General features: G+C 35.1%; 5 protein-coding genes and 4 pseudogenes across 5 annotated transcripts; 7 read left to right on the top strand and 2 right to left on the bottom strand.

Moving 5' to 3' along the window:
- Positions 1 to 4,757: 4,757 nt before the first annotated feature.
- On the top strand, positions 4,758 to 6,226 carry LOC103957115 (patatin-like protein 2). The gene is made up of 5 exons (XM_048590526.1): positions 4,758 to 4,926; positions 5,092 to 5,278; positions 5,371 to 5,672; positions 5,877 to 6,048; positions 6,148 to 6,226. Exons 1-5 carry the CDS (start codon positions 4,758 to 4,760, stop codon positions 6,224 to 6,226), a joined length of 909 nt encoding a protein of 302 aa, XP_048446483.1.
- Positions 6,227 to 10,079: 3,853 nt separating this feature from the next.
- Positions 10,080 to 12,753, top strand: LOC103957041 (annotated as a pseudogene).
- A 2,032-nt stretch (positions 12,754 to 14,785) lies between these two features.
- LOC103957114 lies at positions 14,786 to 18,204 on the top strand (annotated as a pseudogene).
- A 495-nt stretch (positions 18,205 to 18,699) lies between these two features.
- LOC103957043 (putative cyclin-A3-1) lies at positions 18,700 to 20,118 on the bottom strand. The gene is made up of 2 exons (XM_009369105.2): positions 19,699 to 20,118; positions 18,700 to 19,193 (listed from the first exon to the last, which is right to left on the bottom strand). Exons 1-2 carry the CDS (start codon positions 20,020 to 20,022, stop codon positions 18,936 to 18,938), a joined length of 582 nt encoding a protein of 193 aa, XP_009367380.2. The 5' UTR covers positions 20,023 to 20,118; the 3' UTR covers positions 18,700 to 18,935.
- Positions 20,119 to 25,691: 5,573 nt separating this feature from the next.
- LOC103957044 lies at positions 25,692 to 28,114 on the top strand (annotated as a pseudogene).
- A 9,716-nt stretch (positions 28,115 to 37,830) lies between these two features.
- On the top strand, positions 37,831 to 40,770 carry LOC103957039 (patatin-like protein 2). Its single transcript, XM_009369102.3, has 7 exons — positions 37,831 to 38,036; positions 38,446 to 38,627; positions 39,299 to 39,488; positions 39,614 to 39,775; positions 39,863 to 40,165; positions 40,328 to 40,500; positions 40,613 to 40,770. The coding sequence occupies exons 1-7, from the start codon at positions 37,902 to 37,904 to the stop codon at positions 40,671 to 40,673; spliced, it is 1,206 nt and encodes a 401-aa protein (XP_009367377.1). The 5' UTR covers positions 37,831 to 37,901; the 3' UTR covers positions 40,674 to 40,770.
- Positions 40,771 to 43,369: 2,599 nt separating this feature from the next.
- LOC103957040 (patatin-like protein 2) lies at positions 43,370 to 46,606 on the top strand. The gene is made up of 7 exons (XM_018649824.2): positions 43,370 to 43,602; positions 43,729 to 43,910; positions 44,038 to 44,227; positions 44,324 to 44,485; positions 44,586 to 44,888; positions 45,812 to 45,984; positions 46,082 to 46,606. The coding sequence occupies exons 1-7, from the start codon at positions 43,468 to 43,470 to the stop codon at positions 46,158 to 46,160; spliced, it is 1,224 nt and encodes a 407-aa protein (XP_018505340.2). The 5' UTR covers positions 43,370 to 43,467; the 3' UTR covers positions 46,161 to 46,606.
- Positions 46,607 to 50,162: 3,556 nt separating this feature from the next.
- On the top strand, positions 50,163 to 52,646 carry LOC103957113 (annotated as a pseudogene).
- Positions 52,647 to 54,128: 1,482 nt separating this feature from the next.
- Positions 54,129 to 56,856, bottom strand: LOC103957112 (patatin-like protein 2). Its single transcript, XM_009369209.3, has 7 exons — positions 56,563 to 56,856; positions 56,247 to 56,428; positions 55,670 to 55,859; positions 55,407 to 55,568; positions 54,882 to 55,187; positions 54,579 to 54,751; positions 54,129 to 54,436 (listed from the first exon to the last, which is right to left on the bottom strand). The coding sequence occupies exons 1-7, from the start codon at positions 56,710 to 56,712 to the stop codon at positions 54,352 to 54,354; spliced, it is 1,248 nt and encodes a 415-aa protein (XP_009367484.2). The 5' UTR covers positions 56,713 to 56,856; the 3' UTR covers positions 54,129 to 54,351.
- Between the last annotated feature and the right edge of the window lie 2,694 nt (positions 56,857 to 59,550).

The following is a 59,550-nucleotide window of genomic DNA, read 5'->3' as shown; positions in this document are numbered from 1 at the left end:
CCTTCATTTCCACCCTAATTGATATAGACCAATAATAAGTTTAAACCTGTCTTTTTCAATTAAAAAAAAAACCAAATAATTAAACAAGAAGATGAAAGTATCCTTCAATTGTTTTACCCAAAAAAAAAAGTATCCTTCAATTACAACAGAATAATTCGTTTGTTCCTTTTTTTCAAACCCCGAATTGAATTTAGGGTTTGGCTTATTTCAATAGTTTGATTTAAAACCAACATCTGACTGTTTTGGTTCCTTTTTAGGGCATGTGTTAGAGTCTAATTATTTACAAGCTAAGAAATGATATTTTTCGCACTCTTTAAAAAGAAGAATTTGAGGTCCTATGGATAAAATTACATATTAACCTATGTGTCAACCTGATATTGTTGAATTGGCTACTGCTTACTGGCATATGTAACACCAATTGGTTGACAATGACATGGAATAAATTCAATCGCTTTTTCTGTTTGTTGAACTGAATTAATGAAACACGGCTGCATGACATTGAATAAATGAAATATATAGTTGTGGTACAAAAATTTGATGTCTTGCTTATCAGAAATTGGCGGAGACTGAGGTATTTATAGATCATAGGGCCCACCACATGTGTAGGGTTTGCCATGCACGTGTCATCGTCTAATTGGCCAAGCTGTATCATTTATTGGATGGAGTAGAAAATAATTATCACGAAGATATTATTGAATAATAATATTTTGTAGAGTCTGGCTCTAACAGAAATTTGGTTGTGATTCTTTACTTGACTTTTTTGAGGGAGTGGTCTTCATTTAATTAAAGATAAGATTTGGTGATTAATCTTATCTTTAATATGTTTGACTTTTCTTGGGGAGCTTGATGAGATTGTAGTGAGTGGTTCAAGTTTTTTGTTTTTTTTTTTGGTCGTCAAACTATAGATTTGTTATATTAGGAAGCCAACAGGGTTGAACCCACGCCCGTGGTGCACTCCTCTCCACCACCGTGGTAAAGGGCCACTTGCGAGCAGTTCAAGTCTTCAACAAAGTTGAATTGCGTGTGTAATAAATATGGTGTCACCAATTGAATAAGAGCATTATCGTCATTCGTTGGTAAAAATGTATGTATCAGCTCTAAAAATTTTAGGATTATTTTTTGTTTCACAATAGTTATTCCCAAATTTTATGTCAATAGTTATTCCCATTTATGCATGAGCATATATATAAAGGTAAGGTGATGCTAGAGAGACCAAATTTTGAAACTTAATTTTGTAAATTAAATGATATGGTTGTTGATAATTGGATTGTTACTTAAGTGTTGATTAATGTACTTATTTTACTATTGGGACACACCATTTAGTTTATAAATTTGGTTTAAAAATTTGGTCTACCTTGCATTACCCTATATATAAGCCCTTGAGGCACTACATGAACATTTACAAGTCAATGTTGCATGCAGGAGTATATTACATACGCAAGAGCCTCATCAAGCTGGACATTGGCTCCATAAAATTTGGTAGGAGATTCCAGTCATCGAAATGTATAATGCCAGATGATCGGAATCGAGAAAAGTAATACGAACCATCTATTTACTTATTATAGTTTTTTTCTTAAAAAAAGAAAAAAAGAAGGGATAATTTGATATAGATCCAATTTTGTGAGCCATTACTATAATTAGTCCATTGCATTGAAATAGATCCAATAATTGATATTCCACGTAAGCTTATTTATAATTTGTACCATATTTATCCCTTAGACTTATAAATTGTAGTAAATATTCAAAATTTCTTAATTATATAATTATTTGTGATTTAACTAATCCCTTAATTGTAGGATATATAGCAATAAAATCTCAACCCCCAGTCCATTTCATCCCTTCTTTTTTTTTCTTCTTCTAAACAATTTCCTTTGTTAGATCTTGGAATCAATCATCCTCTTTCTTCTATCATATTTCATGGGTGATATTTTGTGTTCCTCCCTCCAAATTCTTTCATGACAATTTCAGTTTTTACATAGCTTTCACAATTTTTTTACATATTCGTTCGGGAATACAGTATCAATTGCAAGCAATAATACAGTATCATGCATTTATATTTGCTCTATTATATTTTTTGCGTATCATAATGGTAAACTGAAACTTAGTATTTGTTCCTTTTTTTTTTGTTTAGTATTTGTTCCTTTAATAGAGGTATATTATATCATATTTCTATTCTAATGTTCTGCCATGGAGGTTCAGCATTTTTCTTCCTATACAATAGGTAGTTTATTTTTATTTTGTTGGTAGATTATATCTATTTTGTAGGTATAAAGCATTTTTCTTCCTATACAATAGGTAGTTTATTTTTGTTTTGTAGGTAGATTACATCTGTTTTGTTGGTATAAAGTATTTTTCTTTCTATACAATAGATAGTTACTAAATTATATCGGTTTTGTAGGTAAACATCATTAGGTGGTTACTAGATAATATTTTAGTTAGTATTTAAATATTCAAAATTAAAAACTGAATAAATGATACAAAAATTAAAGAATTTAAATATTTTTATCTAAAAGGGCACAATTGGTATAAAAATATGTAATTGGATAACTGGACTTAGTTAAAAAACTACCTTTGTTTTTGGACCTAGATCGAAAAGCCCCAAAAAAGAAAGAGGACAACTGGTGGCAAGTCATGGTTATCCACCTATTCTAGGGGCCGGAAAGACTTACAGAGACATTTAAGGCTTCCCCTGACCACAAGTCTGGGGGAGGCTGAAATAAAAATTCCTTATAGAGATTATTATACAAAGTGTTAAATAATATAAACAATTACTGATCATAAACAAAAATTCCTTGAATTAGCTATGATGTAATTTGTGTGGAAATTTCTGTATAATTCTTCTGGAGTCAAGTATCTCTCTAATCGTATATGGGAGCTTGCCGGATTGTTGTGTAACGTTTGGTTACTCAATCTATAAAGACTAGAATTAATTGTCAGTCCCACCTATAATTAAAGAGTCAATTAAATATAGCTATACATTAGTTAATTCGCCTAATTTCTGAAGGAAAAGCTCGGCAATTCAGGGAGGTTGCATATTTCCTGGAAGATGGGTTACAAAGCAGAAACACGCATGCACGAAAGTTCCAGTCTATAAATACCAAGACTACGTCTCTCAAAGCATAACTCAAAAATCTCTCTCTCTCTCTCTCTCTCTCTCTCTCTCTCATCTGATGGAAAGAAGCGGTAGCGTAGAGCGCCCCCCAGTCTTAGGAAAGATAGTCCGAGTTCTGAGTATCGATGGGGGCGGAATAAGAGGCCTCATTCCGGCATGTTGTAAACTAAAAACTGAGTTTGCTGCAGAATGAGTAAAAGGAATGCGATACTGAATTATTGACTTGAAGTCTAATTAAATATAAATGCCAATAATTGAAAGCTAGAAAATAAAGCAACATCTAATCCCACGACTAACAACTCCTACTAATTTGGGATTCTCCTATGGAATAGGTAAAAGCAACATACTTCCTAACAAATAGGAATTTATTGAAAAACAAACAACTAAATATCTTAACACCCTTCCTTAAACTGAATGCCATCTACGCAATCAGTTTAAAAAGGAACTTGAACAAACTCCAAGTAATCCACGCAGCTTCTCAAATGCCTCCAGCTTTAGAGTTTTGGTCAGGATATCTGCAACTTGGTCTTCACTTCGACAATAAACCAAATCAATGGTTTTTTCAGTTGTAAGATCACGAAGAAAATGATACCTCACATCTATATGTTTGCTTCTTCCGTGTAAAACTGGATTCCTGGATAGTTTGATAATTGAACTATTATCACAATGAATCACAGTAGGCCCATGTTGATAAAAATGTAACTCTTCAAGAATCCTTCTCAACCAAATTACTTGACATGTAGAAGTTGTTGTAGCTATGAACTTTGCTTCAGTTGTGGACAAAGTAACAACCTGTTGCTTCTTTGATGCCCATGATGTGGCACCTGAACCCATCATAAACACATGGCCAGATGTACTCCGCCTATCATCCAAATCACCAACATAATCGCTGTCACTGAAACCAGTCAAAATAGATCCTCCATTTTTCTTGTAGAAAATACCGAAATCTGTTGTTCCCTTCAAGTAACGAAACACTCTTTTAGCAGCTCTAAGATGCAGCTTCGTTGGTCTTTCCATATACCTGCTAATCAGACACACTGCATACATAATATCGGGCTGAGTGGCTGTCAAGTACATTAAACTTCCAACAATTTGTTTGAAGTAAGTACTATCAACCCTCTCTCCATCAAGATCACTTGTGAGCTTCAATCCCGGTTTAGTTGGAGTCCCAACTGGATTACAATTCTCCATGTGAAACCTCTCCAAAACCTCCTGAACATATTTCTGTTGCCCAATAAAAAATCCAGTGGTAGTTTGTATTACTTCTATACCAAGAAAATATTTCATCTTTCCCAGATCAGTCATGTCAAATTCAGCTATCATAGAATTCTTAAAATCAACAAACATAGCCTCATCATTGCTCGTGAAAATGAGATCATCAACATATAAGCAAACTATCAACATTTTACCTCATTCTCCATACTTGATGAATATAGTGTGCTCATAAGGACATTTGCTGAAACCTGCCTTTTCAAAGTGTGCTTCTATACAACTGTACAAGGCTTGAGGTGTTTATTTCAGTCTTATGTTCATTACCTTTTATCACATAACCAGGAGACTACTCAATGTAGACTTGCTCAAGTAGTTCACCATTAAGGAAGGCCGATTTCACATCAAGTTAGAAGACGGGCCAATTTTTCGTTATATGATAAAGATTATCATAGCTCTAGCAGGACCAAAATACAAAGGAAAATATCTGCATGGCTTGATCAGAGAAAAACTGGGCAACAAAAGACTGCACGACACATTGACTAATGTTGTCATTCCCACGTTTGACATCAAGAATCTCCAGCCAACTGTCTTCTCCAACCATAGGGTACTTCACCTTCTTTATGATATATTCACTATTTCCAGATTTTTTAGTATATGCCAGAATTGTATGTGGAAGCACTGTAAAATTTGTTCATGTCCAAAAATTATTTAAGCAAATTACTTATATGGTTGTAATATAATATGATATGCTTACTATTTTGATTGACAAGTGAAAAGGAAGCCATTCTACGATGCCTTACTCTCTGACATATGCATTGCAACCTTAGCAGCACCAACTTATCTTCCAGCTCATTATTTTAAAACCAAGGACGCTGCAGGCAGAGATAAAGAATTCAACCTTATAGATGGCGGCGTGGCTGCAAATAATCCGGTATGTATAATATTAGAGGAGGAGTTATATATATTGCCAGAGACTCTCAATCTACACCATTGCTTTTAAAAGTAAACTTAGCGTTTAGAATAACTTAAAATACTTTGTCTTGCAGACTTGCTGTTTTTGAAATGACAAACGAAATAAAGAAGGAGAATCCAGATGTCTTTCCTGTGAAACCTGTGGACTATGGGAGATTTCTAGTGATATCATTAGGAACTGGCTCATCAAAAGCTGAACTGAAATACCATACACGTTCTGCAGCAAAATGGGGCCTGTTGAATTGGTTAACCAGCGGTGGCTCCACCCCAATCATTGATGTTTTCAGTCAAGCAAGCGCGTATATGGTTGATCTTCACCTTTCTGGAGTTTTCCAAGCCCTTCCTTCTGAAAAAAAAAACTATCTTAGAATTCAAGTACTGAACTTGTCATACGAAATGCATTTATAAAAAGTAGGTATAAAAAAAAGCTGATCTCAAAAATGTGTTTGGTAAATACTTAAAAAGAATTTTTTTTCACAGTTTTGGATGAAAAAAATTGAAAACGTGAAGCAGCAAAAATGAGCTTATTCTCACAGCACAGCAGAAACAGTTTTTTTTTAAAGCACAACAATACCAAATAATGATACCGTTCATGGGACCATATCTTCTGTGGATATAGACACAAAGAAGAATTTGGCCAATCTTGTGAAAGTTGGTGAAGGGCTATTGAAACAACAAGTTTCTCGGGTTAATTTGGACAACTGCAAATTTAAGGCTTCTAATCATGAGACAAATGCAGAGGCTCTTATAAGGTAGAACATTTATCGTTAAACTTGTAGATTTATTTATGTAAATGATGATTAGTGGGAAGTTGTAACGTAATTAACTATATAATTAACTATAATTTTCAGGTTTGTTAAACTACTCTCGAAAAAGAAGAGGAGTCGCCAAGCAGGGTCAACCAACAGGCATGCTGAAAATACTTACTGATTGATTGTTACCCTAAGACGATAACAAGTCGTAATTCTTTAAGTTATACTGTTTGGAAATGTAAATTACAATATATTATTGATAGTTCGAGGGTATGGGGGCAAATGGCCACCATATATACTTCACTCTCTTTCAATATTTGTTTGTGTTCGAATAAATCCTGTTGGGATATCACTGTAATAGATCTCTCTGTATTCGATATATTCATTATTTTTGTTAATTTGTTGCTTGTTTGTTGGTTCCTCAATAAAATTAAGCTTTCATTTTAAAAACATGGACTACCGTCTACATGTGGATGCAAATTTCTTCATTCTTATTCTTGGACGAAAATGCACCTACAAAAACAATTAACACCTTAGGTCAAGGCTAAGAGCCTCACGCGTCCACGATGAATTAGGTGGGGGAGGGGAGCTTTGGCCGAAGAACCTCCGATGCCAAAGTTAGAATTTTTTAGGACAAAGTGTTTAGAGAATTTAGAGAATTTTACAAGAGGATTCCAATTAGGTTTTTGGAAAAATGGAGTGGTATTTATAGGGGTGTGGCCGGCCCCTTTTGGAGAGGTGGGAACCGGCCACATTTAGTGGTTTTAGGGTGTAATTATAATATTTTGCAATTAATTAGAAAATTAATTGATTAATTAGAAAATCAATTAATTAATTTAGGTAATTAATCCTATTTTGAATGAATATTTGGAGGTTACCTTATGGGGGGATTTGATGACGATGGATGAAATAGATTTTGAATAAATACCTATTTTGATCACTTTTGACTCCACATTATAGTTCTTCATCATGTACGCAAGAGTATCAAAAATACGATTACAAGAAGCAGGCATCCTTGTCACGCAACATTACGTATATATTTGGAGGATATTAAACCGAATATGCAGAGTGAAATGATGAGATTTTGGGATTAATTTCCTGAATTCCCACATACAGCTTTTTCTTTCTTCTTCTTTTCTTTTTATTTATTTTTGAAATTTTCGAGCTTCCTTAATTCAGTGCAAATCACGGTAATCACCTCTTATTTTGTGGCAGAACACAGACCTTAAAGATATGGATTAGCGTGAAGTGGAAAAAATGGCACGAATACGATGTTTGTTGTAGTTTGACTGCACATCAATTCAAAAGCGTATGTGTGTTATGTGGGTCCAAAATTGACATGCCATACTAAAGCTATGTTAACTCCAACAAGCCGAAAAATAAAAAACCTTAACTTTCGGGATATGCAACAACAAATAACCTTCTTTGAACGTCTCTCCATTCTTCTAGTTTACATCAAGCTACTCCTCCATACATGATGACATAAACATCATTTTGTCGTACAAAAGTCATAATCATAGCCGTTCATTCTCTTTGATAATCATTATCTAAAGATCATCTTTAGAAAAAAAATCATTCAATTTGAAGACTGTTAGCATTCATATATATAGATCATACAAATTGACCGTTTAACATAAGTATGTTGCTTAATTATCACCATAACCATTGATTTGTTCAACACTTATGAATGATTAAACGGTCTTTAAATTGAATGAATTTTTCTAGATATGAAAATGAAGGGTTCTGGTTATGAAGTTTATATGTGAGACTATATTAGAGCTGCACACTTGTATGTAACGTCTCTTATAGATTAAGGATTGTAGATATTGATTTTAATAATACTTGTACGCTAATGAGGAGAGTGTATTACTAGGTTTTTATAACTATAGAAGTCCTGATACGATTAGTAAACCTAATCAGATATGAATCTAAAGTTTAGGCGATAAAGTCTTGTTTGAGTAGAATTACATGATGGGAAGTTCCCTACTCGGATTCTACCTCTATTACTATATAACAAGGGTCACTGCTCTCACATTCAACACTCAGAAATAACCCTTCTAGCCCCATTGAATAGAGTTGTGATAAGATGAGTGAAGGAGAGTAAAAGATCATTTGTTTTTGCTATGGAGTTGTCATGATACAAGGAGAGATGTAGATACTCAAAAGATTGCTCAACAAATCGCGGTTCTAATCCAGATAAGGGTTTTTAGTTGATTATGAATTTCATTCTTACACTATACAATGAAATGTTTCCACGTTTCCATTTAAGAAGGAATGCATTACAACATACCGGACATTTGGTTAATTTTAATTCTTGTGAATGTAAAGAATGCATTTAAGAAAGAATGCATTACAACATACCGGACATTTGGTTAACTTTTCGCTGATGTTGGGTTAGGCAAGATAGTGTGCATTCCCTTTTAGACTCAAATTTACTGTTTGGAGATTATAGCAGTTCAAACTTCAAGCCATTGTTTTTCGAAACTAAAATAAATATTGTCTTTCCCTTTCACAACATACCGGACATTTGGTTAATTTTTGTCACATCCCGGTCCAGGATGGATCACTTCCCGAGCTCGCTCCACCACTGAAGCACGATATTGTCCACTTTGGGCTTACCATTCCCTCACGGTTTTGTTTTTGGGAACTCACGAGCAACTTCTCAGTGGGTCATCCATCATGGGATTGCTCTAGCCCCCTTCTCGCTTAACTTTGGAGTTCGTACGGAACCCGAACCCAGTGAGCTCCCAAAATGCTTCGTGCTAGGTAGGGATGAGAATATACATATAAGGATCACTCTCCTGTGCGATGTGGGATGTCACAATCCACCCCCCCTTAGGGGCCCAACGTCCTCGTCGGCACATCACGACCAGGGTTAGGCTTTGATACCAAATGTCACATCCCGGCCCGGGGTGGATCATTTCCCGGGCCGCTCCATCACCGTAGCACGATATTGTCCGCTTTGGGCTTACCATTCCCTCACACTTTTGTTTTTGGGAACTCACAAGCAACTTCCTAGTGGGTCACCCATCATGGGATTGCTCTAGCCCCCCTTCTCGCTTAACTTCGGAGTTCCTACGGAACCCGAAGCCAGTGAGCTTCCAAAAGGTCTCGTGCTAGATAGGGATGAGAATATACATATAAGGATCACTCCCCTAGGCGATGTGAGATGTCACAATTTTAATTCTTGTGAATGTAAAAAAAATAAAAATAAAAACATAAGGAGATGAAAGTCCTAATTCAACAGCGAGAGGGTGTTTCAAAACTTACAAACGAAGAGAGATAATTCATCTCACCTTAAATAAATAAATATAGTATGATTGGATAAAACCATCAATTACGTGTCGTCCTATGTATCAAGCTGATAGTTGAATTGGCTTTTGGGGCCATGGACCATTTGGTTGACGCAGCAGTAATACGGGTGACGTTTTTTCTGTTGTTTGAATTGAACGAATAAATAAGACGGCACGAGGAAATGAATAACAAAACCAGTTATATTATATATTCCCACGTATATGCATACGCTGACATCGGGATTTGTATAAATTTTGGAGGGACCACTACTTGGCCACTAGTGGTCCTGAATAACAGGTCAATATTGCATGCGCAGGATATGCAACTAGCACGAAGAACCATTCATGTTTACATCCTGTACGGAACAGCCTCGAGGATTATGATCATAAAAGCTAGCTAAATTAATAATTTTTGTATTACGTTTTGAAATTCTCACATATATAAGACTAGTATACATTAGTCTGACTTTTATAATTAGAGAAATAATTTTACGCTACATTTTCTTTGCATGGGTATTTCTTTTTTTTATTTTTGGGACTTACAATAAAATAAAATAAAGGAGAATTAGTAGAAATAAATAAACAGGGTGTGCAAAAGGAGAAAAAGTTGTATGCGAAATTCATTCCCTATATTTAAGTATGATTCAAACTCAGTTAATTGTCCTCTAGATTTCTGGATTAATTAGGGAGCTGGGCTGAGGTGGAGGATGAGCTTAAAGCCTTCAGCATGAGTTTAATATGTTAGTGACCATGTTGGAAATGAACTATCTAAAGGGAGAGGTTCTTTCCTGGAAAACCAATGGTATACGTATTCGCGCAAGCAAGCTACCAAGCTAAAGTCTATAAATACCAACTACTCTCAAGGAGAAATCACAACCAAATCAAGAACTCTAGCTTATCAATTGTTCAGGCTCTATCTCCCTCTCCCTTTCTCAAACTGTCTAATGGAAATAACCAGTAGAAAGCTCATCACAGTTCTCAGCATCGACGGTGGCGGGATAAGAGGCCTTATTCCAGCCACCATCCTTGGTTTTCTTGAATCTGAACTTCAGGTAATGTGATTAACAATATTATGTTAACTTTGTTGGTCATGTACTTATCTCCAACTTTGTCCGAAGAGGTCTCAAGTTCCCCTCCCGGATTAGGTTAATTTTGCAAATATGTGAATGCATACACACCCATGTCATTCCACATTTGCATGTAACAAAATTATAGTTACATATAGTTTAATCAACGTCGGTCATGCGTAATACACTAGTTAATACGTAGTTCAATGTCATATATTATCAAGTAGTAGGTAGGTGTCAGGCTTCCATGTGCCTTAATTAGGTCCTAAAACTTCTTCTTTCCTAACGTATTGTAATAGTTTCGAATCCTTCCCCTCTCCTCAATAATAATATATTTTTTTTAAAGTAGTAAATTGAGATTGATGTTTGTAGAAGCTGGACGGTGAGGATGCAAGAATTGCCGACTACTTCGATGTGATCGCAGGAACAAGCACTGGTGGTCTTGTGACAGCCATGCTCACAACCCCAAACGAGAATGACCGCCCACTGTTTGCTGCCAAAGATCTTAAGGACTTCTACCTAAGTGAATGCCCTAAAATCTTCCCCCAAAAGATGTAATGTTTATACAACAAGTTAAATTTCAAATTTGTGGATTACATGTTAAATTTCAAATTTATTATTTTGTTACTATATTGCTATTGTATATGGTTAAGATTCTTTATAGTTAATATATTACTTCTGTTTACAGTTGGTTTTCGTATACAAGAAAAATTATGAAAGCTCTAACAGGACCAAAATACAACGGCAAGTATCTGCATGGCTTGATCAGGCAAAAATTAGGCAACAACAAGTTGCACAACACATTGACTAATGTTGTCATTCCCACATTCGACATTCGGAATCTCCAGCCAGTTGTCTTCTCCAGCTGCGGGGTTTGTACTTGATCACCTTCTTCTATCTGGAAATTTCACTTCTTCATCATCTCTAAAGAAATAGTTCAGAAAATTACTAAAAATATGTAGTTGATATCTAATACGCATGGGCATTTATGTGGTTTTTTACCAGGTGGAAAAGAAGCCGTGCACCGATGCCTTACTCTCCGACATATGCATTGCAACCTCAGCTGCACCAACTTACCTTCCAGCTCATTATTTTGAAACCAAGTATGCTGCAGGAACAGTTAGAGAATATAACCTTATAGATGGCGGCGTGGCTGCAAATAACCCAGTAAATATTATAACACGATTCAAACCCCTATTTTCTGTTATATTATTTTTATTATAGATTGCAGACAAGAGAATTTTGTACTGTATATCTAAGATTTCATTTATAATAAACTTGGTTTAATTAGAAAATAGCTTAAACATTTTTTACCTTGCAGACATTTGTTGCTATTTGTGAAGTGGTAAACGAAATAGAGAAGGAGAATTCAGATATCGTTTCTGTAAAACGTGTGGACTATGGACGATTTCTAGTAATATCATTAGGAACTGGCTCATCAAAAGCTGAACGGGAATACCATGCATCTGCTGCAGCCAAATGGGGCCTCTTGAATTGGTTAACCAGCGGTGGTTCCACCCCGATCATTGACGTTTTCAGTCAAGCAAGCGCGGATATGGTTGATCTTCACCTTTCTCGCGTTTTTCAAGCCTTTAATTCTGAAGAAAACTATCTTCGAATTCAGGTAATGAAATCATCATCTGAAATGTATTTTATCCATGGCTGCTAGTCTAATTTGTCTAGTAATATGGTTTAGACACACAAAACAACATTTCTGATACCCTTCGTGGAAACAAATGCAGGACGATACCCTTCACGGGACAATATCTTCTGTAGATGTAGCAACAAAGAAAAATTTGGCCAATCTTGTGAAAGTTGGTGAAGGGTTATTGAAACAACCAGTTTCCAGGGTTAATTTGGACAGCGGCAGGTTTGAGGCTTCTAAGCATGAGACTAATGCAGAGGCTCTTACAAGGTACATAACATAATTATTATTCACATATATAATACACATGTATATATTGTAATGATTATTTATTAATGAAAATTTGGAACTTAATTAATTATGATTTCAGGTTTGCTAAACTACTCTCCGAAGAGAAGCTGTTTCGCCATGCAAGCAGGTCAACTAATGAGCCTGCTGGAAATACCTACTGATATATATTACCCTATGACTGATGAAGTCATGATTCTTTAATTTAGTAGTGTTTGGATTTGTAAATTGTAAAAAGTTATTGATGGTTCAAGAGTACGTGGGCAAATGCCATCAGACTTCATTCTCTTAATATTTGTTCGTGTTCGATTAATCCCAGTTGGGATATCACTGTAACAGATGTATAACATATACATTCTTTCTTTTATTTGTTGTTCAATTATCAATAAAATTAAGCTTTGATTTTCTTACTTATAAATTTCTGTTATTAGTATTCCATTTGGGGTAAATAGAGCTCAAGTGTATTCATTTAATAGTCGAGTGGTGATGGTCATGGTAGTAATGGTGTATATGTTGCCTTTAAAACCAACATCTGACTGTTTTGGTACCTTTTTTTGGGCACGTGTTAGAGTCTAATTATTTACAAGCTAAGAGATGGTATTCTTCACACTCTTTAAAAAGAAGATTTTGAAGTCCTATTGGATAAAATTACATATTAACCTATGTGCCAACCTGATATTGTTGAATTGGCTACTGCCTACTGGCATATGTGAGACCAATTGGTTGACAATGACATGGAATAAATTCAATCGCTTTTTCTGTTTGTTGAACTGAATTAATGAAACACGGCTGCATGACATTGAATAAATGAAATATATGGTTGTGGTCGCAAAAATTTGATGTCTCGCTTATCAGAAATTGGCGGAGACTGAGGTATTTATAGATCATAGGATCCACCACATGTGTAGAGTTTGTCATGCACGTGTCATCGTCTAATTGGCCAAGCCATATCATCTATTAGATGGAGTAGGAAATAATTATCACGAAGATATTATTGAATAATAATATTTTGTAAAATCCGGCTCTGATTGAATTTTGGTTGTGATTCCTTACTTGACTTTTTTGAGGGAGCGGTCTTCATTTAATTAAAGATAAGATTTGGTGATTAATCTTATCTTTAATATGTTTGACTTTTCTTGGGGAGGTTGATGAGAATGTAGTGAGTAGTTCAAGTCCTTTTATTTATTTATTTTTTTTTTTTTGTCAAACTATAGATTTGTTAAATTAGGAAGCCCACGGGTTTGAACCCATGCCGTGGTGTAAAGGCAACACTCCTCTCCACCACCGTGGTAAAGGAACACTTGCGAGCAGTTCAGGTCTTCAACAAAGTTGTGTGCGTAATAAATATGGCCTCACCAATTGAATAAGAGCATTATCGTCATTCGTTGGTAAAAATATATGGGTCAGCTCTAAAAATTTTAGGATTATTTTTTGCTTCAGAATAGTTATTCCCAAATTTTATTTCAATAGTTATTCCCATTTATGCATGAGCATATATATAAAGGTAAGGTGACGCTAGAGAGACAAAATTTTGAAACTTAATTTTGTAAATTAAATGATATGGTTGTTGATAATTGGATTGTTACTTAAGTATTGATTAATGTACTTATTTTACTATTGGAACACACCATTCAGTTTATAAATTTGGTTTAAAAATTTGGTCTACCTAACGTTGCCCTATATATAAGCCCTTGAGGACTACATGAACATTTACAAGTCAATGTTGCATGCAGGAGTATATTACATACGCAAGAGCCTCATCAAGCTGGACATTGGCTCCATAAAATTTGGTACGAGATTTTGGTCATCGAAATGTATAATGTCAAATGATCGGAATTGAGAAAAGTAATACGAACCATCTATTTATTTATTATAGTTTTTTTCTTAAAAAAAAGAAAAGAAAAAAAAGGACAACTGATGGCAAGCCACGGTTATCCACCTATTCTAGGGGCCGGAAAGACTCACATAAACATTTAAGCCTTCCCCTGGCCACAAGTCTGGAGGGAGGCTGAAATAAAAATTCCTTATAGAGGTTATTATACAAAGTGTTAAATAATATAAACAGTTACTGATCATAAACAAAAATTCCTTGAATTAGCTATGATGTAATTTGTGTGGAAATTTCTATATAATTCTTCTGGAGTCAAGTATCTCTCTAATCGTATATGGGAGCTTGCCGGATTGTTGTGTAACGTTTGGTTACTCAATCTATAAAGACTAGAATTAATTATCAGTCCCACCTATAATTAAAGAGTCAATTAAATATAGCTATACATTAGTTAATTCGCCTAATTTCTGAAGGAAGAGCTCGGCAATTCAGGGAGGTTGCATATTTCCTGGAAGATGGGTTACAATGCAGAAACACGCATGCACGAAAGTTCCAGTCTATAAATACCAAGACGACTTCTCTCAAAGCATAACTCAAAAATCTCTCTCTCTCTCTCTCTCTCTCTCTCTCTCTCTCTCTCTTATCTGATGGAAAGAAGCGGTAGCGTAGAGCGCCCCCCAGTCTTAGGAAAGATAGTCAGAGTTCTGAGTATCGATGGGGGCGGAATAAGAGGACTCATTCCGGCATGTTGTAAAACTAAAAACTGAGTTATCTGCAGAATGAGTAAAAGGAATGCGATACTGATTTATTGACTTGAAGTCTAATTAAATACAAATGCTAAGAACTAAAAGCTAGAAAATAAAGCAACATCTAATCCCATGACTAACAACTCCGACTAATTTGGGATTCTGCTATGGAATAGGTAAAAGCAACATACTTCCTAACAAACAGGAATTTATTGAAAAACAAACAACTAAATATCTTAACACCCTCCCTTAAACTGAATGCCATCTACGCAATCAGTTTAAAAAGGAACTTGAACAAACTCCAAGTAATCCACGCAGCTTCTCAAATGCTTCCAGCTTTAGAGGTTTGGTCAGGATATCTGCAACTTGGTCTTCACTTCGACAATAAATCAAATCAATGGTTTTTTCAGTTGTAAGATCACGAAGAAAATGATACCTCACATCTATATGTTTGCTTCTTCCATGTAAAACTGGATTCCTGGATAGTTTGATAATTGAACTATTATCACAATGAATCACAGTAGGCCCATGTTGATAAAAATGTAACTCTTCAAGAATCCTTCTCAACCAAATTGCTTGACATGTAGAAGTTGCTGCAGCTATGAACTCTACTTCAGTTGAGGACAAAGTAACAACTTGTTGCTTCTTTGATGCCCATGATGTGGCACCTGAACCCATCATAAACACATGGCCAGATGTGCTCCGCCTATCATCTAAATCACCAACATAATTGCTGTTAGTGAAACCAGTCAAAATAGATCCTCCATTTTTCTTGTAGAAATCCGTTGTTCCCTTCAAGTAACGAAACACTCTTTTAGCAGCTCTAAGATGCAACTCAGTTGGTCTTTCCATATACCTGCTAATCAGACACACTACATACATAATATCGGGCTGAGTGGCTATCAAGTACATTAAACTTCCAACAATTTGTTTGAAGTAAGTACTATCAACCCTTTCTCCATCAAGATCAGTTGTGAGCTTCAATCTCGATTTAGTTGGAGTCCCAACTGGATTACAATTCTCCATGTGAAACCTCTCCAAAACCTCCTGAACATATTTCTGTTGCCCAATAAAAAATCCAGTGGCTGTTTGCATTACTTCTATACCAAGAAAATATTTCATCTTTCCCAGATCAATCATGTCAAATTCAGCTATCATAGAATTCTTAAAATCAACAAACATAGCCTCATCATTGGCCGTGAAAATGAGATCTTCAACATATAAGCAAACTATCAGGATTTTACCTCCTTCTCCAGACTTGATGAATAGAGTGTGCTCATATGATCATTTGCTGAAACCTGCCTATTCAAAGTGTGATTCTATACAACTGTACCAGGCTTGAGGTGTCTGCTTCAGTCCATATAACGCCTTCTTCAGTCTGTAAACTTTATGTTCATTACCTTTTATCACATAACCAGGAGGCTGCTCAATGTAGACTTGCTCAAGTAGTTCACCATTAAGGAAGGCCGATTTCACATCAAGTTGGAAGACAGGCCAATTTTTCGTTATACAATAAAGATTATCAAATCTCTAGCAGGACCAAAATACAAAGGAAAATATCTGCATAGCTTGATCAGAGAAAAACTGGGCAACAAAAAATTGCACGACACATTGACTAATGTTGTCATTCCCACGTTTGACATCAAGAATCTCCAGCCAACCATCTTCTCCAACCATAGGGTACTTCACCTTCTTTATGATATATTCACTATTTCTAGATTTTTTAGTATATGCCAAAATTATATGTGGAAGCACTATAAAATTTGTTCATGTCCAAAAATTATTTAAGCAAATTACTTATATGGTTGTAATATAATATGATATGCTTATTATTTTGATTGACAGGTGAAAAGGAAGCCATCCTACGATGCCTTACTCTCTGACATATGCATTGCATGACACACCCCGACCTAGATCAGGGCGTGCGAGTGCTCCCAGGATGGGTGACCCATCGGGAAGTTCTCGTGTGAGTTCCCAGAAACAAAACCGTGAGGGCGTGGTCGGGGCCCAAAGCGGACAATATCGTGCTACGGTGGTGGATCGGGCCCGGGTTGTGGTGGGGGTCCGGGCCGGGATGTGACATTGCAACCTCAGCAACACCAACTTATCTTCCAACTCATTATTTTAAAACCAAGGACGCTGCAGGCAGAGATAAAGAATTCAACCTTATAGATGGCGGCGTGGCTGCAAATAATCCGGTATGTATAATATTAGAGGAGGAGTTATATATATTGCCAGAGACTCTCAATCTACACCGTTGCTTTTAAAAGTAAACTTAGCGTTTAGAATAACTTAAACACTTAAAATACTTTGTGTTGCAGACTTTACTTGCTGTTTGTGAAATGAAAAACGAAATAAAGAAGACGTCTTTCCCGTGAAACCTGTGGACTATGGGAGATTTCTAGTGATGTCATTAGGAACTGGCTCATCAAAAGCTGAATTGAATTACCATGCACGTTCAGCAGCAAAATGGGGCCTATTGAATTGGTTAACCAGTGGTGGCTCCATTCCAATTATTCATGTTTTCAGTCAAACAAGCGCAGAGACATGGTTGATCTTTACCTTTCTGGAGTTTTCCAAGCCCTTCATTCTAAAGAGAAAAAAAAAAAAAAAAAAACACTATCTTAGAATTCAGGTACTGAACTTATCATGCGAAATGCATTTATAAAAAGTGGGTATAAAAAAAAACTGACCTAAAAAATGTGTTTGGTAAATACTTAAAAACAACTCATTTTCACAGTTTTGGATGAAAAAAAACTGAAAACGTGAAGCAGCAAAAATGAGCTTATTCTCACAGCACAGCAGAAACTGTTTTTTTTTTCAAAGCACAACAATATCAAACGTAGGATGATACCCTTCATGGGACCATATCTTCTGTGGATATAGCCACAAAGAAGAATTTGGCCAATCTTGTGAAAGTTGGTGAAGGGCTATTGAAACAACAAGTTTCTCGGGTTAATTTGGACAGCAGTAAATTTGAGGCTTCTAATCATGAGACAAATGCAGAGGCTCTTATAAGGTAAAACATTTATCGTTAAACTTGCAGATTTATTTATGTAAATGATGATCAGTGGGAAGTTGTAACTTAATTAACCATATAATTAACTATAATTTTCAGGTTTGCTAAGCTACTCTCGAAAGAGAAGACGAGTTGCCAAGCAGGGTCAACCAACGGGCATGCTGAAAGTACTTACTGGTTGATTGTTACCTAAGACGATAACAAGTCGTAATTCTTTAAGTTATACTGTTTGGAAATGTAAATTACAATAAATTATTGATAGTTCGAGGGTATGGGGGCAAATGGCCACCATATATACTTCACTCTTTCAATATTTGTTTGTGTTCGAATAAATCCTGTTGGGATATCACTCTAATAGATCTCTCTGTATTCGATATATTCATTCTTTTTGTTAACTTGTTGCTTGTTTGTTGGTTCCTCAATAAAATTAAGCTTTCATTTTAAAAACATGGACTACAGTCTACATGTGGATGCAAATTTCTTCATTCTTATTCTTAGACGAAAATGCACCTACAAAAACACACTACTACAAAATTATCTATAATTGGCGGTCCAAAAACCGACAAAAAACGTATATTACTGTCGGATTTTAAGCAAAATCCGACAAAAAATGAATGCAGTGGCGGATATAATAAGCGACAGAATTGCCAATGTCAGGAAATGAATTTTCTGACAGAAGATACTCTAAAACTGACAAAAATTGTGTCGCATATAACCGACAAAGAATATATTAATAATAAATAAAACCAAGCAGAGAATATATTAATAATAAATAAATCCGAGCATTTCTGTCTGTTAAAATCTACAGAAAATATTAAAACCGACAAAAATTATGTCGAATAAATCCAAAAAAGAATTTATTAATAATAAATAAATAAGAGCATTTATGTCGATTAAAACCGACAAAAAATATATTAATAATTAAAAAAATATAAACCACTTTCTGCATTTTCCATATCCTTCCATATTCACTGCACTTTCACATGAACTGACCCTCAACATCAAGTAGCATAATCACATCCCAGAGAGACAATGAGCATCGAAGAAACACCAAGTAACTGAAGCCTCTTCCGGTTGAGAACATTCATAGATAGGAATCTATCAATATACATAACGGTGAGGAAAAGAGTGTTAGAAAGGAGTTTATATTCCTCTGCAACATCAACCAACCAGTCCACTAAGACTCCTCTCATATTGGCAGTGACATCCTTTTGAATCTTTGTCATGTAATCGGGTAAAGGTCTTCGATCTTCATCCGCCTGAATGTTAACCCATCATCACCATTAGCCCAGATGCCCCAAAACCCAAAATAACCCCCAAATTCCAATTCAAACCAAAACAAAATACTACGAGACTTGCTAAATTAAGCGTCAAACTTTTTGCTAATCAAAAGTTGCATAAACTATCACCAGAAAGCTTCAGCCTTTATCCTTAATTCAAATTTCAGAGTAACCAGAAGAACCGCTAGTAAATTGAAAGCCCAAACATTAACAAAACCCACCTCCAATTTTCCAGTAAATTCCACTTCAAACCAACCCCAGACTACAGATACTCCAGAAGTTCCTATGTATAGCTTAATCTTTGGCTAATAAAAAATGACATAAACTATTCACCAGAAAGCTTTAGCCTTTATCCCTAATTCAAATTTCAATGCAACCAGAACCCACAGATAAATTAAGAACCCAAAAATCAACAAAACCCAGCTCCCATTTTTCCAATAAATTCTAATTTAAAAAAGAAAGCTACAATTCGATAACCCTTTACATCGAGCTTCTGAAGATACTCATAAATGTCACGAGCATACAGCGCACACATTTGGTGGTTATCCGACACCGCATCAACGTCCTTGGCCGCCTCCGGCTGCTGTATCGTTTTGGTCAGGGGCACTACTTTCTTCGCCTTGCCTTTGGCGCTGCCTTTCTGGATCTGCTTCTCCGCCCCGGACATTTTATTCGCCAGAACGACGGCATTCGGGAGCTCTCCCAACACCACGCGTTTTTTGGTGGCCGGCTGCTCCAGGGTCACTGCAACCTCGGGCCTTCTCTTCATCGACCTCGTGACACGCAGGCAGTTCTCCTTGTCCGCCATGGCTGGCGCTGTTTGAATTCGCAAGGTTTTGGGTCGGAGACTCGGAGAAAGAGAGAGAGAGGGTTTTGGGGAGTGAATGTGAGGGAGGAGGGAGAGTTTTGTAGTTAGCAAAATGAGAGCGTCATTTTATTCTGGAAAATTTAATTACTGTAGTTAAAACCGGCAGAAATAATTTTTAAAATATAAAATCGATAGAAACATTTTAATTACCGTCGATTATAACTCATAGAAAAAAAATGCAGCAAAAATCCTTCCAACATTCCCTTCAAAAATTTTAATTTCTCCCCAAAATTTTGTTACGATTTTAAAAAATAAAATAATAATTGTTTGGTTTAATAAATAATATGTATTTAAATAGAATACATTTTTAAAAATTAAATAAATAATTGTTTGGTTTAATAGATAATAATCCATGTAAAATATGCAATAAAGAAACAAAAAGATAATTGTACACTGAAAATGTCATCACACAAACTAAATATTATCTAATCAATACTTGAAAAATATAAATACATATTTAGCACAAATTACTTTTCCCACTTACAAATTTAGGCAAATTTAACGGAGATATGCATTCTACGAAACTAGTTTCAATGATCAAACCGTCAAACTTGTTTGTAGATACTACAAGATCGCATATGTAAAAAATCGTAAAAAACAAACATTCAAAGACTACGTAACGGAACAAAAGTTTTTTACGGTTATAAACGAAAAATCACAATTTAACGGTTATTTTAGCTCCAGTTTTAATGATTTTTTACATCTACACACCTCGACCCTATAAGAATGCAATGAATAAATTTGATCTTCAATTTAAAATATTTACACTAGTGAATACCACAAGTCTTACTTTATAATTGATGGAAGTATAATATTAACTCTAAGTGTTTGTTTAATCTACCGTTTTGACATGATATACATTCTACGAAACTTTTTCAACGATCCAACTATCAAACTTATTTGTACACACTCCGAAATTGCATACGTAAAAAATTGTAAAAAACAAACATTCAGAGATTACGTAACGGAACAAAAGTTTTCGATGGTTATAAACGAAAAATCACAATTTAACGGTTATTTTAACTCCAATTTTAATGATTTTTTTACAGCTACACTCCTTGGCCCTATAAGAATGCAATGAATAAATTTGATCTTCAATTTAAAACTTTTACACTAGTAGATACCACAAATCTTACTTTATACTTGATGGAAGTATAATATTAACTATTAAGTGTTTGTTTAATCTACCGTTTTGACGCGATATGCATTCTACGAAACTTTTTTCAATGATCCAACCGTAAAACTTATTTGTACACACTCCGAGATTGCATACATAAAAAATTGTAAAAAACAAACATTCAGAAATTACGTAACTGAACAAAAGTTTTCGACGGTTATGAATGAAAAATCACAATTTAACGGTTATTTTAGCTCCGATTTTAATGATTTTTTACAGCTACACTCCTCGACCCTATAAGAATGCAATGAATAAATTTGATCTTCAATTTAAAATATTTACAATAGTGGATTTTATACTTAATTGAAGTATAACATTAACTCTTAAGTGTTTATTTAATCTATCGTTTTAATACGATACACATTCTACGAAACTTTTTCAATGATCTAACTGTCAAACTTGTTTGTACACACTCCGAGATCGCATATGTAAAAAATAACAAAAAAACAAACATTTAGAGATTAGGTAACAGAGCAAAAGTTTTCGACAGTTATAAACGAAAAATCACAAATTAACGGTTATTTTAGCTCCGATTTTGATGATTTTTACAGCTACACTCCTCGACCCTATAAGAATGTAATGAATAAATTCAATCTTCAATTTAAAATATTTACACTAGTGGATAAATCTTATTTTATACTTATTGGAAGTATAACATTAACTCTTAAGTGCTTGTTAAATCTATCAATTTGATAGGATATGCATTCTACGAAATTGGTTTCAACGATCCAACCGTCAGATATGTTTGTATATACTCCGAGATAGCATGTGTAAAAAATCGCATAAAAAAAAATATTCAGAGATTATTCTGGCGGTCGTCCAAAATCTTACTTTGTTCGTGTCGGTTATATCCGATAGGGCCATGAGTGAAAAAAAATTGTTTAAAACATGTGTTTATTTATTTATTTTTAATCAATATAACAATTTAAAATAATAAAATCAGACATGATAGAGTACACCAAATGTTCATGTGTGTTTATGTGCTAGACAATGTGCTTTGTGACGCATTGAAAAAAATTGTTTGAATTTCTTTGTATCTTGTTGCTTGCTTGTGAGGGAGCATAATCCTTATTACAAAAATGATAGATCTTCAGATTGTAGTCTGTTGTTATTATTCTCTCAGAAAATTTATGGCTCGTGGGAATTGGGTTCATTAGACTTTAGGGTCATGAGTGAAAAAAATAATTTTAAATATGTGTTTATTTATTTATTTTTAATCAATATAACATATTCATTTATGTCTGTTATAACCATCAGAATACTAAAATAATAACCGCCAGAAAGTAAAATAATAAAATAGTCAATTTCTGTCGGTTATAACCGCCAAATTTAACTTCAAAACCACCAAAATCTTCAAAAATATTAAATATCCAACAGGATTTTTTTTATATCCGCCATTAAATATCCGCCAGGACTTTATGTCGGATATAACCGACATGATTTTTCTAATATCCGTCACTAATTAAATGATGTGTCGGATATATTTTATCCGACATGATTTTTCTAATATCCGCCACCATCATCCGCCACCTAAAGCTAATATTGTAGTGGTGATAATTAACACCTTAGGTCAATGCTAAGAGCCTCACGCGCCCACGATGAATTGGGGGGGGGGGATTTTGGCCGAAGAACTTCCGATGCCAAAGTTAGAATTTTTTAGAGAAAAGTGTTTGGAGAATTTAGAGAATTTTGCAAGAGGATTCCACTTAGGTTTTTTGGAAAAATGGAGTGGTATTTATAGGGGTGTGGCCGGCCCCTTTTGGAGAGGTGGGAACCGGCCACATTTAGTGGTTTTAGGGTGTAATTATAATATCTTGCAATTAATTAGAAAATTAATTGATTAATTAGAAAATTAATTGATTAATTAGAAAATCAATTAATTAATCCTATTTTGAATGAATATTTGGAGGTTACCTTGTGAGGAGGATTTGATGAGGATGAATGAAATAGGTTTTGAATAAATACCTATTTTGATCACTTTTGGCTCCACACTATGTTCTTCATCATGTACGCAAGAGTATCAAAAATACGATTACAAGAAGCAGGCATCCTAGTCACGCAGCATTACGTATATATTTGGAGGATATTAAACCGAATATGCAGAGTGAAATGATGAGATTTTGGGATTAATTTCCTGAACTCCCACACACAGCTTTTTCTTTCTTCTTCTTTTATTTTTTATTTCTTTTTGAAATTTTCAAACTTCTTAATTCAGTGCAAATCACAGTAATCACCTCTTATTTTGTGGCAGAACACAGACCTTAAATATATGGATTAGCGTGAAGTGGAAAAAATAGCATGAATACAATGTTTGTTGTAGTTTGACTACACATCAATTCAAAAGCGTATGTGTGTTATGTGGGTCCAAAATTGACATGCCATACTAAAGCTATGTTAACTCCAACAAGCTGAAAAATAAAAAACCTTAACTTTCGGGATATGCAACAATAAATAACCTTCATTGAATGTCTCTCCATTCTTCTAGTTTACATCAAGCTACTCCTCCATACATGATGACATATACATCATTATCTATAGATCATACAAATATCATCTTTGATAATCATGATGACATATACACCATTCTGTTTGATAATCATTATCTAAAGATCATCTTTAGAAAAAAAATCATTCAATTTGAAGACTGTTAGCATCCATATATATAGATCATACAAATTGACCGTTATTATAAGTACGTTGCTTAATTATCACCATAACCATTGATTTGTTCAACACTTATGAATGACTAAACGGTCTTTAAATTGAATGAATTTTTCTAGATATGAAAATGAAGGGTTCTAGTTATGATGTTTATATGTAAGACTATATTAGAGCTACACACTTGTATGTAATGTCTCTTATAGATTAAGGATTGCAGAGATTGATTTTAATAATACTTATACGCTAATGAGGAGAGTGTATTACTAGGTTTTTATAACTATAGAAGTCTTGATACGATTAGTAAACCTAATTAGATACGAATCTAAAGTTTAGGCGATAAAGTCTTGTTTGAGTAGAATTACATGATGGGAAGTTCCCTACTCAGATTCTACCTCTATTACTATATAACAAGGGTCACTGCTCTCACATTCGGCACCCAGAAATAACCCTTCTAGCCCCATTGAATAGAGTTGTGATGATGAGTGAAAAAGAGTAGAAGATCATTTGTTTTTGCTATGGAGTTGTCAGGATACAAGGACAAATGTAGATACTCAAAAGATTGCTCAACGAATTGCAGTTCTAATCCAGATAAGGGTTTTTAGTTGATTATGAATTTCATTCTTACACTATACAATGAAATGTTTCCACGTTTCCATTTAAGAAAGAATGCATTACATGTAAGAGCCAAAAATGTCATAATAAATTGTACGTATGTGTCTCAATATAAAAAAAATAAAATTAAAAAGAAACCTTCCAAAACTTTTCGCTGATGTTGGGTTAGGCAAGATAGTGTGCATTCCCTTTTAGACTCAAATTTACTGTTTGGAGTTTATAGCAGTTCAAACTTCAAGCCATTGTTTTTTGAAACTAAAATAAATATTGTCTCTCCCTTTCACAACATACCGGACATTTGGTTAATTTTAATTCTTCTGAATGTAAAAAAATAAAAAATAAAAACATAAGGAGATGAAAGTCCTAATTCAACAGCGAGAGGGTGATTCAAAACTTGCAAAAGAAGAAAGATAATTTATCTCACCTTAAATAAATAAATATAGTATGATTGGATAAAACCATCGATTACATGTCGTCCTATGTATCAAGCTGATTGTTGAATTGGCTTTTGGGGCCATGGACCATTTGGTTGACGCAACAGTAATACGGGTGACGTTTTTTCTGTTGTTTGAATTGAACGAATAAATAAGACGGCACGAGGACATGAATAATAAAACCAGTTATATTATATATTCCCACATATATGCATATGCTGACATCGAGATATGTATAAATTTTAGAGGGACCGCTACTTGGCCACTAGTGGTCCTGAATAACAGGTCAATATTGCATGCGCAGGATATGCAACTAGCACGAAGAAGTATTCATGTTTACATCCTGTACGGAAGAGCCTCGAGGATTATGATCATAAAAGCTAGCTAAATTAATAATTTTTGTATTACGTTTTGAAATTCTCACATATATAAGACTAGTATACATTAATTTGACTTTTATAATTAGAGAAATAATTTTCACGCTACATTTCTTTGCATAGACACTCCTATTTTTATATTTTTGGAACTTCAATCAAATAAAATAAAGGAGAATGAGTAGAAAGAAATAAACAGGGTATACAAAAGGAGAAAAAGTTGCATGCGAAATTCATTCTCTATATTTAAGTATGATTCAAACTCAGTTAATTGTCCTCTAAATTTCTGGATTAATTAGGGAGCTGGGCTGAGGTGGAGGATGAGCTTAAAGCCTTCAGCATGAGTTTAATATGTTAGTGACCATGTTGGAAATGAACTATCTAAAGGGAGAGGTTCTTTCCTGGAAAACCAATGGTATACGTATTCGCGCAAGCAAGCTACCAAGCTAAAGTCTATAAATACCAACTACTCTCAAGGAGAAATCACAACCAAATTAAGAACTCTAGCTTATCAATTGTTCAGGCTCTATCTCCCTCTCTCTTTCTCAAACTGTCTAATGGAAATAACCAGTAGAAAGCTCATCACAGTTCTCAGCATCGACGGTGGCGGGATAAGAGGCCTTATTCCAGCCACCATCCTTGGTTTTCTTGAATCTGAACTTCAGGTAATGTGATTAACAATATTATGTTAACTTTGTCGGTCATGTACTTATCTCCAACTTTGTCCGAAGAGGTCTCAAGTTCCCCTGCCGGATTAGGTTAATTTTGCAATATGTGAATGCATACACACCATGTCATTCCACATTTGCGTGTAACAAAATTATAATTACACATAGTTTAATCAACGTCCGTCATGCGTAATACACTAGTTAACACGTAGTTCAATGTCATGTATTATCAAGTAGTAGGTAGGTGTCAGGTTTCCATGTGCCTTAGGTCCTAAAACTTCTTCTTTTCCTAACGTATTGTAATAGTTTCAAATCCTTCCCCTCCCCTCAATAATAATATTTTTTTATTTTAGAAGTAGTAAATTGAGATTAATGTTTGCAGAAGCTGGACGGTGAGGATGCAAGAATTGCCGACTACTTCGATGTGATCGCAGGAACAAGCACCGGTGGTCTTGTGACAGCCATGCTCACAACCCCAAACGAGAATGACCGCCCACTGTTTGCTGCCAAAGATCTTAAGGACTTCTACCTAAGTGAATGCCCTAAAATCTTCCCCCAAAAGATGTAATGCTTTTACAAGAAGTTAAATTTCAAATTTGTGGATTACGTGTTAAATTTCAAATTTATTATTTTGTTACTATATTGCTACTGTATATGGTTAAGATTCTTTATAGTCAATATATTACTTCTGTTTACAGTTGGTTTCCGTATACAAGAAAGATTATGAAAGCTCTAACAGGACCAAAATACAACGGCAAGTATCTGCATGGCTTGATCAGGCAAAAATTAGGCAACAACAAGTTGCACAACACATTGACTAATGTTGTCATTCCCACATTCGACATTCGGAATCTCCAGCCAGTTGTCTTCTCCAGCTGCAGGGTTTGTACTTGATCACCTTCTTCTATTTGGAAATTTCACTTCTTCATCATCTCCAAAGAAATAGTTTAGAAAATTACTAAAAATATGTAGTTGATATCTAATACGCATGGGCATGTATGTGGTTTTTTACCAGGTGGAAAAGAAGCCGTGCACCGATGCCTTACTCTCCGACATATGCATTGCAACCTCAGCAGCACCAACTTACCTTCCAGCTCATTATTTTGAAACCAAGTATGCTGCAGGAACAGTTAGAGAATATAACCTTATAGATGGCGGCGTGGCTGCAAATAATCCGGTAAATATTATAACACGATTCAAACCCCTATTTTCTGTTATATTATTTTTATTATAGATTGCAGACAAGAGAATGTTGTACTGTAATCTAAGGTTTCATTTATAATAGAATTGGTTTAATTAGAAAATAGCTTAAACATTTTTTACCTTGCAGACATTTGTTGCTATTTGTGAAGTGGTAAACGAAATAGAGAAGGAGAATTCAGATATCGTTCCCGTAAAACGTGTGGACTATGGACGATTTCTAGTAATATCATTAGGAACTGGCTCATCAAAAGCTGAACGGGAATACCATGCATCTGCTGCAGCCAAATGGGGCCTCTTGAATTGGTTAACCAGCGGTGGTTCCACCCCGATCATTGACGTTTTCAGTCAAGCAAGCGCCGATATGGTTGATCTTCACCTTTCTGGCGTTTTTCAAGCCTTTAATTCTGAAGAAAACTATCTTCGAATTCAGGTAATGAAATCATCATCTGAAATGTATTTTATCCATGGCTGCTAGTCTAATTTGTCTAGTAATATGGTTTAGACACACAAAACAACATTTCTGATACCCTTCGTGGAAACAAATGCAGGACGATACCCTTCACGGGACAGTATCTTCTGTAGATGTAGCAACAAAGAAAAATTTGGCCAATCTTGTGAAAGTTGGTGAAGGGTTATTGAAACAACCAGTTTCCAGGGTTAATTTGGACAGCGGCAGGTTTGAGGCTTCTAAGCATGAAACTAATGCAGAGGCTCTTACAAGGTACATAACATAATTATTATTCACATATATAATGCACATGTATATATTGTAATGATTATTTATTAATGAAAATTTGGAACTTAATTAATTATGATTTCAGGTTTGCTAAACTACTCTCCGAAGAGAAGCTGCTTCGCCAAGCAAGCAGGTCAACTAATGAGCCTGCTGGAAATACCTACTGATAAATATCACCCTATGATTGATGAAGTCATGATTCTTTAATTTAGTAGTGTTTGGATTTGTAAATTGTAAAAAGTTAATGATGGTTCAAGAGTACGTGGGCAAATGCCATCAGACTTCATTCTTTTAATATTTGTTCGTGTTCGATTAATCCCACTTGGGATATCACTGTAACAGATGTATAACATATACATTCTTTCTTTTATTTGTTGTTCAATTATCAATAAAATTAAGCTTTGATTTTCTTACTTATAAATTTCTGTTATTAGTATTCTATTTGGGGTAAATAGAGCTCAGGTGTATTCATTTAATAGTCGAGTGGTGATGGTCATGGTAGTAATGTTGTATATGTTGCCTTTGTGAATTGGTCAGCCAATTGGTCATGGCTTCGAGTGAAGTGAGTTTGGATGATGTGGGATTCAACTGGAGCTTGGATGAAATGGCAATCCACCTCTATGTGCTTGGTTCTTTCATGAAAGATAGGATTGGATGCGATGCGCATGGCAGCTTGATTATCACATATGAGGGACATGGGAGTTTTACTTGAGAACCCTAAATCTGAAACAAGGCTTTTAAGCCAAATTAATTCACATGCAGTGGCTGCCATTGCTCGATACTTAGCTTTAGCACTAGACCTAGCAATAACTTGTTGTTTCTTACTCTTCCATGTCACAAGATTAACCACAACAAAGGTGCAATATCCTGTAGTGAATTTTCTATCAATGGCATTAACTGCCTAGTCTGCATCTGTGTAGGCATTGATTTCAGTGGACTGATATTTTGATATAAGAATGCCTCTATCCATTGATCATTTGAGATAATGCAGAATGCGTTTGACAAGTTGAAGGTGTTGCATTGTGGGACCATGCATGAACTAACTGACTAGGCTAACAACATAGGTAATGTCGGGGCGTGTGATAGTGAGATATATAAGCTTGCCAACCAATCTTTGGTAGTAGCTTATATTGTTAAGAGGTTCTCTAGTCAAGTCAATCTTCAATTTACTGTCAAGAGGTGTGATGGTAGGCTTGCAATCAAAGAACTCAGCTTTATTGAGCAGATCAACAACATACTTTCTTTGATTGAGAAATAACCCTTTGTGAGATATGGCCATCTCAATACCAAGAAAGTACTTTAATCTCCCAATTTCCTTTATGGCAAATGTCTGGTGTAAAGAGTGTTTCAACGCATCAATTTCACCATCATTGTCACCAGTGATGATAAGGTCATCAACATATATAAGAACCAAAAGTTTGCCACTTGAACTATTTCGAATAAATAAGGAGGAATCAGCATTGCTTCTTGTGAATCCTACTTATTCTAACACAAAACTTAGCTTGGCTTACCAAGCCTGTGAAGACTACTTCAATCCATAATTCGCCTTGTGTAGCTTGCAAACCATTCCATTTTTGACTTGAGTATAACCCAGTGGAGGTTGCATGTAGACTTATTCTTGAAGTTCTCCGTAGAGGAAAACATTTTTTTACGTCCCTTTGTTACAAAGACCAACCACAATTGACTACAATTGATAGCAACACCCTCACAATATTCATCTTAGCTACTGGGACAAAAGTTTTCTTGTAATCAACCCCAAATGTCTGAGTGAAACCACGAACCACAAATCTGGCTTTGTGTCTCTCTATGGAACCATCAGCCTTTAGCTTAGTTTTGTAAATCCACTTACTTCCAACTGCTTTCTTTCCTGAAGGCAACTTGATAGTGCTCCAGGTGTTGTTTTCCTCCAAGGTGCTTAGCTCTTTAACCATACCATGCTTCCAATGTGGCAAGGAGGTGCTTTTTGAAATGTTCTTGGTTCCACAATCTTAGAGACTTCTGGCACCCGAGTCAATTATCCAACAATCATAATTAACACTAGTTTATAGTGTAGTTGAGAATGCTTTGAGGATACCTGGGGCTTTGTCTTGTGAAACATGATCATGATCAGCTAGGAATCCTGCAAATTGTCCAAGAAGTGTGGTGTGGTTGTCTCCTTCATTCTTCGGTATTAGTGTAGCTTCTCCATGCCCTTTACTTTGCAAATAAACTACAAACTCATTGATAAGGACCACATAATTAGCAGTGAAGTCTACTGTGCCATGAGTAAGCGAGCTAGATGCATGATTGGTAACATGTTGGGCTTTGAAAGGAACAACTAATGAAGGTTTTTGAGTCAGCATCCTGTTGCCTTTAAACTTGGGCTTTAGTTCAGGGTGTAGCTCCCAACAGCTCTTTTCTGTGTGTCCAACAACATTGCAATACTTACACTTCAAATGAGGGTTTTTTCCTTTGTACACCTTGGAGTCTTGCTGCCTGTGGTTTGCAGTATAGCCTCGAGCCTCTGGTAACTTGAGATTAGACTTCATGTTCATCACCCTCATTCTTGCTTCTTCACGTTGCACTGTAGCACAAACAGTCTTGAATGGTGGTAGTTTCATACTCATTAAGATGTGGCTCCTGAGATCCTCATATTCTGAGTTAAAATTTGCAAGCAAGTGATAGATCTTGTCATCTTCAGCTCTTTTGAGAAAAATAGTAGGATTTGTGGTGTAAGGGAGGTAAACGTCCAACTCATTCCACATAGTCTTTAAACAGCCAAGATGTTGGACAAAAGATTTTCTTTCTTGCTAAAGGCAAGCAATATCTTTTTTTCAACTAGAATACCTGAGCATAATTATTCTGGTTTCCATACATATCCTTCACAGATTTCCCTAAATCTTATGAGGATTCAGAGTAACTGAATATCTCAGCAACATGTTTCTCCATAGTGTTGAGCAACAAGGACATGACGAATTGATCCTTGCACAACCATGCTTCATAGGTTGAGGAAGAAGAATTTGGAGCTTTAGCACTTCCATTAATGAACCCTAACTTTCCCTTTCCTCCTAGGGCAAGTGAAACTTCCCTAGACCATAGAAGGTAATTTAGTTCATTCAACAGGACTAAACATAGAAGTTGGTTGGTATTGACCTCTGCCTCTAAGAAACTCAAAAGGGATGCCTAAGAGCTATCTTCCTCAAGGTTAACTGAGCTTTCTTCAGCCATTACTGGAGCTCAAAAAGAACAACAACGGAAACAAAATGGGCAGAGACAGGTCAAAGATGACACTGCTCTGATACCATATAGAAATTTAGGTTCAAAGTGTATTTGTATTTCATAAAAAAGTCTAAATGTAAAAGGGCATATATGTAAGAGAATGAAGTAAATGGTTACAAGCAACCATCTTTACATGAAACCCTAGAAACCGGGTAAACCTAGAACACATACTTTTCCTTAATTTAAGGTGATTTACACCAAACACAAGACTAAGAAGTAATCAACAAGTTAAAGGCCTTGAATCAAGGAAAATAAGAAAGGCTGGCATTGACATTGTGTAACCATGATTACTTGTGATACGAAGTGACTTGCTAGGGTTTAGTGACTGGTTTCCAACAAAAGGCAATGTGATGGTCATGGCGGGGGATAGGGGTGCAACTTGGGTTGGACCAACTCGAACCTGCCCATGTCCAACCCGACTTTAAACCCAAACAAGCGGGTTTTTTTTAGTTATAACCCGCCCATTGGGTTGATCATTTTCCCAACCTAACTCGATTAACCAAACCTGATTGGGCTGAGCTGTGCAACATGCTTCTCAATGACCTTTGCACCTTCGTGGAGGATTTACTAGTGACTTTTGATAGATTATGATAGAAAAATGCATGGAGTTGTAGAAAGCAATTGCTTTTCTGGCAGCCACACTTTGATTTTTGCTCGAAGGAGGCTTGTAATCTATGTCTGGTTGGGTACCAGCTTTGTTTTTCTGCAGGAGCTTCGACAAGACTTGAGTTAGGTACTAGCTTTGGACAATGAAGTGTTCTTTTTTTTTTTTTTTTTTTGGTACTAGCTTTGGTATTTCTTGTATTTTAATTCAAACTTTGCATAAACCCGATTAAAACTTTGGGCAACCCGAACCCAACCCAAGTAAACCTAAACCTGATTAAATCCGAGCCCAAATGAACCATATTAAAACCCAACCCGAACCCAATTCCGAATTGTAAAAGTTGGATTAGGATTGGGTTGACCTTCCAACCCGTCAACCCGTCCGAGTTGCACCCCTAGCGGGGGATGATGGTAAAGCACATTGTCTTGGTCAGCTGAGTTAATCTACATATGTATACATATTTCTATACTACATTTGACATCTATATATACAACTCCTAAGTTGTGATTAAATCATCAGTATCTCGTGAACAAATTTGTCATGTGATACAAATTATGATTAAAAACACTTCTCATATTGATTAGTTAAAATTAAATTTATTTTTGTAGATGTTTGATTTCGATTAACAACCAAATAGTACATGCCAATGCTTCAAGGAAAGATGCCTAAAAAGAAATTTAATAAAAAATAAATAAAATCTCTCCGATGCATATTGTAATTGCATAGAGTATCGCATAAGGGTTACGTATAAGAGTTCCGCATAAATAGTCATTCCGCCAAAACATCATCAGGGCTTCCCACAACTTTTATCTCTTCTTCTATCATTCAATTACACAGAAACCTGCATTTTTCTTCAAACCATATCAAAATCCACGAAACCAGTTTAAGTACTAATGATACAAAATTCCGAGTTTTCTCCTGCCATACATATTTTCCAAAAATCAAATTGGGCTGACACGATATTTACTTTTAGTTTGCAGTTTTTTGTTTCAAATACCGCTCGCAAAAATGTCCGTATCTTTTCATTAGTTTTGTGGATGGTACATTTAAAAGGGGAGCAGAGGAATTTGTGGAAGTCGAAGTACTGGTAAGGGCTCATCTGTTGACAAGTTGTTGAAGTCTGTACTCATACAACTAGATGCTTGACAAGAAACGACGGTTTACAACTAAGCTATGTATCACTTACAATTTTATGTTTATGTTTCAATCTTATTTCTGATTTCTTATTTCCATTGCTGATACTTCATTTCTTTTTTCCGTTGCTTAAGATGCACCATTTTCAAGTATATGTCATTCTCCTTTATCTTATTGTTGTTGTTAAGCCGAACAATGCAGTCCCGCAATTTTGGTCCTTTATTGTAGAAAGTTAAAGTTCCGCTATAAAATCAACTGACAATATAAAAAGTAGCCAAATTACTTATAAGCAGATGCAAGGTCCCTCCTTTCCCTAATGGGGGATTCACTCTCAACACGTCTTCTCATGTGTAGAGAATTTTCAAGCCTAACACGTGGATATACAAATCAGGTGACGTGGAGCACATGTGCCTGTTGAGCATACATGAGACAACCCGTTCTGATACCATGGAGAAAGTTAAGGTTCTACCATAATACTAATTGACAATATGAAGAATAACCCAATTACTTATACGCACATATACAAGGTCCACCTTTCCTTGATATGAGATTCACTCTCAACGTCTATTACGTTTTCTTTTATTACCATACATTCGACCTTTTAGGAGTTCCAAAGTGGAATAATGCAATAATGCAAGGCAAAACACTATTTTGATTTCGAAGGTACACTCACACTCAACTACCCTTTTCTGATTTCTTTGATGGCATAATTACAGAATAGTAGGTAGTATATGACCTGTCGATAAAAGGTCTGTTTATTGCTCTTCACTGATGTTTTTTTAATAACTTAATCTAGTCTAAAATATGAATTTTGAAATTTGGATTGTTTTCTGTCAATGAGTTAATCTTAAACCGAATCACCGTTTTTTCTTCTTTTTTTTCCTTTTCTTTACACAACATTTGATTTGGATTGTATAGAAGACATATACGAATGGTGTTCTGCCATGTTTTCTCACTTTAGTTATGTTTTTAAAAGTATAATTTGAGAGGCAAAACTCAATTTTCCCAGAAAATCGTGTATGCTGGAACGATGCGACAAGGATTAAGTATATCATTTTATGAAATTTCATTCATTTTATGTTCTAACTCTTGATGCTTGGTATTTCAGAGTTTTGTTGGCCCCGTCTCCTCTGATACATGTTTTACTAATTGGATCTAACATATAAATACATGTTACAAGTACCGATATTTTTACGAATCTGGATTTTTTCACTCGATTTTTCTAGCCACTCATATCTGCATGCATTTCTTCATTCATACTACAGGTAGGAAATTAAAAATATAAGTGCAGCTTGGAAAGACTAACGAATTTACAGGTGAAACTAGGAAATGCAACATGTCAAGAAAAATATCAGATTAGAGTCTTAAGGAGAGAAACCCTTCTTAGAGTTCTACAAATTTTATTAGCTATTACAGATGAGGAGAAACTGAGGAAAGTAATGAATTGAGTTGCTAGAGTACCAACATTACTAGAACATTAGAGACACGTATTTTCATTATTTCTTGTATTCTCTACAAACTACAATTCTTCTCAACAGCTATGGATGAGAAATTATTTGGGAGAAAAGTTTCAGTACTAACTTTGTAAATCTCGGTTTTTGTAAATCATGTATTTCCTGATTACACCCCAACAAAACATACCCCATATCATATAGTTTCTCATAATTATGGAAATCGTTAATATCCTGATTACAGTACAACAAAACACCCTACAGGACACCCTTCTATGCACACTTATGGACGTCGGTGCCTTTTCAAGCTTTGCATTCACCAATGTTCGTCATTAATTAGTGGCCTTCAAATTTGGGAAACTAACAAATTAACGGTGTGGCTTACACAAATTTGATTTACACTTGGGATTATATGAATTGGACGCGTAGTACGTATAGTGCGGATGAAGCAGAGCCAGATATGGGGAGTGCTTGGGTAGTTACTAAATGACCATTCTATTTCTACCCCATTAGTAGATGTATTAACTCGAGCAAGTGTAGATATCAATTTCGTATGTCTGTAGTTATCCCTGGCATCTGAATTTTTTGTTACCTTCCTTGGAATTCAGGTATCAACTGCTCAATCAGTCATCTATTATCAATCCGGTGCTTCATTTTATTGTGTATTATTCAGCCTAGTTATTAAATGGAATGGCTGAAATAAGTATAAAATGTAATCTTGGTAGATACTAGTTGATGTTTCCACCAAGAAGAATTTGGAAAATTTTGCAAAGATGAGACTAATGAACAGGCTCGTATAAATTGTGTGAAATTATTAATTCTAGCTTGTTGATTATAAACCTCTGTCCTATGATAAATTTTATTTGAACAGTATGCAGGTCGACACATAAGCTGCTCTCGCAAGAGAAGCACCTTCGTGATCAACCCTCATCATCGAGGAAACCAGTAGCACATTAAGTATGGCTTGTATCAAATTGTGATACTTTGTGATGCATGTTAGTATGAATAAAAGTATCACAAATAAATCACTTTGAGGCAGCTTTGATGACATGAAAATAAAAACTAATGCAACTAAATCTAATTGAGAAAGAATTAGAAAGCAGACCAAATTTGTAGGACAGCAAAACTCTTAAATTAATGATAATCATATATGCCACAGGCCCCTTTCATACAGTAAGGGTTTTGGATTCTATATGTTATAAGTACCTATATTGGATGGTTTGAAACTTTGTTTTCTTATGTTTTGGGCACAAGAAAAAGTTATTCAATAAATGATGCTGGCGATGGCTTAATTTTTCTGCATGTTTAGAATTTTCCAGCTTCGTTACAAAAACTTGTTGGATTGCTACCAACATTTGACGACGATAACTTGCAGTTCAAGAACTAAGACTAGTCGTCCTATATGATTTTCTTCTATGGCTGCTATGTATGTTTGAGAAGAGAGCAACTTCAGTAAAAACTCAGTATATTTTATTTCTTTCTCGATCTCAAACTCATAAGAATATAGAAGGAAAAGTTATAGTTTTGAATATTAGTATCGTGCACGTACGCAATGGAATATGTCACCAACTTGTGACTAAGAACCCCAGCGCTGCCAGTTCAATTTTTTATGACTTGACAAAGAAAAAGACAAAAAAAAGTTTTTTAATCTCAAACAAATTAATTGTCAAACATTTTCCATGGACTGGGAATTCTGAGTTTGATCTTTCATGTACAGTGTGATACGTATTTTTTCCTCGGCATGGCGATCCACCTGGAGAAAAAATATGTTCCTCAGTAGTATATTATTGCAGACTCAGTTAACCATGCCATAATCTTAATTATGGCATTTTTGCATCTGCGCATCCTTTTTTTATTCTCAGTTCATTCATCATGCATGGTGATCGTCCGACTCTTACAAAAAAATTTGAACAAGCATGCACTAATTTGGACTGCATATATGTACAAATCTTGAATTTAGCATTTCAGCATATCGTTCTTTTATCTTCCGGTTACCCTAGGGCAAATAATTAAGTTACAGCTGTTTTCATATGCGGAAAAAAATGATGAGAAGGCCAAAATCTTGAATGAGACTTGATTTAGAAAAGAAATATTTGTTATCTATGCAAGAGTATTTAATACAATTACAAGAAACCGCCATCCTATTTACACAGCGCACTAGAAGAAGGATTACAGTAACTTTGTTGTATCCGGATAAGATTAGAAACGCAGTGAATTCTTAATCGATGAGGAACTGAGGTGGAGGGATTAGCTTCAGCTAGCCTCTGACAGCTAATTACCTCTCTGATATAGTTTGCTTGCAAACCATGCTCAGTTAAAAACTTTAGCTTACGGAATGTGCCAGGAAATGAATGACCAGTAAACGTACGAAAAATTCCAAATTTATAGTCAGGGGAAAAACTAGTACATATGGTATGGGAAAATAAGAAGTGAAGCAAAATGTTTTTCTTCTCCTATTTACAGAATACTGTGTATTGAAGAAGACGATGCAGTGATGATCCGTATCCAAATGTTAACAATATAATAGAGTGTGCGAGATAGGTTATAGATAAATAACTTCTATCCTACCCAAGGCACAGAGAAACATATGACCATAGAATAAGTAAATTATGAACATTTCCTTGAGATACCATACATCTTTTTATCACATCATGCATGATAAAGCTATACATAGGTAGACCGTTATTCTTGGTTTCGTGTGAGTACTGTAGACTAATATGTGCCACTGTTATTCATCCTAATTGGCTTATAAACCTGCTATGCCCCTGTTGATCATCGCCGCCTTTTGCGAACCAAACTAATTGTAGCACGTTATATGATATGATTTTCTACTAAACCTTTGAATGCAGCATCAATCTTATCATGATTCCTTCATAGAATGCTGTCCGCACAAAAGAAACGGATTTAGTAATTAAAAATCTAGAGCAGTTGTAGTTTTCTTGATGGAGGTTCCTTTGGAGGTTAGGCAAATTTCATTAGCAGAGGTTTGGCCTAACAAGCTGTTTCCTGTATGTTTTCTAACCTCAACTGTTTCACCTAATCACTCTTACCTACAATTCTCCTGGAGTCTCACCTACAATTCTTGAATTCTCAAATATGATTGTCCGTGACCTAGATAGGAGGGCAATGAACATTTTTTTCTTTAGCACAGGGCATTGCTGGACTACATATGAACAATTATTTAATTATATATCCTTTTGTTGTTTAGAAAACATGCCGTGTTCAGCTAAAACCATATCCAAGAAATATACAAACCGGGTCAATTTTGAATCGCGTACATCCATTGACATTCTTGTTTATTAAATCACTTTTTTTGGGGGACATGTGATCTATTAACTTGGATGAATCTTGGAGTGTGATAGGGAGTCTATAAATACCCATAGTTATCTCAAAGGAAAACTCACCAAAGAACTCTAGCTAGCTATTTGTCTAAAGCCTTTACTAGTTCAGACTCTTTCTCTTCAGCTCTTTTATACACACAGCAGCAGTTCAAAACTCTTAGGTGTCATGGAAAGAACCACTAGCATTCCCCTTCAGCCCCCAACTTATGGAAACCTGATCACTGTTCTAAGCATTGATGGGGGTGGAATAAGAGGACTTATCCCAGGAACCATCCTTGCTTTCCTAGAATCCGAGCTTCAGGTAGAATATGAATATCTTAGGTTATCTCATGCGGGGAGTATATAGATATAAATGTTATACGACCTTCATTTCACAAGATACAAACTCATGTGCAAACCATGCATCCAGTATGCATTGCTAGTTTTCGAGGATATATGCATAACCTCACTGTGTGTTTTTAAGCCTTGCATCACAAGACATAAAATTCAAGACTTCTCAATCAAACGTTACCATTCAATTTTGAGTCAGATGCTCCAACTTTAACATGCATGTGCTAGTATACATAGCATAATTATCCAGTTCACATGTTAACCATCTGTATTATAATGTTAGTACTCTCTACTTTTTATTAAGAACTGTTGCAAAAGGATCTAATGTCATATATCAATTTAATTACTTATCTATATTTATGTTATGGATCATGTTGCAGAAGCTGGATGGTGAGGATGCAAGACTTGCCGACTATTTTGATGTGATTTCGGGAACAAGTACTGGTGGTCTTGTGACTGCCATGCTAACTACTCCAGATGAAAATAACCGTCCTTTATTTGCTGCCAAAGATATAAAGGACTTCTACCTTACCGAGAGCCCTAAAATCTTCCCCCAGAAAACGTAATGTTTACATACTAATTTCAAAGGCGTTGAGGGGGTGTGAAAAGTGCAGTCGCACAGGGCCCCAAATTTGAAGGGGCCCTCAAAATTTTTGTCACCTAATATTTATATTTAATAATATTCTATATTAAAATTGCTTTTGTTATGAAATACTGTTCTATATTCAAAAATTGATTTTGTTAGCACTTTAAAATCTCATTTTATACTCTTTACATGCGTAATTTTTTTTTCTACATATAAAAATTTAGAGTACAATAAGAATACTTAAAAGACGGTATTTTTTCAATATTATTATATAATAATGTTACATATTCAAGTGAAACTTTAAAGTTATAGTTTTTGAAGTTTGTTTTTTGTTTGGTTATTTAGGATTGAACTACTTTTGATTATTTAGTGAACATTATGTTTGTAGCTCTTTTTACTTATTATTAATGACATTTCTAAACTTGCAATTAGTGAGTGCTAAACTTTATTTTGATTTAAGTGATTGTTTTCCATCGTCAATACATTGTTCTACATTTTTTAAGACTATCTTAAGGAGATGCGCTTTTATAAATTTCGCACAGGGCTCCCAAAATCTCAAGGACGGCCCTGCTAATTTGCATATTGCAACATTTTTGGATAAAAATACTTCCTGGTTACTAATCTTAGTTTAATGTTTCAATTGATAGTCGTTCGTTGTTTCCTCAAATTGCAAAGATTATCAAACGTCTAACAGGACCAAAGTACAATGGGAAGTATCTACATAGCTTGGTTAGGCAAAAGCTTGGTGAAAAAAAGCTGCACCAGACATTGACTAATGTTGTCATTCCTACATTCGACATAAAGAATCTCCAGCCAACAATATTTTCTAGCTTTGAGGTTCACTTTCTCCTCTTCACCGCCTTAGTTTCTTCTCAAGGTTTAATTTTACCTTTACATGCCTTGTTGTACATATATGTTTGTTGCTGAGTTATAACATCCACTTTTCTTGGGTGCTCGATCAGGCGAAACATAAGCCACCTTTTGATGCCTTAGTCTCAGACATATGCATTGCAACCTCAGCAGCACCAACTTATCTTCCAGCTCATTATTTTGAAACCAAAGACCACAACGGAAATGTTAGAGAATTCAACCTTATCGATGGTGGGGTGGCTGCAAATAATCCGGTACATATTATAAATGCATCAAATAACGAATATTAAATTCTTTTATAATAATATTGTTCAGCAAAATAACTTCAAGACAATTTTCAGACTTTAGTTGCTATTGGTGAAGTGACAAAGCAAATAATCAAGGGGAGCCCGGACTTCTTTCCTATCAAACCTATGGACTATGGACGATATCTAGTCATATCATTAGGAACTGGCTCATCAAAAGTTGAATTGAAATATAGTGCACATAATGCAGCTAAATGGGGCTTATTGAATTGGTTAACCAGCGGAGGCTCAACACCGATCATCGATGTTTTCAGTCAAGGAAGTGCTGATATGGTTGATCTTAACCTTTCCGTGGTTTTCCAAGCCCTTCACTCTGAGAAAAACTACCTTCGAATTCAGGTATACATTAATTCTCTCTATTCGACTAATAACATGATAAAATAATGGAGTCGAGACTAAGATTGAAGGTTCAGATTTATTAACAAATTACATTTAAATGAAAATAATAATAATAATAATAATAATAATAATAATAATAATAATAAGAATAAGAATATGCAGGATGACAAGCTGCGTGGGGACGTATCTTCCGTAGATATAGCAACAGAGAAGAATTTGGACAATCTTGTGAAAGTTGGTGAAGGCCTATTGAAACAACCTGTTTCTAGGGTTAATTTAGATACGGGCAAATTTGAAGCTTGTAATCATGAGACTAATGAAGAAGCTCTTATAAGGTATACAGATCATTTATTAATCATAATATATATTTCCACAATCTATATGCTAATATTTGCTCTGATTTATAACTCATCCACATTTTAAATATTGTGACTTATGATTTTGCAGGTTTGCAAAACTACTCTCTGAAGAGAAGAGGCTTCGTCTTGCAAAGTCGCCACATGGTTAATGTACTGCAAAACCCAACTGATCATCAAATACACATTTTAATCTTTGTGTACACAGCTAATGATCCTTTGATCCAACATACTAGATTCTTTAATATTCTTTATGTAATCGAATAAATCTCCTATTGTGGGGTGGTAAATGTATTCCTTAGTTCATCTATCATTATGTAGTGATTCATCAATAAAATTCAAAGTATTCCAAGTAAAAAAAAATTCTGAGTCCACTTGCCAATATTTCTGTTTTATATTATGCACATCCATGTACCCAGACCGGCCTCTTGGAGATCTTTCGATAAAAACAGCCATAAATTCACCAACTCTTCTTAGTTTATTTCTAGATATAGTGATTAATTACAACATTCAACTTTAAGAACTTTTCTCGTTTGGCACTTTGTTGCTTGTTGTTTAAACAAAAGGGTTGAGGGTTTTTTTTTTTTTTTTTCTTTCTGTAAAGGGCATGTTGCATGGGCAGAATAGTAGAAGCATCACTGTTGAACACGTTGTCACAAATTAGCTTGACTATTTGGTCAGTTGGAATGAGACAGTATTAATATAATTTTGTATTAGTCAAGTTGGAATGTGACTTTTACCAACAAGTCCACAAGCTTAGTTTAACTGTGCAGAGACTTCAAAAATTAAGTGAATCATATTATATATTTAGAGCATTTTTTATAGTACCATGAACAATCCCATGGGATGAAGAACTGGTTTTTCTTGGCATCAATATATATGAAGCAGTCAGTCAGAAAGTACAGGCTTCCTTTATTGTTTCAAATGAACGCCCCCAAAGCACAGCATCTGACATGAACAAAAATTAATCAGTTAGACATAATGATCAAGAAAACATTGAACATGGAGCACTAGGGATGGACTTCTTTTTGTTTTTTTAACAGCATTTTTAAAGCATTGTAGATGAATCACTAGGGATGGCTTTCCTTTTGGTTCTTAAACAAAACCTGCAGTTTCAGAGAGGCGGGTCAGCACTACTTACAACACCGATATTGTCCTTAACTTAACCACATGGCTTGTACAGTCCCGCAAGTGTGAGTTTTCAGTACAAGTAGTAGTGGAACCACTTGAGATAAGTTGAAAATTATTTTGAAAGATTTCTGACGTGGGACTTCATATTATTCAACACCTGCCGCATCATGACTCATGAGCAGCAGTACAAATCAAGGCCTGCAATGTGAGGCTAGTTGCAGCTTATTCTAAAGCTCAGCTTTCTAACCAATTAACTGTCTTAGAATTTGTTACATCAGGAGTCTTGTCGATCCGTTTTCTTCATTGAATTTCAGTTTTTCCCTGATCTGCACATAGTTGGGTCTTGTTTTTTCTTCAGTAAATGATTGGAGTATAGCTAACAAAACAGCTTATATGTTGGAGCAGACTCATCAATCATATGAACATACTGCAATCTTATGATTTATTTTTGCATCCTTCAATCTTGTCGAACAAATCCTCTAATAGAGTCATTGTGATTCTTCGCTCTTCAATATTTTCTTTATAAAATTCACTGAACTCACTGCGGCATAGTGTGCTTATATACACAATGGTTTTAAATATTTATGAACCACTGGAAGTTCTACCACTCACAACATCTAGTTTTGAATCATCACTTCAGCAAGTTCAGAAAAAATTAACTGGTAAGTTAATTTTCGCTTCAGTTATATTGGAGCCAAACTTAGGTATACCAGTCATGTGGTATGCTAAAAGAGAAGCATATGCCTCCAAGTTACTGCAGGGCACATTTAATTAAGCTGGATAATTTTGTGGAAAAATTTATTTTCTGAAAGTGTGATACATGGTATGAAAAAACAGATACCAAAATATTTTCCTCTTCCTTGTTGACAGGAGCATTAGAATCATACAATGATTCTGGTATGACTGAAGTATAAGGTTACTGACAGGACAACAAAATACTACATACTCCCTTAATCAAAGTACAAGAAAAACTCATGAAAATATACAACTTGATTAAATTATGCAGCATCACTTTACCATCAAGTTGAAGTTATATGCAGACATAATTGAATGGTAGACCAATTTTTGATTTCTTACAAGTGCTTTGCATTTGGCCAATAGATTAAACCACAATAGCAACTTTTGGCCTTCGAATTGACCTTCTTAAGTTACTGCTAATGTGCATCGCCGCCTTATACGAATCAAATTATATATAACGCGTAAATTTTTTCTAGCTAGTGGCCCTTTGACAAGGAATATTACATCATGTGGCTTCATTGTACGAAGCCGCACAGAAGAACTTGATAATCTTAATAATAAGCTTAAAGTATTTAGCTGCATGCTTAATGGAGGTTTGCTTTAAGGGTAGGCGCGTCATGAGCGTATCATGGGGTTTCGATTTGGCCAAACTCAGTGCCTTGTTTATTAACCCTCCAATATGGCTTCAGATTATAACCAACTAGTCTCTTGCTTGGAGTCTCACCTACTATTCTGCAATTATTTCACAGAGGTTAGTCAACAATTTATGACTAAATACGAACCAACTTTGTCCAACTTGATGAGCTGTATCCAAGAAGCTACTCTAAAGTTTTTGAATAATCAAATTCTTATCCACTGACATTGTACTTGTTTTGGTGCATGCATGCATATGATCCAGTAACTTGGTTGATATTCTTGGAAACTTAATGAAGAGGAGTCTATAAGTACCCCGGTACCCTCAAAGGCTAACTCACCAAAACAGTCAGGCTATATATTTGCTTAAAGCCTCTTCTAGAATCCATCTCTCTCTCTCTCTCTCTCTCTCTCTTTCTCTCTTTCTCTATCTCTGAAAGTCTCATGGACAGAACCAAGAGTATACCATTACAGGCCCCAACTTACGGAAACTTAATAACGATTCTCAGCATTGATGGGGGTGGAATAAGAGGACTTATCCCAGGAACCATTCTTGGTTACCTTGAATCTGAGCTTCAGGTAGCTAGGATATTCAATCTCGTATTCATATGCATCCTTATTAATTGCATGTCATAGAATAGTTGCTAAATTATATAATGTTTCACATTAAGTACTAAATGTCGAATTTCATTGATCATGTTGCAGAAGTTGGATGGTGAGGATGCAAGAATCGCCGACTATTTTGATGTGATTGCAGGAACAAGCACCGGTGGTCTTGTGACTGCAATGCTTGCTACCCCAGATGACAACAACCGCCCTGTGTTTGCTGCCAAGGATATTAAGGATTTCTACCTCACTCACTGCCCCAAAATATTCCCCCAGAAACAGTAATGTTCACATCTTTATGTCAAATTTTTAGAATATTGACACAGAACATATTGTTCTTAACAAAGAAAATAATTCTCTTCCTGCATATATAGTTTCTAATATGAACATTAATGTTTTAAACAACAGTTGTCCGTTGTTTCCGAAAATGACAAAGATTATCAAAGCCCTATCAGGGCCAAAATATGATGGGAAGTATCTGCATGACTTGGTTGGGCAGAAACTTGGTTCTAAAAAACTGCATCAGACATTGACTAATGTTGTCATTCCCACATTTGACATAAAACAGCTCCAGCCAACTATATTTTCCAGCTATGAGGTAGGTTTGTTACTTTGTTATTTTTCCCCCTGTTTATAGCAAAAAAGAAAAGGATAAATATAGTTGAATTAATATCTGCTTTTCTTGGGTGCTTAGGTGAAAAGTAAACCATCATTTGATGCTTTACTCTCAGACATATGCATTGCAACCTCAGCTGCACCTACTTATCTACCAGCACACTATTTTGAAACAATTGACCCAGAAGGGAATGTAAAAGACTTTAACCTTATAGATGGCGGTGTGGCTGCGAATAATCCGGTATATATAAGAATTAATTCGACTTACGACTTTTTCTGATAGGTTAAATGTTATTTGGTTGATTTAATGACTTCCAACATTATTTTTGGTCTTATTTCAGACTTTACTTGCAATTGGTGAAGTGACAAAGACAATAATAAGCGGGAGTGAAGATTTCTTCCCTATAAAGCCCATGGACTATGGGCGATTTCTAGTGATATCTCTAGGAACTGGCTCGCCAAAAGCTGAGTTCAAATACCGTGCGCATTCTGCAGCCAAGTGGGGTTTATTAGATTGGTTAACCAGCGGTGGTGGAACCCCAATAATTGATGTTTTCAGTCAATCAAGTTCTGATATGGTCGATTATCATCTTTCTGTGGTTTTCCAAGCCCTTCATTCGGAGAATAATTACCTTCGAATTCAGGTACATTAATTAATTTTACCAGTTATTAGTTATTACTTGTTGAGAATAAATCTCACATTGACGGAAGAAGAAACATTGCATATATTTAAGTAGTTGGGCAATTTCCATATTGTCAATTGGTTTTATTGGAGGGACCTTGCACATGCTTTACGTCACCCCATTCCATTTACTATTTTTTGTTGATTTTTTTTAAGTAAATAGAGTATTAAGATATATTATCTCCTAGACAAATTTGAACCACATTATTGTTATCTCATTATGAGGTTTAGCCTACCTCCTCCCTCTTAGTATAAATAATATCATTTGTTCAATAAAAATACAATATATTATCTCATTTTATTAACACGGTGTAGGATGCATAGCGTTCACTCTCAAACCTTCACCTGTCCTACACTCTCTAAGAGCCTGGCGCCTCTTCCCCCTTTCTTATTCTAATAAATAGAGAAAGACATAGAACTAGAGGGGAACATAAACAAAACCAAAAGGAGGGCATGAACCCCACCAATGAACATCGTATTGATCAGCAGCACCATGCCAAACAGTCAGCAACTTTCTTGTCTTTATATAAAAATGCGAAATTTGAATCTACATATAGTCGATCACATTTACTAATTACATTGTTGACTACCTTAATTATCAATAAAAGTGATACAAAGAACACTACATTAATTAGGCGCATTTGGAATTTCTTTTGTAAGAATAGCTTTTGCTCATGAAGCAGTTTTATTATTAGGGTGTTTGTTACAAATATGTTAAAATTTTTGTTAAAAATTCAAGTACTTCTTCAGAAAGCGTTTGTTTGACCCATATCCATGTTTTTTTTTGCCAAACACTATTATAAGCGTTTTTAGTTACCAAGAGTCCAAGAAAGGCTCCTAATCTAATTGTAATAACACAATTAAATGGAATAAATAAAAATGCAGGATGACACATTAACTGGACAAGTATCTTCTGTGGACATAGCCGATAAGAAGAATTTGGATGATCTTCTCAAAGTGGGTGAAGGCCTGTTGAAAAAACCAGTTTCTAGGGTTAATTTGGAGACTGGCAGGGTCGAGCCTTCAAAACACGAGTCCAATGAAGAGGCTCTCACTAGGTACACCATATCAATTACCCAAACCAGATTTAAATTTCCACAATTTCTGTGGTAAATTTTTTGTAGTAATAGAAAGTTGTTACTTGCTATTTTGCAGGTTTGCAAAATTATTATCCGAAGAGAAGTGGCTTCGCCTAGCAAAGTCGCCTGTTGGACATGCCGCAAGGCCTAATTAAACAATGACCAGACTAGCCAAGATTCTTTCGTTTTTGATTTTTTTTTTTTTTGATAAAAATCATAACTCTTTTGTTTTGGTAATTAATTTGAATGATAATTACATTGTTGTAATAAAAGTTGGGGGTAAATGATCCATCATACTGTTTATTGTGAGCTGTTTTAGAAATAAGCCTTTTCTTAAATTGTGTATTCACTTAATCTAGAATATTGACAAGTGTAAGGCAAAATGATGTAAGGCTATGAATGCCATTGTGAGAATCCTAGGTTATGATCGAATGAGTGGCTGAGATCATTTGGTTGTAATTGTGAAAATTCCAGCTGTGTAACTAACTGGGATACTGAGCATATATTGTTGCAGCCTCATGTTTTCAGTGTGAATGAAACGTAAAAATTCCTCTGCTAATTTGCAGAGAAGAGAATATCAAAATCAGACTTTTGCAAACCACTCTTATCTTCTTCTTCTTCTTAGATCATCATTCCTTCTTTGAATTAGAAGTTTATATCTCAGAATTTTCAAGAACAATAACATAGATTATTCTTTTAGGTTCTTTTTTGTGTTGGAATAAGTTTTCTTCCGGGTGTTGGATATGCTAACTTAATGACTTTTCCAAAATAATTGTAAGCTGCTGAAAGAAAAAAAACTTTCTCTATGTTTGAATGAGGGGAAAAAACTTGGAATAATGCCGCTAAATGGGCCTTATTGAATTGGTTAACCAGCGGAAGCTCGACACCGATCATTGATGTTTCCAGTCAAGGAAGTGCTGATACGGTTGATCTTAACCCCTCTGTGGTTTTCCAAGCCCTTCACTCTGAGAAAAACTACCTTCGAATTTAGGTATTAATTAATTCTCTCTACTCGACTAAGAACATCATAAAATAATGGAGTTGAGACTAAGATTGAAGGTTCAGATTTATTAACAAATACATTTGAATGAAAAAAAAAATAATATGCAGGTGACAAGCTGCATGGGGACGTATCTTCTGTAGATATAGCAACAGAGAAGAATTTGGACAATCTTGTGAATGTTGGTGAAGGCCTATTGAAACAACCTGTTTCTACTTTCTAGGGTTAATTTAGAGACGGGGAAATTTGAAGCTTGTAATCATGAGACTAATGGAGAAACTCTTATAAGGTATACAGATCATATATTAATCATAATATATATCTCCACAATCTATATGCTAATATTGCTCTGATTTATAACTCATCCACATTTTATACATTGTCACTTAATGCTTTTGCGGGTTTGCAAAACTACTTTCTGAAGAGAAGAGGCTTCGTCTTGCAAAGTCGCCACATGGTTAATGTACTGCAAAACCCAACTGATCATCAAAAACACATTTTAATCTTTGTGTACACAGCTAATGATCCTTTGATCCAACATACTAGATTCTTTAATATTCTTTATGTAATCGAATAAATCCCCCGTGGGGTGGTAAATGTATTCCTTAGTTCAACTATTATTATGTTGTGATTCATCATTAAACTTCAAAGTATTCCAAGGAAAAAAAAAATTCTGAGTCAACTTGCCAATATTTCTGTTTATATTATGCACATACATGTGGCCAGACCGGCCTCTTGGACATCTTTCGATAAAAACAGCCGTTACTTCGCCAACTCTTCTTAGTTTATTTCTAGATATAGTGATATTAATTATAACATTCAACTTTAAGAACTTTTCTCGTTTGGCACTTTGTTGCTTGTTGGTTGAGGGGTTTTTTTCTGTAAAGGGGGCAGAATAGTATGCATCACCGTTGAAAACGTTGTGACAAATTAGCTTGACTATTTGGTCAGTTGGAATGACACAGTACTATTATAATTTTGTATTACTAAAGTTCGAATGTGACTTTTACCAACAAGTCCACAAGTATAGGTTAACTGTGCAGAGACTTTAAATATTAAGTGAATCATATTATATTTGGTAAAAGAAGAATGTTGGCCACCATTTATCTTGGCCTCTAGGGTTTGCACTAACTAATTTAGAGCATTTTTTATAGTACAATGAACAATCCCATGGGAAGAAGAACTGGTTTTTCTTGGCATCAATGTATATGAAGCAGTCAGTCAGAAAGCACAGGCTTCCTTTTTTGTTTCAAATGAACACCCCCAAATTAAGCACGGCATCTGACATGAACAAAACTTAAATCATTTAAACATAATGATCAGTAAAACATTGAACATGGAGCACTAGGGATGGCCTTCTTTTGTTTTTTAACAGCATTTTTAAAGCATTGTAGATGAGTCACTAGCGATGGTTTTCCTATTGGTTCTTAACAAAACCTGCAGTTTCAGAGAGGCAGTTCAGCGACCCACTACTAATCAACATCAATATTGTCCTTAACTTAACCACATGGCTTGTACAGTCCAGCAGGTGTTAGTTTTCAGTACAAGTAGTAGTGGAACCACTTGAGATAAATTGAAAATTATTTTGAAAGATTTCTGACGTGGGACTTTATATTATTCAACACCTGCCGCATCATGACTCGTGAGCAGCAGTACAAATCAAGGTCAGCAATGTGAGGCTAGTTGCAGCTTATTCTTAAGCTCAGCTTTCTATCCAATTGACTGTCTTAGAATTTGTTACATCGGAGTCTTGTCGATCCGTTTTAGTCATTGAATTTCAGTTTTTCACTGATCTGCGCATAGTTGCACTTGTTTTTTCTTCAGTAAATGATTGGAGTATAGCAAACAAAACAGCTTATATGTTGGAGAAATATTGCAGACTCATCAATCTTATGAACATACTGCAATCTTATGATTTATTTTTGCATCCTTCAAATCTTGTCGAACAAATCCTCTAACAGAGTCATTGTGATTCTTTGCTCTTCAATATTTTCTTTATAAAGTTCATCCAACTCACTGCGGTGTAGTGTGCTTATATACACAATGGTTTTAAATATGTATGTACAGTATATGCTCTAAAAACAACTGAAATTTCTACCACTCACAACTTGTAGTTTTGAACCACCACTTCAGTAAGTTCAGAAAAAATTAACTGGTAAGTTAATTTTCGCTTCAGTTATATTGGAGCCAAATTTAGGTATACCAGTCATGTGGTATACTAAAAGAGAAGCATATACCTCCAAGTTACTGCAGGGCACATTTAATTATGCGGGAAAATTTTGTGGAAAATTTTATTTTCTGAAATGTGATACATGGTATGAAAAAACTGAACTAAAATATTTTCCTCTTCCTTGTTGACAGGAGCATTAGAATCAAACAATGATTTTGGTATTACCGAGTATAAGGTTACTGACAGGACAACAAAATACTACATACGCCCTTGATCAAAGTACACGAAAAACTCATGACAATATACAACTTGATTAAAGTATGCAGCATTCACTTTACCATCAAGTTGAAGTTATATGCAGACATAATTGAATGGTAGACCAATTTTTGATTTCTTACAAGTGCTTTGCATTTGGTCAATAGATCAATCACACCAGCAACTTTTGGCCTTCAAATTGACCTTCTTAAGTTACTGCTAATGTGCGTCGCCGCCTTATACGAATCAAATTATATATAACGCGTAAAGTTTTTTCTAGCTAGTGGCCCTTTGACAAGGAATATTACATCATGTGGCTTCATTGTACGCAGCCGCACAGAAGAGCTTGATAATCTTAATAATAAGCTTAAAGTATTAGCTGCATATGCGTATGGAGGTTTGCTTTAAGGGTATGCAGTTCATGAGCATATCACGGGGTTTGGCTTTGGCCAAACTTAGCGCCTTGTTTATTAACCCTCCAATATGGCTTCACATTATAACCAACTAGTCTCATGCTTGGAGTCTCACCTACCATTTTGCAATTATTTCACAGAGATTAGTAAACAATTTATGGCTAAATACGAACCGACTTTGTCCAACTTTATGAGCTCTATCCAAGAAGCTAGTACACAGTTTTTGAATCAAATTCTTATGCACTGACATTGTACTTGTTTGGGTGCATGCATATAGTTCACAGTTTCTAATATGAACATTAATGTTTTAAACAACAGTTGTCCGCTGTTTCTGAAAATGTCAAAGATTATCAAAGCCCTATCAGGGCCAAAATATGATGGGAAGTATCTGCATGACTTGGTTGGGCAGAAACTTGGTTCTAAAAAACTGCATCAGACATTGACTAATGTTGTCATTCTCACATTGGACATAAAACAGCTCCGGCCAACTACATTTTCCAGCTATGAGGTTGGTTTTGCTATTTTTACCCCTGTTTATAGCTAAAAGGAAAAGGATATATATAGTTGAATTAATATCTGCTTTTCTTGGGTGCTTAGGTGAAAAGCAAACCATCCTTTGATGCTTTACTCTCTGACGTATGCATTGCAACTTCAGCTGCACCTACTTATATCCCAGCTTACTATTTTGAAACAATTGACCCAGAAGGGAATGTGAAAGATTTTAACCTTAATAGACCCACGGTGTGGCTGCAAATAATCCGGTATATATAAGAATTAATTCGAACTTAAGACATAGGTTAAATTTTATTTGGTTGATTTAATGACTTCCATTTTTGGTCTTATTCCAGACCAGACTTGCAATTGGTGAAGTGACAAAGACAATAATAAGTGGGAGTGAAGATTTCTTCCCTATAAAGCCCATGAACTACGGGCGATTTCTAGTGATATCTCTAGGAACTGGCTCGCCAAAAGCTGAGTTCAAATACCGTGCGCATTCTGCTGCCAAGTGGGGTTTATTAGATTGGTTAACCAGCGGTGGTGGAACCCCAGTAATTGATGTTTTCAGTCAATCAAGTTCTGATATGGTCGATTATCATCTTCCTGTGGTTTTCTAAGCCCTTCATTCGGAGAATAATTACCTTCGAATTCAGGTACATTAATTAATTTTACTAGTTATTAGTTATTATTTGTTGAGAATAAATCTTACATTGATGGGTTCGACAAAAAAAAAAAAAATAAATCTCACATTGATAAGAAAAGGGACCTTACATGTGTTTATAAGTAGTTGGGCAATTTCTATATTGCCAATTGGTTTTTATTGGAGGGACATTGCACGTGCTTTACGTCACCCTATTACATTTCATTTACTATTTTTCATTGATTTTTTTAATTAAATAGAGTATTAAGATATATTATCTCCTAAACAAATTTGAACCACATTATTCTTATCCCACTGTGAGGCTTAGCCTACCTCCCATCTCCCTTAGTGCAGATAACATCATTTGTTCAATAAAAAAACAATATATTATCTCCTTATCTCCTTTTAATATATAACACGGTGTAGAATGCATAGCGTCTAACTCTCAAACCTAAAGGTTAAGGTACCTACACTCTCTAAGAGCCTGGCGCCTCTTCCCCCTTTCTTATTCAAATAAATAGAGAAAGACATAGAACTAGAGGCGAACATACATAAAACCAAAAGGAGGGCATGAACCCCACCAATGAACACCATATTGATCAACACCATGCTAAACAGTAAGCAACTTTCTTATCTTTGTATAAATATGAGAAATCTGAATCTACATTTAGGGGATCACATTTACCTATTACATTGTTGACTACATAATTATCAATAAAAGTGATACAAAAAACACTATGTTAATTAGGCGCATTTGGAATTTCTTTTGTAAGAATAGCTTTTGCTCATGAAGCAATTTTATTAGAGGTGTTTTTGTTACAAATATGTTAAAAATTCTGTTAAAAATTCAACTACTTCTTTAGAAAGCGTTTGTTTGACCCATATCCATGTTTTTCTGCCAAACACTATTCTAGTTTTTAGTTGCCAAGAGTCCAATACAGGCTCCTAATCTAATTGTAATAACACAATTAAATGCAATAAACAAAAATGCAGGATGACACATTAACTGGACAAGTATCTTCTGTGGACATAGCCGATAAGAAGAATTTGGATGATCTTCTCAAAGTGGGTGAAGGCCTGTTGAAAAAACCAGTTTCTAGGGTTAATTTGGAGACTGGCAGGGTCGAGCCTTCAAAACACGAGTCCAATGAAGAGGCTTTCACTAGGTACACCATATCAATTACCAAAACCAGATATAAATTTTCACAGTTTCTGTGGTAAAATTTTTGTAGTAATAGAAAATTGTTATTTGTGATTGTGCAGGTTTGCAAAACTATTATCTGAAGAGAAGTGGCTTCGCCTTGCAAAGTCGCCTGTTGCAAAGCCTAACTGATATATCACCCTCTGAGTCTATGACCAAACTAGCCAAGATTCTTTCGTTTTTGTTTTTTGGATAAAAATCATGACTCTTTTCTTTTGGTAATTCATTTGAATGATAATTAAATTGCTGTAATAACATCAAGTTGGGGGCAAATGATCCATCATACTGTTGATATTATTCTTTTAGATTCTTTTTTGTGTTGGAATAAGTTTTCTTCCGGGTGTTGTATATGCCAACTTAATGACTTTTCCAAAATAATTGTAAGTTGCCGAAAGAGAAAAAAAAAAAAAAAAAAAAAAAAAAAACTTCCACTATGTTTGGATGAGGAAAATAAAATCGAAAATTTTGACAAAAGATATAAATTTATAATTTGACATGCACTAATTCCCTTGTTTGAATCATAAACATATAAATTTAGAATTTCTATGTGAAAAAAATAATTTGAATTTGGGATCTCCATTTGTCAAGTTTGAATTCCATGTAAATAGGTGTCACTTCCAAATTTCTTTGAGTGAGAGTTTAAAAATAAAAAATAAAATTCATATTCAAATTTCATTGTTCTTCTAGGTTAACCAAACAAAAAATTTACAAATTCTAAAAAATAAAATTTCGTCATTTCTATTTATGTCATTTTAAAATTACCTAATAATCTTCGTAATTATAAATTTCCTTATTCAAACAAAGTATTAATCAATAACCAATTGCGGCTTAAAACTATATATGATCAATTGATCTAATTAAATACTTTCAACAAAAATTAAAATATAATTTTCTTTTGAAATGCAAAAACTCCTCATCCCTCTTGCTACACACACACACACACACACACACACACATACATATATATCACAAGATTGCTACATAATTGTCTTTCTTTTGAAAGCAAGGTTAATTATATTTTTTTCACTCATATGTGGTTTAATTTAAGCATGCCTAACCACTCTCGCCGATAAAATTCGATTCGTAAAGAAAGTTTTGAAAAGTTGGATGTGACATACGTGAGCGTTTGGAACGGTTGGAGGAGCATGCATATTTGACCAAATCACAAGATTGCTACATAATTGTCTTTCTTATGAAAGCAAGGTTAATTATATTTTTTTCACTCATATGTGGTTTAATTTAATCATGCCTAGCCACTCTCGCCGATAAAATTCGATTCGTAAAGAAAGTTTTGAAAAGTTGGATGTGACATACGTGAGCGTTTGGAACGGTTGGAGGAGCATGCATATTTGACCATTTGGTCAAGCTATGGTCCAAGCTTGATGAGTCTGTCTACTTGTATAACTCTTACCAGCAAAGTCCACAATTATAAGCAAAATACTCTTAATTAATTATTGTTTACATAAAGAACACCCGCGAAAGAGACTTTAAAGATTGATTTTTCGTTCCAGCAAGTAACAAAACCAATGAAACAAAAACATAAAAGTCTGAGAATATTACGTAACAGAAAAGGAAAATTTATACTTTGGTCGGAACTGTTCAAACTTTAGTCAATTGGCAATGTTGGGGATAGTTAATTAAACTCTGCATAATTTGGTTATATATGGCTCTTAGCCATATTGTTGTTTCAACTTTTTTAATTATATATAATATTATTATTGTTAGGAGGTGATTTTCACACACTTTTTTTAGTGTCCTGCACATTTTTATTTACAGTGCGAAAGGCTAAAAAAAATTAAATAGGGGTGAGTATTTATTATTATTTTTTTTCTTTTCGGAAGAGAGTTAAGGGGACTGAGAAAAAAAAAAGGGAAGGAATACAAAACCTTGATAACTGTCGAAGAAAAAAAATTCATAACCGAATCAAAAATTACAAGATGAAAAAATAATCAAAACCAAGAAGCCCAGTGGTATTTATTGGGAGAGAAAATATTGAATTTCAGTACTGAATTACAAGAGTAACTAATTAGCAATAATTTCACCATATGGTTAATTATTTTTCTATATAGTGCTTTATTTTATCTCAAATGAATTGATTAATCTTCCAAATAAAAATTGAATTTTATTAAAGGGAATACTAAGTGTTTGTGAGAGAAAGCAGCTTGATCATCAGTTGGACTTGTTGGTTACGGCCTTTCCATGTGGTGATTGCGTTTCACGGACCTTCCTCTCCCGAGACAGAATTCCAGCAATCCTGCAGCACATGAAGATTAATTATTAGTCAAGAAAACAAATAGTAATTAGCAATTTTTAATCAATAGTATTACATATATGATCATGCTAAAATACGTATATAGTGGAAATATGTGGTGAATGATGATTAAATTATATATTACCTTACGAGAGCCTCTTCATTTGTAGATTGATGGGCAGGTTCAAAGGCACCGGTATCCATATTCACCCTTGAAACAGGCTTTTTCAGCAAATTCTCTCCGACTTTCACAAGATTATCCAAGTTTTCCTTCGTAGCAATGTCTACTGAAGACACTGTCTTTTCCAATGTATCATCCTACAAACATAAATTTTACTCACGTAAATATTTTTTCAGCATATAATTGATTTATATAGCAATATAAGTATGCTCTGTTGTGAAAGTGTAAGTATTTTAAACATACATAGAAAGATCGATGTATATATACCTGGATTCGAAGATAACTTTTCTCACAGTTAAGAGCTTGGAAAACAGTGGCAAGGTGAAAATCAACCATGTCACTACTGGCTTGGGTAAATACATCGATGAGTGGACAAGAACCTCCGCTTGTCAACCATGCCAAAAGACCCCATTTAGCTACGTCATTGGCATGGTACTTCTCCTCACATTTTGCAGAACCAGTACCCAACGATACAACTAAGAACCGACCATACTCAGTTGGTCTCGTGGAAAAGTTGAAGTCGGAATTTCCCTGGTGGATTTCCTTCGTGACTTCGTTTATGGCAACCAAAGCCTGAGAAATGAACAAATTTAATTAGAGGAAATCGTAGTGCTAGTTGGTAATTATATTGTCATGAATAGATAAATATATCTTTTACATAAAATATAGGTGTTTAGATTGGATTCCGAGATAGGTATTCCCATGAAAATTCAAAATTCTAACAGTCCAGTTTTTAATAACGAATTAGTCTTATCCATATTTTAACTATGGAAACTACGTATTAATGTTTACCGGGTTATTAGCAGCGACACCACCATCAATGAGATGGAACTCTCTTGTTTCACCAGTGGAAGTTTTGGTTTCAAAATGATGTGCTGGAAGGTAGGTTGGTGCTGCTGAAGTTGCAATACATATGTCCGAGAGTAAAGCATCTACGCAACTCTTCTTCTTGGCCTAAAATCAACAACATACACACACATTAAATATATATGTAGAGAAAGAGCAAACTTTTTCACAAAATTATTCCAAGAGAGAGTATTAAAAAATTAACCAACCTCATAGCTGGAAAAGATGGTTGGTTGGAGCCGCTTTATATCAAAAGTTGGGATTATAACGTTAGTCAATGTGTCGTTCAATCGTTTGTCTCCTAATTTTTCCTTCACTATATTATGTAAATATTTCCCATCATATTTTGGTCCTGTCAAATTTTTAACCATATCCACGGCTTCACCAATTAGTGGAGCGCTGAAGAAAAAAAAAAAAAGATTATCTGACTGTTAGCAAGTGTAGAAATATAGGAAGGAAAAGAAGCAGAAAGAAAGGATTAACGAATGAAAAAAGTCGATAAGCTTATAAGAAGCAATTGAAAAAAGTTGTGATTTCATTGTAAAATCAATTGGCAATATGGAGTGACTCAATTTAATTACTTATAAGTCCATGCAAGGTCCTTCCTCCTACTCTGATGAAAAAAAATTGGGTTCTACTATAAAACTAATTAGCAATATAGTGAGTAGCTCAGCTCACTTAAAACCTAGGCAAGGTGTCTTCTCCCATCATTGTAGAATTCATTCTCAACGCATGCAAGATCCGTTTCAAACAGATTTCAAGTTAAGATTGTAATTAAGTAGGTACCTGCCCTGGGGGAAGATTTTCGGGCAGTGTTCGAGGTAGAAAGCGTTAATATCTTTAGCAGAAAACAAGGGACGATTATTTTCATCTGGGGTAGTAAGCATGGCAGTCACAAGTCCACCTGTGCTAGTCCCTGTAATTACATCAAAGTAATCTGCCAGCCTTGCATCTTCACCATCCAGCTTCTGCATATGGCCAACAAATTAAAGCAAAGGTTAGTTCGAATGTGCAAGCATATGTTGTGCTTGAGATTAAATTAAAGTGACGTTTAACATTTTTAATTTGAAGTTAAATTATGGGTTTAAATTGATATTTATACCTGAAGCTCAGACTCTAGGAAGCTGAGTATAGTTCCGGGGATAATCCCTCGGATACCACCTCCGTCAATGCTAAGGACAGTGACGAGGTTTCCATAAGTGGGAGACTGAAGAAATGATCTTGCTCTTTCCATTTGAGAAAACGAAGGCATATTATGAATGATAGTCGGCACAAGGAAGGGTACGTAGGAACGAAACGGTAAGTACTATTATGAACCGGAAACAAATGCAGAAAGCAAACTTGGGTGATGACAATTAATCTGGGGGATGACAAGATTAATTGAGTGTAAGAACTTTGAGTACCTATCTACGCCTTATATAGAGATCTTTTCCCCTCCAACTTTGACCCTAAGCTTTTAGGTATGTATCCAAAACAAGTTTTAGTTGGACCATTATCTATTCCTGACTTTTCAAATTAGGTATTGCATTCTTGTGGACATGGTTGGTTAATCAAAATGACAGATGAATCTTCTAGGTGATTACACTATCAAGCATAACAGTCCACTTTAAATCTTATTTAAATTAGGGGCTTTTGAATTTTAATCCTTGAAGAAGATTAAAATTTAATAAAAATTTTAGTCATTTAATATGTACTTAATTCAAATTCATATTATATTTTTGTTTTCATATTTAATAGATATCTTATTTTCTCAAAAAAAAAATAAAAATTCTTATTTAATGTCTCTACATTAAATTTTAAATTTATTATTATACACATTTTAATTCTTTGATTTTATTTAACTTCCTTTTTAGTGTACCTAAACGTTTGTACCATAATATATTTTACTGAACTGGTGAACTAAAATGTTCGCACCTAAATTGTGAAATCCCGTTCCTGGATTTCATTGTTATAATCTACGTATTTGTATTATTGAGATTTTATATTATTTCTCGAGAATTTATTTTAAATTGTTTGAATTTAGATTTTAACTAAACTAGTTACAGAGTGAAGTTTGGAAAGTTATTATTTACTCGTTGAGTTCGTCCGAGAGAAAGTCCAAGCTCTCCTTCTGCTTGGTGTTGGGAGAACTATCAATGGATTGGTTTTCGGGAGTGTAGGCGAAAACTGTTTGCAAGTCCGGATTATAACGGTATAATTACGAACGTTTGAAGTTGTGATACTATAGATTTTAGGAATTAATTAATTCTCACTTTGTGGGTAAGAGGGCAATCAGATATTTGGGTTAAGGAGCCAATTAGTTAAAAGAGGGAGGGGACGAATCAGATGTTTTTTTTTTGGAGGGGGGGATGGATAGGCAGCAGCCAATAGAAAGAAAAAAGAAAAAGAAAAAAAAAGGGGGGGGGGGGGGAGTGACCTCCCTCTTCCCGTTGACCACACTCACGACAAAACCGATTTCGATCCGGTTCTAATTCCGGTCAATTTCTGCCATTTTTCAGGGGAAATTCACTTATCCAACACCTAAAAACTACTCCATAACCTCTCCTCTACCACCTCCACTCAAATTTGAGGGTTTTTAGGCCCAAAATCATGAGGAACTCCACCGGAGCACCGGAGGTGCTCGACGGCGATTCCGCCATTCCGGTGAGTTTCACCACCCACCACCACCCTTATTCAACTCCCATTGGACTCAGGAACAAGACCCAACAGGTTGTGGGGACGTTGGAACACCAAGGAGGTCAAATTAAAGAACATCCACCTCAGGGTTCCCTTTGTGTGACATTCGATTTATGAAAATGCTGTTGGTTGAATATATTATCGATAAGGTCTGCCACTTGATTATTCTAACAATTGACGATCTTACCATTGAATTGACACTAAATTTTAGTATGCAATGGTAGATATTGTTTAAGGACCTTAGGAACTTACTAGTGAAAATCTAGTGATTGGATCTTACGAAGCAAGTGACGTAAGATCATGGACCCTACCTCAGAACGACGGTTCGATCCCTCATTAAATGTTGTTGTGGGAGACATATGAGAGTTTTTAAGTATGTAAGATGGTTATTACCTTGATTTCTTATATTGGTATCATCTGTGAATATGAATTGGTTTTATAATGTGATTTCTATTGAAATGTGATTATATATATATTTAGCCATAGATCTATGTTATTAAACATGATTTGGCTTTTGTACTGATGATGATAGTGATATGTGATTGATGTGCATATTCAAAAGGTGGTTGATGTGCATAGATGGTATGATATGATGAAATGTAAGTGACTTTAATATATGATGGTTTTATAATCATGTTTCTTATAAATTGTAATTTTTTACATTTAGCCATCAATGTAGTCATATGAAGTGGGATTTGACGTGCATATTGGAAATATGGTTTGTTTTGTATGATTGGCTTGATTTAATGAAAGGTAAGGGCTACTAGTGGACCGTTAACTCATTGTCATGGGGTTTGTTGCTTCGAAACATGTGTCAACGCTCGTGTCATTATTTCATTCTCGTTCATTGAGTCTTTGTAACTTGAGTAACTTGATTCATGTGTTGTTTCATTGATTGGTTGTTATGCATTGTGCTTCACAATTCCGTTGAGTGATGGTCTGGAGTCGTGTCCTGATTTTGATTCCGTTGAGTGATGGTCGGGATCCTTCCTACTCCACTTCGTGATTCCATTAAGTGATGGTCCGGAATCGTATCCTGGTTTGGATTCCATTGAGTGATGGTCCGAAATCCCTCTTACTTCACGATTCCGTTGAGTGATGGTCCGATATCGCATCCCCCTTGGATTTCATTGAGTTTGGATTGAGATAGCTTCAAGGATGTAGACTTCGGCCGAACTGTGTCGCTCTAACTCTAATTTTCATTGTGTGTATGAGAATATGGTTGCGAGATGTTGTGATTGTTTCAGACAAATCGTTGGATGATTGGGTGACTTCCTCAGAGTTTTCAAAAGTTTGATATGATTTATGATTTATATTCAAGGTTTATAAATTGTGATTGATGGCTGGTTTTATTATTGTATCACATGCTTATTTTATTTTCACAACCCTGAGCCTCGTAGCATATATGAGTGCC

This window comes from the organism of the source record quoted next, unplaced genomic scaffold, assembly GCF_019419815.1.
Source record: "Pyrus x bretschneideri cultivar Hongxiangsu unplaced genomic scaffold, Pyrus_bretschneideri_v1 Contig1, whole genome shotgun sequence".
Classification (NCBI taxonomy): domain Eukaryota; kingdom Viridiplantae; phylum Streptophyta; class Magnoliopsida; order Rosales; family Rosaceae; genus Pyrus; species Pyrus x bretschneideri.
The sequence above is the reverse complement of the archived record's forward strand: the minus strand, read 5'-3'. Positions and strand labels throughout refer to the sequence as shown.

Excerpts from the sequence above, each read along its gene's own strand:
- LOC103957115 (XM_048590526.1), top strand. The coding sequence starts at position 4,758 with ATGATAAAGATTATCATAGCTCTAGCAGGACCAAAATACAAAGGAAAA. Across the intron at positions 5,673-5,876 it reads AAACTATCTTAGAATTCAAG|ATGATACCGTTCATGGGACC; the intron begins TACTGAACTTGT and ends CAATACCAAATA. Across the intron at positions 6,049-6,147 it reads AATGCAGAGGCTCTTATAAG|GTTTGTTAAACTACTCTCGA; the intron begins GTAGAACATTTA and ends TATAATTTTCAG.
- LOC103957043 (XM_009369105.2), bottom strand. The coding sequence starts at position 20,022 with ATGGCGGACAAGGAGAACTGCCTGCGTGTCACGAGGTCGATGAAGAGA. Across the intron at positions 19,194-19,698 it reads AGTATCTTCAGAAGCTCGAT|GCGGATGAAGATCGAAGACC; the intron begins GTAAAGGGTTAT and ends GTTAACATTCAG.
- LOC103957039 (XM_009369102.3), top strand. The coding sequence starts at position 37,902 with ATGGAAAGAACCACTAGCATTCCCCTTCAGCCCCCAACTTATGGAAAC. Across the intron at positions 39,489-39,613 it reads CAATATTTTCTAGCTTTGAG|GCGAAACATAAGCCACCTTT; the intron begins GTTCACTTTCTC and ends GTGCTCGATCAG. Across the intron at positions 40,501-40,612 it reads AATGAAGAAGCTCTTATAAG|GTTTGCAAAACTACTCTCTG; the intron begins GTATACAGATCA and ends ATGATTTTGCAG.
- LOC103957040 (XM_018649824.2), top strand. The coding sequence starts at position 43,468 with ATGGACAGAACCAAGAGTATACCATTACAGGCCCCAACTTACGGAAAC. Across the intron at positions 44,889-45,811 it reads ATAATTACCTTCGAATTCAG|GATGACACATTAACTGGACA; the intron begins GTACATTAATTA and ends ATAAAAATGCAG. Across the intron at positions 45,985-46,081 it reads AATGAAGAGGCTCTCACTAG|GTTTGCAAAATTATTATCCG; the intron begins GTACACCATATC and ends GCTATTTTGCAG.
- LOC103957112 (XM_009369209.3), bottom strand. The coding sequence starts at position 56,712 with ATGCCTTCGTTTTCTCAAATGGAAAGAGCAAGATCATTTCTTCAGTCT. Across the intron at positions 55,860-56,246 it reads AAAATCTTCCCCCAGGGCAG|CGCTCCACTAATTGGTGAAG; the intron begins GTACCTACTTAA and ends TTTTTTCTTCAG. Across the intron at positions 54,752-54,881 it reads AAAGTTATCTTCGAATCCAG|GATGATACATTGGAAAAGAC; the intron begins GTATATATACAT and ends TTATGTTTGTAG.